The sequence below is a fragment of the Gracilinanus agilis genome, chromosome 3, assembly GCF_016433145.1.
Source record: "Gracilinanus agilis isolate LMUSP501 chromosome 3, AgileGrace, whole genome shotgun sequence".
In the NCBI taxonomy this organism is placed as follows: Eukaryota; Metazoa; Chordata; class Mammalia; order Didelphimorphia; family Didelphidae; genus Gracilinanus; species Gracilinanus agilis.
Genome location: NC_058132.1, coordinates 170,966,336 through 171,032,822, shown reverse-complemented (window position 1 = coordinate 171,032,822; position 66,487 = coordinate 170,966,336). Strand labels below are relative to the sequence as shown.

General features: G+C 37.0%; 2 protein-coding genes, 8 non-coding genes and 1 pseudogene across 12 annotated transcripts; 9 read left to right on the top strand and 2 right to left on the bottom strand.

The window, feature by feature from the left end:
- Positions 1-15,082: 15,082 nt before the first annotated feature.
- On the bottom strand, positions 15,083-41,465 carry C3H11orf54 (chromosome 3 C11orf54 homolog). Its single transcript, XM_044668377.1, has 8 exons — positions 41,444-41,465; positions 35,434-35,495; positions 24,218-24,316; positions 22,486-22,559; positions 22,237-22,338; positions 20,409-20,585; positions 18,081-18,230; positions 15,083-15,198 (listed from the first exon to the last, which is right to left on the bottom strand). Exons 2-8 carry the CDS (start codon positions 35,489-35,491, stop codon positions 15,088-15,090), a joined length of 771 nt encoding a protein of 256 aa, XP_044524312.1. The 5' UTR covers positions 35,492-35,495; positions 41,444-41,465; the 3' UTR covers positions 15,083-15,087.
- On the bottom strand, positions 26,373-28,326 carry LOC123240663 (annotated as a pseudogene).
- Positions 41,466-41,780: 315 nt separating the features above from the next.
- On the top strand, positions 41,781-53,454 carry TAF1D (TATA-box binding protein associated factor, RNA polymerase I subunit D). 3 transcript variants are annotated; one of them, XM_044668375.1, is made up of 14 exons: positions 41,781-41,829; positions 44,993-45,121; positions 45,683-46,070; positions 46,759-46,940; positions 47,924-47,972; positions 48,196-48,358; positions 49,320-49,393; positions 49,805-49,856; positions 50,045-50,187; positions 50,926-50,983; positions 51,555-51,600; positions 52,335-52,387; positions 52,742-52,810; positions 53,176-53,454. In XM_044668375.1, exons 2-7 carry the CDS (start codon positions 45,009-45,011, stop codon positions 49,346-49,348), a joined length of 924 nt encoding a protein of 307 aa, XP_044524310.1. In that variant the 5' UTR covers positions 41,781-41,829; positions 44,993-45,008; the 3' UTR covers positions 49,349-49,393; positions 49,805-49,856; positions 50,045-50,187; positions 50,926-50,983; positions 51,555-51,600; positions 52,335-52,387; positions 52,742-52,810; positions 53,176-53,454. The 3 variants fall into 3 exon arrangements, with proteins under 3 accessions (XP_044524310.1, XP_044524309.1, XP_044524308.1); XM_044668374.1 differs by having other exon boundaries at positions 52,335-52,400; XM_044668373.1 differs by lacking the exons at positions 49,320-49,393; positions 49,805-49,856; positions 50,045-50,187; ... (3 more) ...; positions 52,742-52,810; positions 53,176-53,454 and adding an exon at positions 49,037-49,293.
- Positions 49,004-49,130, top strand: LOC123243492. The gene has a single exon (XR_006506014.1). It is a non-coding gene; the product is annotated as a small nucleolar RNA SNORA40 (small nucleolar RNA).
- LOC123243485 lies at positions 49,609-49,739 on the top strand. The gene has a single exon (XR_006506007.1). It is a non-coding gene; the product is annotated as a small nucleolar RNA SNORA18 (small nucleolar RNA).
- LOC123243515 lies at positions 49,898-49,969 on the top strand. Its single transcript, XR_006506030.1, has one exon. It is a non-coding gene; the product is annotated as a small nucleolar RNA SNORD5 (small nucleolar RNA).
- On the top strand, positions 50,712-50,848 carry LOC123243473. The gene has a single exon (XR_006505995.1). It is a non-coding gene; the product is annotated as a small nucleolar RNA SNORA8 (small nucleolar RNA).
- Positions 51,090-51,223, top strand: LOC123243479. The gene has a single exon (XR_006506001.1). It is a non-coding gene; the product is annotated as a small nucleolar RNA SNORA1 (small nucleolar RNA).
- LOC123243472 lies at positions 51,840-51,912 on the top strand. Its single transcript, XR_006505994.1, has one exon. It is a non-coding gene; the product is annotated as a small nucleolar RNA Z40 (small nucleolar RNA).
- LOC123243483 lies at positions 52,456-52,574 on the top strand. Its single transcript, XR_006506005.1, has one exon. It is a non-coding gene; the product is annotated as a small nucleolar RNA SNORA32 (small nucleolar RNA).
- Positions 52,845-52,980, top strand: LOC123243476. Its single transcript, XR_006505998.1, has one exon. It is a non-coding gene; the product is annotated as a small nucleolar RNA SNORA25 (small nucleolar RNA).
- Positions 53,455-66,487: the final 13,033 nt, after the last annotated feature.

The window sequence follows — 66,487 nt, the reverse complement described above, 5'->3', positions numbered from 1 at the left end:
GGGGTGGGGTGGTTGCTCAGCTCGCGATTTAGTGAGAGCTGTTTCACCCCTTTATAGCATGGAAATGCCTCGATTCCACGTACCTTCCACGCTGTGCCCTGTTGTGGGGTTCCTCCGTTCGTCTGGACTTGTTTTTATGTCCCCTTGAGGAGTTTTGTGTTTTTTGGTCAGGAGAGGTTAAGAGCTGCTTCTTACTCTGCCGCCATCTTAACCCGGAACCCCCTTGGTAGTATTTTATTTAAAATTTTCGCATCTATATTCATTAAGAAAATTAGCCTACAATTTTTTCCGGTTGATGACTTAGTTATATAATGCAGGGTTGCTACAAGAATCCCTTGCATTTGCAAAACTAAGTGAAGCAACCCTGACAGTTGGAAAAACGGAATGTTGACCCAGCCAGCCGGGGGTCTCACGGGCAAAAACTGTTGGACCCTGAGACTATAAATATTCCTGCAGAACCAACTGTAGGAGCCTTTTGCTTTTGGGGCTTTGGGACTTTGCCTGATTTCCCTTGACATCCTGCTATTCCCTGGATTTCCCCATTGGGCGCTGGGAGGAGGATATTTTTGGTGGGTGGAGATCATGGGAACTAGCTTCAGTAGGCAGGCAGGGACAACCTTAAATCAAGCCATCACCTCATCTAGTAATCTGATAAACCTTGTTACATCAGGGCAGTGAATTCATCCCTGGCTGAGGGGCCAGTTCCCCTCAGCCTGATCTGCATCTTCTGTGACCCTCCCCCAGCACCAGCTTCTCCCTTAGCAGCAGTTTCCAGACCTTACCCTCTTCCCTCAGCTTACTCTTGGCTTTAATAAACCCCTTTGGCTTTTATACAAAGAGCTTCTGGTGATTCATTATACCAAACACTAGGGCAAAGGCTGAAGAGAGAAGGAATAACTTTCCTTTATTTCTTGAGGGCTAACCCAGGCATCCATCTTGGGCAGGAAGTGAACCGGCTTTCACTTCCTGTAGGCTGAGAGTTGCTCTTCAGAAGGGAGGGGCTTTTACTCCTCCCCTCAAGGGAGCCCAGAGACAAACAGGGAGGCTGAATAAAACCTTCAGCCAGACCCACACAATCTCTGGGTGACCTAAACCATCTTGTACTAAAAAGATAGCCACCCTGCCTAAAAGACTCAACTGATACCACCCAGAGCCCTCAAGTACAAGCCTTTTGATTAACATATCATATTTCCTTTATTTTATTACAGTTATAGGTACTATATTTGTGTCATAAAAGAAATTTGGTAGGACTCCTTTGCCTATTTTCCCAAATAGTTTACATAATATTGGGATTAATTGTTCCTTAAATGCTTGATAAAACTCACTTGTGAATCCATCTGGCTTTGGGTATTTTTTCATAGGAAATTCATTGGTGGTTTGTTCAATTTATTTTTCTGAGATGAGATTATTTGAAGATTTTATTTCTTCTTTTATTAATCTGAGAAATTTATATTTTTGTAAATATTCATGTTTCACTTAGATTGTCAGATTTATTGGCATGTAATTGAGCAAAATAGCTCTTAATGACTAATTTACTCTTCACTGGTTATTTCATCCATTTCATTTTTTATACTAGTAATTTGATTTTCTTCCTTCCTTTTTAAAATCAAATTAATCAATGCCATATTTTATTTGTTATAAAACCAACTCCTAGTCTTATTTATTAATGTTCTCTTAGCTTTCTATTTTAATTTCTCCTTTGATTTTTAGGATTTATAATTTGGTCTTTAGGGATTTTTAATGTCATTTTTTAAATTGCATGCCCTGTTCATTCATCTGATTTTCCTATACTTTATTGATGTGTGTTTAGATATATAAATTTTCCCCTAAGTAGTGCTTTAGCTTGTATTAGGATGGTTTGGGGGATGGGATAAGATGGATTGAATTGGGCCAGTATCAAGATGTTAAACTTTGGGTGGAAAGGCCAGTAGAAACTCTGTCCAGGCAGAGCCTGGTCTGAGATTACACACAGACCATTCAATAAATGGAAAAGTAGTTTAAAGGGTAAAAGTTAAAAGGGTTTTGGATAAACCTAAGGCTAATTTTCTCTAACTAAAAGTCCCAAGAATCTAATGTCTCTTCAAGGAGAGTCTTCTCGAAGTTGTTGATCAACACTAATCCTCTCCTAATTTCCTAGAAAATCCCCAGTCCCTGCTCTTGCTAGACTGCACTAAACCCCCTTTAGTTGGTATTAAGGTATTTGTCTGTAAGCTTGACAGGGCCTAGGCAAAAGATCCCAAGTCTGAATGGACTCAGATCTCCTACTCATTGACAACTGCTATTGACAAGATGTTGAGTCAGGCTAGCTTCATTTCAAGAATCTTCTTAGGAAAAACAGGAATTATCAGGAAGGACAGGTAAAGGTAATCGACAAGGTAGGTTGACAGCAAAAAGCCTCCTAGATACTTGTAATCCACAATTCCAGAGTGAAATAGGTAACTGCCTTCACAGTATAACACAAGGGTAACACACACAACCAGGACACACCCACACATCCACAAGTGACAGGATATACAGGATGACTGAGAACCTATACAAGGGATGTGTGAGTTGAGTAAAAACACATTGATTGGTGAATGACAGTTGGCCCTTTACTGGTCACCAGCCTAGCCAGGGAAACTCAGGTTTTGGAAGATATCTAACAATGGGCTCTTTTCTTGGGGTAAAGGAAGGTACAGGAAGTAAAGTAAAACTGTTTATTAAGAGCTTAAGGATTAGGTATAGAGGAATGGACAAACTAAAACTAATTATCTAATGGGTAATTTCAAGGACTAGGAGGTTGGACAAAACTACACTAGTTCTAAGTTCAGGCCGACAGGTCCAGCATATAAGGTTAGGAGGGAATGTGAATCTCATGGCAGGGGTCCACTTATGTTCCAGTGATGTTCATAGCCACCAGGAGTCACAGCAAGTAAATCCACAAAAGGGGTAAAGTCAAGGAGCTGAACTTGTTGGATATGTCTACCAATTAAGCCAGATTCACACTTAATCCTTCCCAGGGTAGACGGTTTTACAGAAGACAGTTATTTTTCTAGGCTCTTCACCTTCAGCAGCTAAGAAAACCCTCTAACTGCCATCAGTTGCATTCAGTGAGTCTCTCAGAAAAAAGATTTCTTTCCCTCCACCATTCCATGCTTGGAACACTCCAGCACTTGCCTGTCAGCCATCCAGTTAACTTATGTCTATTGCTAAACTTTCCTTAATTCTCTTATAACAAGAGAGACTAACTGCTTCTGAGCTTTTTCACTCAAACCCCCTTTTACCAACATTCCAGAATTCTTTCCCTATTGGTCTCATGCCTCCATCCTCTGCAAACTATCATTTCTTACTTAACTCATTATAACAGTCCCCCCCCCTTTGCACAAAGCCAAAATGGTATTGAAAACAATGTTTTCGCATTTGTACACTAACAAACTTGAATCCCACTTAAACTAAAATTCTTACCCAAAATAATAAACAGCCTACCCTCACTTATCTTAGCCTATCTAACACTACCTTACTCTAGGGATTCAAGCAAAGGAAAGGAAAAGGGAAAAAAATACAATGAACAGTTACAAAGTTCAAAATACAAAGCAAATATACAAAAGCAAAAAAGCAAGAAAACCATCAAAATAGAAATACAAACATAAAACTTCATGCAAAACAAAGTCATAAAAATACTATTCTAAAAAAATAAACTATTAGTTTGTAGAACTAATACAGAAAAGAATCCTATCAAAACTATTACAATGCATAAAATAGAAATCTTAGAAAATTTAGAAAAAGTACAATAAACACAATATAGCATAAGTTTTTACAAAAAGTCAAACCAATCCGTCAAAACTTACTTATGCAAACTACATTCAAAATTAGATGAAAATTCAAAACAATCCTATTCTAAACTAAAACTATTATTATTACATAAAACTCCAACTAATACATAGAACTGTGCATCTAGCTATCCTATGTAAAGAACTTAATCAGTATCAAATATTAACTACATACAAATTTCCTACAGACACACATATAATACATATATATAATGTATACATATATGCTATACACACATACACAACATATTTACATACATGTCACATACATGCATATTTATAGATACTGTGATAGCTTTATCACATCTATGATACATGCTATTTACATATATTTACACATGTGTGGAATGTATACTATGTACTGTGTAATGCATGCTGTAATTTACTAAGCTACCTTATCAACCCTAAATTCTATCTAATTACATCCCTATATCTTTCCTAATATCATCAAAACAGAACATCTGAACTTGGACATCCTATCTTAATGAAATCTCTTAAAAACTAGCCTATCTACCTATGCTAATATTATTCTAACCTCCCTAAAATCTAAACAGTATTCATTTATCTACATGGACACTCATATATAACTAAATCCTATAACAAGTAGTTATTCATTGATTCACTACTTGAATCAATGTATCCTAACCATGCTTATGTTTATATGTATATGTTTATGTTGTGTTGTGTTATATTTCTGTTGTATGCAACATACCTACCAAAACTTCAGATCCTCCATCTTCTTATCTCGTCTGAAGAAATCTCTCCTTCTCCAAAGTCCAAAGCAGTAATATGTACTGTTGAATGCATTCTAATATGAAAGTATGCTGTGTTACATTACACAAAGTCTTATAAACATTTGTCCATCAATCACCTGATCCTCTTCAGTGAAAAATTCTTCATTAAAATCTCTATCTGCTTGTCAGCTGCAAATCCTCTACTTTCTGCAGAAGGTCTTCTGTTGTCTCTGGATTTTCCTCTTCCACAGGAATCTCCTCTTCCACAGGAATCATCCTTTCCTTACTAAACTTTTTGACTGCAGACTCAATTTGACTGATGGAATTCTCAGCTTTCCGCTTCACAGCTATTCACCAACTCTTCTTCTCCTGCAATTTCTCCTTCTTCTACCTCCACTATTTCCACACTTTCATCATCAATTCTATGAGCTAATTTTACATAAGAACAATGGAATGAATAATCTCTTCCTAATACTTTCACTGATGAAGGTGAAATTAACACAATAGCATAACAACCAACCCAACTTTCTTGTGTAGCCAATGTTTTGGCAAAATTTTTCACATATACCATATCACCTGGTTGAAAATTATGCAGAGGCTATGTCTCATAAATTTTGATATGTTGCCTCCTCATTGGTCTCTTCAATGAAATTATTTTTCTATAATTTGTTCTTTGACCTACCCCCTTTATAGAATTAGATTAGTTCCCAATTAATTTTAATTTGTTTTTCTATTATTATCTGAAAAGTATGCATTTATTATTTCTGCTTTTCTGCATATGGTTATGAAGTTTGTATGACCTATCAAACTTCAAAAATCTTGAGTCTAAGCTATTTTCACACTGATGAGTATCAGCAGAATAACTGGAAGGTAAGGATCCAGAGGGGAGAAAAACATTTAGCAGAAGTGTTTTCCTTGCTTAGGAATTCTTTAATGACTATGAAATCATAGGTACCTATCCAATGTGCTTTCAATTTTGTGTGTGGGTTGTCTTTTATATCATAATGTGGCCCTGATTTGCCACAAAAGACACTATGTAATTATAATCTGTTACCCTAAAAACTACAATTCCCAGCACTCCACTCTCCTCACATTATGTGGTAACATAGGAAATATAAATTTGGTGTAGCCCCGCCTCTCACTCTCTTGTTTTCTTGTCAGGACTTTGGTGGAGCGGCATTTTAAACAAGCAAGGAGAACTTGGGCACGTGGTCTTAATTTTGTTAAATAATTAGGTTTTCTTACTTCTATTTCCTTTTTATTCCTTCTACTTCAAGTGATTATTAATAAACTTTATAAAATTAATACTTGGAGTTGCTGGATATTAATTTAGGTCCTACAACACTAATTTATAAAGTGTTTATAATTAAGTTGTGGAGAAGACTGAAAAGCTCTTGACTCAAATTTAATCACTGAGAAAGCACAGAAAGGGAAGAGGGCTTATGACATGTAATAATGAAGAGAGCCAGTAAATGAATGTTTGATAGAAGGGATATAGAGAAAGTCTGTAAGGTGAGTCTCGCTCCTAGCTCTCCCCTGGGGCCGAATATATACTGGGAGACTTTAAGGGGGTGTCACCCAGGATGGTCTTGCCACACCACAGGAGTTGGGGGTGAGGCTTCCCTATAAGACGAGGTATATGGTACCACAATCAAATTCTGAATAAGGATGGGGTTCACACATCCTCCCCTGAGGTCAGTCACCTTCACAGCAGGGGGGGGGTCTGGCTTCAAGATGGAGGCCGCTAGACCAAGCTGTCGTTCCCCTCTCCCCCGTCTCTCAGGCACTCTGAAACACTATCTGACAGATGAATGACTTATTATTTGCAAATCAGAGATTGGGGAAAGGGGTGAAGGGCAGAGGGATATTGGGGTGCCCTCTTCTCCCTCTGTTTTTCTGTTTCTATCCTTTTCTATAATTGTAAGGTTTGACTGAAAAAGGGTCTCTCAGCAAGGTTGGGTAATGGGAGAAGGAGAGTAAGAGATCACTCCCAAAATGGAGATGGATGGCTTTGATCAGGGAATCAAGAGTTTCATTTTCCAAAAGAAAGATCCTCAGGAAGCCCTCAGGACTGGATCAGAGCTGGGATGTCCTCCTCCTCCTCTCCTCCCAGTCCTCCACCCAAAGCCCTCTCTTCTCCTTCTTCCCTGGAGAAATTCCCAGAATTCTCTCTGGTCTCAACTGTCAGCAACTCTCAGCAACTGCTTTCTTTGGCCCCTTTTGTCCCCTCCCCCTTGCACAAATCCCATCCTTACACATGGACCTGGAGAATATCTAAACAAACATGAGTATGAATGATGATTCAGAAAAGACTATGTGGTCAAACAAATTGGGGAACCCAGGGTAATGAAAACCCAAAGAGGGGAAAATAAGTAATAGTAGGGTTAGGAAATTCCTCAAGAGGACCTAAGATCCTAGTGGGAGAGGAATACAGTAATTCTTGCCACCTTAGTCCATTGGCTAGAGGTAAAAAATCAGTAGGTAAGACATCAGCTGATAAGTACTGACCAGGTGGCTAGCAACAGCTCAATTTAAAAAAAAAAACAGATACACAGATATAATAGGGTTTAACACAGACTTAGGGTGACACTGCAAAAGGGAATGTCAAAGAAGCCATTCAGGTAAGGCTGGTCAGTTGCTTTTCTTATTTGGCAGTTTGAATAATAGAGGACCATCAAGTACTTTGGAGAGAAAGTAGTTAGAACATGGTAACTTTGAGGTCTCAAGAGTTGTTAAAGATCAGATTTGTTCCACTGAGATAATGTTTTTTCTGTAGTTAATCATATCAGAGTATCTTTTGGGCAGAAAATCTCAAGATATTGGAGGCCTCCTCCAAGATATAATCCAAAGGATTCATTCCATAATTGAACAAAATACATCCTGTCTCTACTGATAGAACCTTTTAGCAGTTTCTTTGACCTCTAAAGTTACCTTTTCTGGGGAGAAGATATTTCTCAGAAACTCATAGTCTAGCTTCTCCACAGTGTCAAAAGCTACAGAGGTTGAGAAGGATGAGAACTGAGAAATGGCCAAAGGATTTGTGTGGTACAGTGTCAGAGGACGAAACCCTGAAATGAAAATGGCCAGATTAAAGGGATTTTTTCCCTTAAAAGATACAGATACTTAAGAATATATTAGGAAATACAAAAAGGAACTGAAAGAGAAAGAGAGAGAAAATATAGAATGATTTACAAATTTGCTAAAAACTTAAAAGGACCCCAAATTGCTGTTTGGCTTAACTTTGAATTTATTGAAATGTAGACTTGAGAAAATACTTCTTAGAGAATCATAATTTTACTGAAGTGAAAACTGTATCAAATGAAAAAAGATACATTGTTGATTCAAAATATTTTATTCATTTTGTTTCAAATATAGATGCTTAACTAAAGATCATATTCGAGAATTTATAACCATTGAATATATTAAGGATTATGAAAATGGACAAATTAAAACCACAAAGTATCTACTATGTAAAATTATCTACTATGTACTCATGATTATGTTAGAGGCTATAGCTGAATACTGCTAAATAATTTGTCAAATCAGACAGAGTAAAATTCTTTGGTTAATTTTGGATTTTGGAAGAAATGCAGCAGGGTACAACTGCAGCCACTGAAGACCAATGATTATGTTCTACCCTACTGGAGAGAACAACAAATTTATAGAAGGCAAGAATTGCTCTGTGTCTTTATATTCTCAGTGCTTACCTCAGAGCCTGACACAAAGGAGAATCTTAAGATATATTTATTGAATTGAATTAAAATTATTTGGCAATTTAGTTTGGCAAAGTTTACATTTGTAAAATAAACTTTTAATATTTCAATATTCTGTTTGTATTTTCTTCCCCCCTCCCCCTTTTTTTACAAACACTCACAGAATTGCTTTCTAAGTGAAAACAAACACATTTAGATTCTCAGTGAACACAGGAGTTGCTGGTTATGAACATCAAATAGAAAGTAGTTTTGAGAGACTGCTTGAGCTTCTCTTGGAAGTAAAAAAAATTTTTGGTGTGCCTTATATTCCATTTCTTCAAAACACCTTAATCCTCAATGCGATTCAATAAACATTTATTATGCACCTATATATTCAAGGCATTATAATGGAGGCATTTGATTTCTAATACCTAGAAATATTTAATTTAATAAACAGAATTAAATGATATAACAGATATGAAACCATTTTTGAGACACAATATTTTATATCATTCTTAGACAATAAAAAGTCACATGATTCCTGATGTAGACCCTAAATAAGGTTATAAGCATTAACAAAAATCACATTAACAAAAAGCAACTGAATTTCCCAACAACAAATTTTTGCCTCCTTTAATTTTATTAAAATGGAGAAATATTTAATGGAAGTTAAATGATAAAACAAAAGAGATCATCATGACAGGAGAAAGGAGTTGCTCCTGGGTCATTTTTTGTTGGATTGCATTGCAGAGCAAAACTATTTTAAAACATAATTTACTCCCCTCTGCAAAATATTTCCTGATTGAATTAATCTCGCCCAAATGTATGGGTGTCCTTTGGTTTATCAATTCGATAGAGAACCTCCGCAGGTAGGAAATACCCAAGATACTCCACTGTATCGGGAGTGGTGTCGTAATGATAGTGTCCTCCTTCTCCATGATGACTAAAACAGTGCGTATGCTCTAATCGCAAATCAAACCCCTAGAAAGACAAAGCACATATTAAAATTTTAATAATAACAAACTTTTGTACAGAATCTAAAGGCAAAAGATCACAATACTAATTTTTGCTTATTTGAAGGAACCTTTCAATAGAAGACTACTTTAGTTCTTTAATAAAAGAAAACTGGTTTTCTAATTCAACTAGATAGGAAAGTCAGTGTAGAACAAGGCAAATTTTTCTCAGAAAAACCACTGTAAACTTATCTGGAGAGGGTGAATTTGTTCTTACAAAAAGAATAGAAACCACCAGCCAATTCATCATAGAGTGATTATTGAACATTTTACCAAATACTAAGAACTTCCTATCACTAGTGAAATGGACTAAAAGAGTAGCTTCAAAGTCTATTTCCATTTTTCTGAGACTTAATTCCTCATCTCCTAAAAGTCTTCATTAATTTCTTCAAAGTTACATTTACATAAATTTAATGAAAATATGACCCAAGTTAAAAACTGAAATGTCCTAGAAATAAATTCCTGTCATTTACTTTGATACTTCAATAGATCTGTGATCTCATCAAAGGGAATAGTACAAAATCACAGCCTATCCAATTCATCCAATATAATTCCTGTCCATGTCATCCAATAAATCCTTCACAGAAGGTCCACCCAATGTGTTTGGAGACTTCATCTAAATCTGCTGACATTGTAAGGGCACAAACAGAACATATAGGCTATCCATTAGTTAGTTAAATGAAGCTTCATCTCAACTTGATCTGCTAGAATCCTTTTCTAGTCATTCTTTTTCACAGTTCTTTAATATTATCTTTAATGCTGATTCTCTTACATAATTTTTTACTGGTAGTGTGGAGTAGCTTAAGTCATGGCCACTATGTATATCTGTTGCTCTCTGGGTAACTTTTACCTTTAATTATTTGGAGTCTGTGATCATGTTTGACATTCATATAGTATCAATGGGTGAATACTGATGTATAAAAGAATAAGCCTTTGTTTCAAAGGGAAGCATTAAAAGCACTGTGCAATATTCCAAATGAAATCCAGCCCATTCTCCTCATAATCAATTGCGGGTCTAGTCTATTACCCATCTTAAGGATATGTCCAAGATATATGATGGAAGTGATGGAATTGTCCATCCAAATGCATGTCAGTCTAGACAATAAGCAGACTAACTTCATCCACTTAGATTTCCCTGTGTGTATATATTAAGATTGAAGTTTTTTGAATGATAATGCAGGTGGCTCTGCAATGTTTTAATTTAATGCCATTAGCAGGCTATTATCTGAAGACAGGAACATCTGGAGGACCTTCACTATCTATAGGAAATTGCTTCTTGAACTGAACATCATTCATTAGTGACCATGACAAACACTTTTGATAAGGATGTCACCTAGTTTTATGTCTTATTTTATATGAATAAATCAAGAGGGCTGAACAAATTTATATCTTATTACATGTTTTTGACATGCACACAAGAGATAACTTAATGGAAGAAAGCATTCAAAGCACTTTGCTCTTCAGAATCTAGTGCATTAAATCATCAATGTTCAAGTGAGTTACAATATGTAAAATAGTTTGCAAACCTTAAGACATTATATAGATGTTTTAAAAAGTGAGAGAGTTTTGGTGGATGGGATTGAATTGGGCTAGGGTCAGTAGGCTGACTGTGGGCTAACAGACCCAGTCCAGGCAGAGCCTGTCCTGAGTTAACACACACAGACCACTAAGACAGTAAATAAAAGTTGATTTAATTAAAAGGGAAAGGTTAGAAGGATTTTAGGTAACCCTAATGCTTATGTCTCTAACTAAAACACCAGATCTAAAGTTGTTCCCTCACGGGAAGTCTTTAAAGTATTTCCTACACTAAGCCTAGCCTAAACCAACCCCCTTTTTGATGGTATTTCAGGTAGTAGTCTTAGACAGTTAGGCAAGGCAGGGCAAAGGGAAAGGTCCTGGATGCAGAAAGGAACCAGATATGATCTTACAAATCAGGTCAGATGGTCAGGATTACAGATGGATAAAGCTAACAACAGCAAGGCTCCAACAGGACATAGGTAGGATTGGAAGTCAAAGTAGAAACAGCCACCAAGGATAAGTAGTCAGTCCCTCCAGGTCAAAAAAGAAAAGACCCAGCTCTTCAAACCCCAGTCAATCTTTTCCCTGCATCTGTATCTGTTCCTTGCAGATCATGCTTCACCTGCTCAAATCCTCTCTTCCTTATAACAATGTTAACTATTATTTAAAAACAGCCAACAATAAGTATAATGTTATGTTCACTGCATATTTTATTAAATTATATGACTATAAAGATACAATGTACATATTATTTGCAAAAGCCAGCTCTATTCCCTTATCATAACTCATTTCAGCAAGTTTGCCTTTATATATTTAAAGATTTTGTAGAGACTAGAACTAAAGTAGGTAGTATAGATGTCAGTAGCTAAGTAGATAATAAGTAGTAGTTAAGTTTGGTAGTAATAATGCCCATAATCTTTTCCAAGGGTGAGAACCCTTCAATACCATCAGAAATGTGGTGCCTCTAACACAGATCTGCTCTGCATATATATGGTTTAGTCTAGAAGTCTCTTTCCGGTTTTATATTTTTTAGTACCATTTTTACTTCATTAGAAACTCAAATATTGAGTCCAATTTGGTGATTTCACTCATCAGCGATGTAGAATACAACTTGTTATAATAATCCTGACCATTTCCCCATTTTTTATCTGTTTGGACTTGGTTTAATTACATCCATTTCTTCTGATTTTTATTCTAATTTGGCATTGATTTGGGGTTTTGATCTAACAATTCCATGTTTAGTAAACTTAAGAAAGCTGATTTGAAAATGAGTCCAACATTAGTAACCAGTTGTTCCTAGTTTCTTACAATGTGATAAACTTTATTATTTTTTCAGTAACAGTATTTGATGCCATGTAAGTGAGTTTTCTATAAAATATACAAGTCTTTGCCTTCTTTTTCTTTTTTAAACTGTTTAGCTAAATAGTCTAACACATTTCTCACTGTTTTCCACTATGGACACTTTTGAGTATATGTTACTTAATTTGGAGTGTCTTATTAAGCTCTTCATAGAGTTTTTCCTCCTCTTCATCTTCTGTAACAGATGTTGGCACATAAGGCACAATAATCTTCATGCTTTTTACAAATGTTCATTATAACACTGTAGATAAAGTGTTCTGTGAAAAGATTTTTCTTGTCTTTAGACTTTAATAAAAACCAACTCAGCCAACTCCATTTGCTTTTACAAAGAGAATCAATCTGTGAGTCATTATTACATTAGGCTGCAACTTTCTTGTCTTCTGGTTTAATTTATAGCAAGAATTTCACTATTGGTATAATTTAGTATCTAGTAGTATCTATTCTGATCTCTGGTCAAGAATCTTACATTTGGAATACCACAAATGTATTTGCTATGGAAAATGGAGAACAGGATGAGTGACACTCAACAGTTTTAGAATTTAGAACAAACCCAGATGCCATGAGCCAGAAGGCAAAAGTAGTTATTGCCAGGACTATAAAAGAGAGAAATTTAAACAAGAAGCTCTCAGTTCCTGAGAAGGGACCTGAATTGAGTGGGTGGGTAGGCCAAACCAAATCTGCTTAGGTTACCTGTATCCTGTTTTAATAGTTATCACATCCTCAATTTCTGGACAAAGCTGTGCTATATATTAATCATTTGAACATCAAGGAAGAACAACATCAGTGCTCAATCTGGTTAAGGCCAAAGGTGCGTGGCCTGACCAGGGAGCCACAGAGAGGAGAAACCTCCCCAGCAAACAGTCTCAAAGCTGATTACCCTTTGATTGATGACCTGATCATCTGTAGTTTGGTGAAGCTTTCCTAACACCTCTTTCCTTCAACCCTGTTCCTTTCTCTAAGTTTGTTATAATTAAATCTTAAAGGCTTACTTAGGTGAATGTCATTTTTGTCCTAAGGATCATTATCATATCCTTTGGATTTGAAGGAAAGGGATTAATCAAGCAAAGTCAAATTGTAGTCATCAGCATTATCAATCTATAGCATTATCCATCAACTTAAACCCAGGATAAGCAGTCAGAGAAGCTGTGTGATCTAATTCACAGCTTCTCACTTGATCACTTATTCCTGGGCACTGTTGGGTGGGAGTTAGTATTTAGCTGAGTTTCAAATGCTTTGTGGGACCTAGTGTTCACTACCACGACTTGGTGATTCACCTAGGCTTCTCACCTTCACTCAGCTCAGGGCCTTATACCATCAGAGGACCTTGGGCCATCTCTCCATCAGGCCCTATCCTGTATCACCATCCCACCTATAACACAAGTTAAATTAATGTTCACAGTCTAAGAACTGTGCAATTCTTAGCATCCTCCATCCTTTTCAACTACTTTGTCTTTGCCTTAGAGCAGTGGTTCCCAAACTTTTTTGGCCTATGGCCCCCTTTCCAGAAAAAATATTACTTAGCACCTCCTGTCACATACTATCACTGCCCCCTTACAGTTATTCGCCACCCCCAAATGCACCTGTGGCCATCACCACCTCCCCCCCCACCCCTGATGGCTGCAGCACCCACCAGGGTGTGGTGGCAACCACTTTGGGAATCACTGCCTTAGAGGAATCGGGCCACAAAGAACTGAAGACCCCTTTGCATTTTCTTTGTTTACTTAGTTAAATCCAAAAAGTCATACTCTGATACCTCATCATGGGATGGCAGTGACCCAGCATTCTTTTTTTTAATTTCTTACTTTCTGTCTTAGAATTGATATTCAGGATCAGTTCCAACACAGAAAGATGGTAAGGTTTAGACAATCAGGGCTAAGTAATTGTCCAGGGTCACACAGCTAGGAAGTGTCTGAGGCCAGATCTGGACCCAGAACCTCAGGTCTCTAGGCCTGGCTCTCTATCCATTGAGCCACCTAGCTGCCTCTCTGACCTGGTATTCTTGAAGGATATGCCAGCAGAGTATAACCTCTGGGAGGAATGTATATTTATTATGTAAAATTTAAAGTTAGCATTTTAGGGGCTCAGTTTTTAGCAAAATTGTTAAATATCTTGCATTTTCTCTTTCTTTCAAACTGGCTCCTTTTCTGTTCCCTTATACATTTTTAGATCTTCCCATTCTTTTAAAGTGACAAATTATATCTGCTTTCTGAAGAATAATTTAAGTACAAAGAAACTCATCACAAGTATGCTGGCCACCAGGTGATAAAATTGTTTGGTCACAGAAATCTATGAAGCAAATCACTTGTCACAATTCTGGTTAAATTATATATATATATATATATATATATATANTAAAATGGAAGAATGGGGGTAGCTGGGTAGCTCAGTGGATTGAGGGTCAGGCCTAGAGATTGGAGGTCCTGGGTTCAAATCTGTACTCAGACACTTCCTAGCTGTGTGACCCTGGGCAAGTCACTTGACTTTCATTGTCCACCCTTACCACTCTTCCACCTAGGAGCCAATGCACAGAAGTTAAGGGTTTAAAAAGGAAAAAAAAACAGAAAGAAAAAAAAAGAAAATGGAGGAGTATTTAATGGAAACTAAATGATATAACAAAAGAGATCATCCTATCCTTTCATTACACAGGAGAAAGGAGTTGCTCCAGGGTCATTTTTTGTTGGATTGCATTGCAGAGCAACACTATTTATAAACTTGGTTAAAGATTTTTAAATTTTAAAGCATAATTTAGTCCCCTCCCTCAGCAAAATATTTCCTAATTGAATTAATATCGCCCAAATGTATGGGTGTCCTTTGGTTTATCGATTCGATAGAGAGCCTCTGCAAAAAGGAAATACCCAAGATACTCCACTGTATCTGGAGTGGTGTCATAATGATAGTGTCCTCCTTCTCTTTGATGACTAAAACAGTGTATATGCTCTAATCACAAATTGAACCCCGGGTCTCAAGAAACAAAAATTGGCTGACAAACCAAAGGAGCCTTGATTTCAAAATAATGCAACCAATTATTCACATCCTCATCAGAGTTCAGTGGGCAAGAAGAAAATTCTGTGGGCTAAAACAAAAGAAGGAGAATGTAAACATACTAAATGTTATTGCTGGTTTCTTAAAGTTGTCTCTATAATCCTTAAAGTCATGTTTTTTTTCCCATTTATTATTTTATAACTCCAAGAGGTTTAGGTAGCCAGTCAGTCAATAAACATTTATTAAATACTTACTCTGTACCAGGAATTGTGCTAAGTATGGGGAAACACACAAAAGCTTTGTCCACTGTACCGCCTAGTTGAAAAGATATTTCCTGCCCTCTAAGAAGCTCAATTTAATGGGAAATAAAATATACAAGTAACTATGTACAAACAAGTTATATGCTGGATAAATTGGAGGTAATCAATAATGGGAAGATACTAGAATTAAGGAGGATTAGGAAAGGCTTTCTATAGGTGAGATTTAAGAGTGGGCCTTGAAGGAAGCCAGAGAAGCCAGAAGGTGGAAATAAGGAGGGAAAATAAATTGCCCCATAACATAGTAGAACAAGCATTGGCCCTGTAGTCAGCAGGAACTAGGTTCAAATCCCACTTCAGACACTACTTGTGTAAACTTGGACAAGTCACTTAATCTGCACATGCTTCATTTTTTTAATCTGTGAAATGAGGGAGGTGGACTACATGATCTTTGAGGTCCCTTCTAATTGTAATGCTTCAGATGAAGAGGGCCTTTCTCATGGTTTTGGAGGCATATTTTGAATAAATATATGTATTATTATAGTTCATCCTCTGTTATTCTTTCCCACTTCCTAAATTCACCCTACTTTATTTTATTTTTCAATTTTTAAAAAAATTCTAACATTCTCTCTTAGAATCAGTACTATGTACTGGTTCCAAGGCAGAAGAATGGTAAGGATTAGGTAATAGTGGTTAAGTGATTCACCCAGGATCCCATAGCTTGGAAGTGTCTGAGGCCAGATTTGAACCTAGGGCTTCCCATCTCTAGGCCTGGCTCTCAATCCACTGAGCCACCTAGCTGTACCCCTCAGAAAGCGTTTTTTAAGTGATGACTTTTGGGCTAGACACTCTGGTTAGCACAAGGGATAGAAAGAAAAAGCAAAAACAGCCAGTGTCTTCAACTGGCTTACTCTCTAGTGTGAAGGAACACAACATATATAAATCGACTATATTAAAGAACTAGTATGTGATCTCAGCTCTACATAGACTTGAGGTTGTCCTAATGGTTCTGAATATGACCATAGTGAATTCACTTGATCTTTCTTGATTTCTAGCTTTCTCATCAATAAAAATGGGGATAATAATGTTTAAACTCCCTACTTAACAGGGTTTTTTGTGATGAAAGTATACAACTAATAATACTAATAATAGTATTTTTATTTTGAAGTTTACAGACATCTTTCTATATGTTATATTGTTTGGTGCTCAGAATGACCTGTGAGGTAAGGCCTATTATTATCCTCATTTTATCATACTAAGGCTGAGAGAATTTAAATGATTTGTCCAGAGTCAAACAGCTGTGAGGGAGGACCTAAATTCAGTTTTCCTGAATCCAAGTCCAAAACTTTATCTATTGTATTCTCCCAGCCACTTTAATGCATTACATAAAAAAGTTCCTGTTAGTCCTTGACTTTTTATCTCTACTGATGAAAGATTACCAGGAAAGCAATCCTTTGTTCTGTAAAAATAATTATAGGGTGAGCTACAAAAATAAAGGATGAAAATTATGGAAATAAAGGTTCAAAATTGTTTCAGATACTTTTGATAGATGTAATCAAAAGTATCTCCAGTGATAAAGTGAAGTAAAGCTCAAAGATGAACTTCCCTTCAGGGCCAGGTGCAAGGAATGCTAAAGAGACTCTTGTTATAGAAAAAATAAACTATTTACTTAAAATATATAAGGATAAAAAAGATTTCTAATTCTAAGGGATTCTAATGCCACCCAAATAAAATTCCGTGGTTCTGTAAGGAACCCCTTCTCCTGTGTTTCACAAGCTACACTAATTCTCCCTGGTCTAACCCAAATTTATACTATTCTAAATAAAATTACCACTATTATCCTTAGAATTCTTAACTTTGCCTTTAAGTTATAAAAATAACAAAGGCTAGCTGGTTGAGTCTCAACAAGAATCAAATTAGTACTCTGAGCCTTAACAGACTCAGAGTCCAAACCAAAGACCAGAGTTTCTTTGGTCTTCTCAGAGTTTAATCAATCTATAAATAGTAACAGATAATCAATAGTGTTTCTCAAGTTGGAAAAGAAAACAGTGAGCTCCTTCAGGTCTTCCACTCAGAGAGAGAAAGAGAAGGGGGGGGGGGGGGGAGGGAGAGAGAGAGAAGCAAAGACATTACCTTCTCCAGCCCTGAGAGAGAAAAGTCCCTGTGTGTGACTCTGCCAAGTGCCAGAGACCAACCGTCAAACTGCCACACCCAGAGAGAGTAACTGTCACAGGAAAAAATGGTTACAACTGCCAACATTTGAAACTAAGACTCTTTCTCAGTTCTGTTTGAAACTCCAATTCTTCCTCAAGCCAGCTTCTCTACTTCTTATCTCTAAACTAATAAAACAATACTTATTTTCTAATATCATCCTTATAGTAACTCCTAAACATAAATACTAATAAATTTTGTGCTATAAATTATTAAGCTTTTCTTTCGATGATAATAAACTTTTAGGGAAACAAATACACATTTAATGAGCATACAACTTTATATTTGGTTCAAGTCTTTAAGATGTTCATACTATAGCAGGAACTTGAGATAAAATCTATTAGTTCACAATGGTAGAATTTATCATTATCATTAATGTAATTTAGAGAATACAAGCTTGGTTGGGGGAGTCTTCCAAGATTTGCAAAGTAAACATTAGAGAACCTCAAAAGTGTTTTGAATTAGAAAATAAAACAAAACCACAACAATAAAAAGAAAATCTTACCATGATATGAATCTTTACTTTTCCTTTTTGAACAACAAATGTTCCTCCCATCCCTACAGGTTTATCTCCATAATGCTTTTCAAGAGTTTGTCTCATACAAGTCACAAAATTGTACTTTCCAGTTCTTCCTTTGGCTTTTACTTCAATGACCTATATATATATGTATATATATAGTACATGAATATTACATACATTAATTATCACAAGCTATAAGTTCATAAACAAAATGAAAAATCAAGTTGTTTATGTTAGCTATCTATAGTTGGTCTCAAGTATATGTAGTTTGACCAGTATATCTTTAGAAGCAGACATGGTACAAACAAAAACTATTTTCATAGTGTATTTATACTATGGTATAATCTCATGTATATACAGCTTAAAAAATAAATTATTAGAATGGTGACAGTATCATAAATGGCATGATTGTAAACATAAATATTAGAGAAATGAAATATCATGTAGTTTAATATAGTCAAGTATATACCCAATCTGATTTTTAAAAAATGATATAAAGATATGTCCCATCTGGATTATGTCTCCCACAATATTTGATCTATATCTAGTTAGTGATACCCCTTGGATGGGACTTTGATTGGGGTGGGGGGGGGTACAATTGAAGATGGAAGAAGATCACAATGGCCATCAATGGCTATGCAAACACTATAGCAGTAAAGGTCAAGCTTCATTCAGAGTAAAAAGAGAAAACATAGCCAAATGGAGCAGCAGTTGTCATGCCTCTTTTTACGGATGAGGAAAATGAGGCCAATAGAAGTTAAGTAGCTTTATAGCCTTGGAATCCTTATCTCTAAAAAGAGAAGTAAGGGGGAAGCTGGGTGGCTCAGTGGATTGAGAGCCAGGCCTAGAAAAGGGAAGTCCAAGGTTCAAATCTGGCCTCAGACACTTCCTAGCTGTGTGACCCTGGGCACTCCACTTAACCACCACTGCCTAGCCCTTATCACTCTTTTGCCTTAGAACCAATACACGGTATTTTCTAAAGCAGAAAGTAAGGATTAAAAGATAAATAAAAAATAATAACACAAAGAGGAGTTGACTACTTGGCCTCTGAGGACCCTTCCAACTCTAGATTTATGATTCTATGACCCTGAAGCCATGTTCTATCTGGACTCCATTGATGATTATAGAGCCCAAGTGAAGACTTTCAGTCATTCTCCAGCCTACCCTTCCTACACTCCTGGGAAAGCCTTCAAGACTACTATTACTTCTATTTTTTTAAACCCTTACCTTCCATCTTAGAATCAATACTGTGTATTGGTTCCAAGGCAGAAGAGTGGTAAGGGCTAAGCAATGAGGGTTAGGTGACTTGTCCAGGGTCACACAGCTAGGAAATGCCTGATGCCAGATTTGAACCTAGGACTTTTCATCTGTGCACCAGGCTCTCAATCCACTGAGCCACCTAGCTGATCCCTCCCACCCCACCATCAATGTACATTTGAGCATCTACTACTAAGAGTAGGAATTGCAAAAATGACTGTCCTCCATCATAATGTTGGGGAGTCAGAGATGTGTTGTGCACACAGAGACTATTTTTACTGATTCCCCTTTTTGTTATTTATATTGTTTAAATGCTTTTGCTACTGGATTGCTGTATCTCTGTATCTATAATATGGTATAATAGGAAGAGATATTTTTCAGATGAGGATTTAGCCATGAATTGAAGAGATGGTTACTCCAAAGATTCAATATATATGGGAATAAGCAAATACTTTGTACTGAAGTGAACCTAAGTGGGATAAGTGAATTCTGACCTAGCTCTAAAATCTCCAGGCCCACATTTCCCCAGCTTTTCAAGCTATCTGATATTCTATTCAACTACCAACAATGTTGAAGTCTACTTTCTGAATATTGACAGGAAGTGAAGATGGTGGTTGCCTCAGTTTTCCTAACTTCTCTGTGATGCAGTGCTTTGTTATTTCTCCAACAATATTAGTAAGCGAATGATAATTGGCAAATGAATGAATGGCTATTGAGCTACAAAAAAAAGTGGCTAAAAATACTTTCCTTAGCTTGGTTGGTTCTAAAGTACCAGTTACACCTCTCAAATTAATGTCTTTTTGGCCTTTGGTATCAAAGGAAAAAAGGTACTGTGCAGCAAGTATAATCTTCATTCTTAAAGTCAAAGACTTCCTCTCTAAATATAGTATTATTCTACAACTCTGGAATATTATGCATTTTACAAGACTTCATTTTTTTAACTTTTCCATTTTCTGGGCAACTTCAAATACTAATCAAAAAGTTTGGAGCAACAAAAAGTTAAGTTCAGGGCTTTTTTATTAACAATGAAAATACTGTCCTTTTCTTAGTATTTACCTTGCCAGGCTGGCCTTCACTAGCAAAGAGATTAGCCAGTAAGGCAAATCCAAAGTCATTGTATTTCTCACTATATTTCTCTAGCAGGCACCCTCCATCTGCAGGGTTAATCTGGGAAAAGTAGCTTCCATTCACAGCAGGCTTGTGATCACTTTGAGTCTGGACAACTGGCATAAACTGAGAAGAATACAAAAAAATTTATTATTCAATTCCTATATTTCTAGTGAAGGAAAATGCTTTTAATACCAGGACAATGTTGATGCCACTATATAGGAAATGTACTGACATAAATAATAAGAATAATAGTAGCTTACATTTATATAGCACATTATAGTTATAATGACAACACAAATAATTCAATTTGAAGTTCCCAAAAGGCAGAAAGACCCAAGCCCAGTCGATGGTGAACCTGTTAGAGAGAGAGTACCAAGCCCCACCCCCACTCCCCAGACTGAGTACCATGCTTGTCCCACCCAGAGACCAAGTGCTGCACCCACCTGCCCTCCTCACTCCGTTCCTGTCCTCTCTTACCCTAGACAGGGGATGGAGGAATTGCTCCCATCAGGTTGCTGGGCAGAGGGGTGGGGTAAGTGAGGAATATCCTGAGGCACATGGACGGGGAGAGGAAGGGCTTCACCCTGAGTTCCTCTGGCTTTCTAGTAACAAACTCTGGCAGGTGAAGGCAGACATGCCCACAGAGAGGGTTCTGCACATCCTTTTTGGCACCCATGCCATAGGTTCATCACCACTCAACTAGCTATAATTAATTGAAATATTTAATTTTTAATAAGTTATGAAAAGTAGTATGATAAACTAATTCTAATTAAAAAATCCTATCTGAATCTAGATCAATGATATTAGGATCTTTAGTGTAAGTAATCCTTTCTCTTATTACATGTATAGTTTCCTCCTTTAAAAATCTATTTCTAAGGTATTTTTATATTTTTTAAGCACAAGGACAAAATTCTACATTTCGATTTAGAAGAGAAACTTAATAATTTATCTCAAATCTAGAATGTGTTGAAAAAAATATACATTAGAGAGAAGCTACCTAATGATCACAACAAAGCCAAAGGTTGAGAAATACACACAGATGATATTAATGTCATAGCAAAAATGCATGAATCTCAATGACAATAAGATGGTTACCATTGCTATATCTGTAATGTTTTATAGTAATCAACACTTTACATATATCATCTCATTTGATTTTTTTCAGCATTCCTTTTGGGGAAAGACTGTAAAAATATCATCCTCTCTCATAGATGAGGAAATTGAGGTATTGTGATTTCTATACTGTGAATAAGTAGCAGAACTAGGATTAAAATTCATGTCCTTAGACCTCAAAGTCTAAGTATTTTTCCTCAAAAATATAACAATGGACAGAATATACTTCTCGGTAGTAAATAAATATTACCCCCTTTTGGAATAACTTAAAAAATATTTGTGCCCTATAACATTTCCTAATCCAAAGATACTTGGGAGCAAAATGCAAGGAAGGAGGAAGAATTATTTCTACTCATGGGCAAAAAAAATCAACTTAAGTTTCTTAAGAGTAATTTTTTACACATGAAGGTAGTAAAAGAAGGTACCAAATCAAAACAAGTTCTTGAACTCACTTATAACTGAATTTATACCCTGTGAGTTTCTAAAATTGAAGGTCAGAGACACCTTAATCATAAGACACAACATAGCTATGGAACACTAAACAGCTTACAACTAACTTCACATATACACTGTCATTCTAATGTATCTTCCTGTGAGGCAACAGAGATAAAGGCAACCAAAATACTATAGCATAAAGAGAGAAGTTAACATGGGAGAGAACCTCAGCATTGATCCCAAGAGTCTGAAATGGAGCTGCTCCTGCTCCAAGAATGAAAGCCCCAGGAAGATCAATTTGCTTTGCAACAGTATTCATATCATAAACCTAGGAAAAGCACAAATAATGATATTAATTACACTTTTCTTACAATTCCCAATTAACTTCCAATCTTTCTTTCCATGACACATTCCCATCCCTGTGCTCAATAATCTTGACTTGTACAACATTTGTATGTAAATGCAAAATAATCACCTTTTCTCTATTCACAAGAGGCAGGAGGTAAGGAACCCCACCTACTTCTGCAATTCTCGGTTTCCCACAGATCCCTGTAAACAGATAGGTTATTTTTTAAAACTAGACCAAACTTTATTATTTCTTTCTATTTATACCAAAGTGTGATTCAATTCATTTCACCAAGCACTTATTAAATGCCTCCCACACAACAGTTTTTGTACTAAGTGATGAGGAAAACAAACCCAAATAAAATAATCCCTTTTCTTAAGAAGCTTTCTTTCTCTGTGAGGAACAATATATGTAGAGATAAGCAAAAACAAAATTTGTAGAAAAATGTCAGGAAGCACTACCTACTAGACTTTCTACCTGAGTCTCAGCTTGAAGGGAAAGCAGAATTGCAAAGTAATTATAAGGAGGAAAAGCATTCCAAGGATGAGGAACAGACTGTGAGAAGGTACAAAGGTGAGAGAAAGAGTGTCAGGTACAATAAATGTAATGTGATACTAATATGATAGAAGAACCCACAGATATGATAAAGACAAAGAAGCAGGGAAAGAATTACCTAAACTAATACAAAATGAGGTAAGCAGAACAAAGAAAACAACATATACAACAAAAACAACAATACAAGTAGGAAGAACAACAACTACAAAATTATTGGAACAAAAATGTGTGTTGGGGTAAAAAGGGGTTTTGATTAGGTAAATATTAAAAGGTTTGGTTGTCAGGGAATTGAATAATTATCAATCCCCAATTAAAGAATAACCTCAAGTCAAAATGACTTTTATGGAAGTTTATTTACAAATAAGGAGAGAGAAATTAAGAAATTTAGTGAGAGGATAAGGTAAGATAATTAACCTGACAAACTAAATAATTTGCTTAGGTCCCTGGTTAACCCAAGCAGATCTAAGTAGTCCTCAATTGGAAAAAGGCCAAGCCTTGTGCCAAGGGCTGAGGCCTGAAGGCCCAGGAGGCCTATGAAGCAAAAGCTTTGGTCACAGAGTCTCTTTTTTTAATTAAAAAAAAATTTTTTTAAACCTTTACCTTCTGTCTTGGAGTCAATATTGTGTATTGACTCCAAGGCAGAAGAGTGGTAAGGGTAGGCAATGGGGGTCAAGTGACTTGCCCAGGGTCACACAGCTGGGAAGTATCTGAGGCCAGATTTGAACCTAGGACCTCCAGTCTCTAGGCCGGTCTCAATCCACTGAGATACCCAGCTGCCCCCATTTTTCCCACTTCTTGATGGAAAGGCAAACAGGTACTAGGTACAGAACTAGACATACAATTTTAGAGACAATCAACATGTGAATATTTTGCCTGATTATACCTCTTTGTTATAAAGGATGGCCTTTATCTGTGGGATGGGAGAGAAGAGTGAGAGGGAATTACAAGAGTAGTGACAGAGATACAACAAAAAGAAAATAAAGAAAAGCACATCAGTGAAACATTTTTTTTAATGCACGGAAGAAAGCAGAAGGAAACAGACAAAAAGATCAGTGTTTTTATTACCATGCTAAATTTAAAAGATACTTAAAAAAAAAAACCTGTAATAGATTTAGTTACATATTCTCTATTCTAATTCTTTGAATATATGTTTAATTTCATAATATTCAAAAAATTCTTATAATGAAAGATATTGGGAAAATATTATGTTGGTCCAGGTGAAGATAATTATTTAAATAAATACATTCTTGGTTATATAATATGGCTATGACTAAAAAGTACTGAATCAATGAAAGGAAAGGATTACCTTTAACAGGAAATGTATATGGTTCCTTAGACAGATCAGGGCAATCAACTACGGAGACCTGGACATCAGCAAAATTATTTTTAAGTCCATTCTGTAGAACTAATATGTAGATAGGAAAAAGTTATTAATTTAACAAATTAAATAAACAACTATATGTCAAATCTTCTGCAAACATTCTGTATATTATATTTCACATTAAATTTATAGGAATAAAAATTAAAAGTCCTTTCTAAATTAGAAAATTTATTTTTTGTAATGTCATCACCATTATAAAAACTAAATGGGAAAAAAAGTACTTATTCATGATTAATATACTCAGAACCAGACTGCAAAGAGGTACAATCATATCTCATTATTTAGTATGGAATAAAATTCCAAAAATAAAAACACTTAATCTAGAATTAATACATATTAATGGCAAGAGAAGCCATAGATTTTCCTGGTATCATCTAAATCAGTATTACCCAACTTAAATAGAAAATAAGGACCACTAAACTGCATTTAAGGATTCCTGAAAACCATATACTGACTTGCTTTTAAAATGGAATATGATCTATGTTTTATTTTTATTAATTTGATTAAATATTTTCCAAATATATTTCAATTTGGTTTGAGCAGCACTTAGGAGTGTGGTGAGTCCTAAGTAGGTTCCATGTGTTTGACACCTCTCGTTTAAATATTGTGAACCAGGAAAAACTTTTCTATAAAAGTTCTAAGTGTTGGAGATATTAATAAAGGTAATGAAAAACTCCTTGACCACAAATACCTCCAAAAAAAAAAGATAATTCTTGATCAAGATTATTTCAGTACAGTTCTATCATTCATATATCATCAGTTTCTATAAAACAGTGATGCCTCTCCATTTCCTTTACTTGTACAAAATAGTGATGATAACTTACCTGGGAAAAAAATGAGTTTTGAAGTTCAAATAAATCTCTTACTGAAGTCTTGAGATTGTTATCTTTTGCTCCAGGGGATTTTATAATAGTAATACTGGGTTTAATCAGCAGTATGCAATGGAATTGGAAGCCATGGAGGGGAGTCCATATGTTTGCTGAGCTTGGGAACTAGATATCTGATGATACACTTGAGTCTAATGCATCTGATTGTAGTTTACAAGTTTATAAGTTTGGTCATTTGGTGACTTAGGCCCTTAGTTTGGGGAATATTGATGCTGAGAGCCTTAATGGCCTCTCCCTAGGCAATGAAAGAGTTGAAAGTCTGCATCTACTATAGCCTTTTCTTCTTAGCAAAGCTCAAAAAATTAAGAGCCAAAGCCTTTCAGAGATTCGTATTTGTGGGGCTAGGTTTCTTGAAGCCATTTAGAAGACTAGTTGTGACTTAGACTTGGCCATCTTTACATGGCTGCCTCAGCTGCTGAGGACAATAAGACTCACACTTCTTTTCTTGAAGACCTTAAATCCAAACCCTCTTCCATCTTGCATTTGCCTACTGTTGTGAGGAAGATTATTTAGGATTAGTTACATATAGTTTATATGGACCTAGCAGGAAGGGCTGGAGGATTCCAAGATGGAATGAAGGAGCAGGAAGTGGGCTTATGCTCTGAGAGGGACTCCATTAGTGGTTGGCACAAACTGTTGCTAGCCCTGGGAGATCTCAGAGTTAAGGAAACCCTGCATCCAGATTCCCTGGGATCTTGAGTGGTGGAGGCTTTCAGCAAGTGGACAAGACCTGCAAAGCTGCACCAAGTGGAGAAGGGTTTTGGGATCTGGTGGACAGCATCTCAAGCACACTCTACCTGGGTACCTTGGACCACCTTGGCTCTTGGCAACCTGTGATCATCCTTGGATAACCGTGAGCCCCAAAGCCACCCTCAAGCCCCTTTAGCTGTGCTGGCCAAACCTGGCTGGAACCAGGTTTGAAGCATCCTTCCCAGTGACTCCAGTCCTGCTCCTTTGGGCCCTGCCTGGCTTAGGTCAATAAGATTAGAGTAGTCAAGTCCTCCCCTTGCCCCTGTGGTTTGACCTTTAGGTTTTCAAGTGTAAAATCCCCTATCCCATCTTTTATTTAGTTGCCCTCAATTAAACTGTTAAAAAACCTTTACCTTTGCCTGCTGGTTCCATAGACCCTGGCCTAGGGTGAGCTGGGTGACCGTTGGAGCCAAATGCCATTCTTGACAGTTATCAGCTTAGCAATGAATCCTGGTCTCCCTATCCTGGTTGGTCCTGTCTGTCCTTCAACCCAGTGTGTGTACCCACAAACCATTTAAGTCACATTTTGACATCCATCTTTTACACTACCAGACTCCCTCCATTTCCATCCTTCCCTCATCTTTTCTTTTCTTTCTTTCTTTTTTTTTTTTAAGGGAATTTGGGTGTCATTTATTGAAGGCAGGTTATACAATTTGTTTTCTTCCCTATGGCTGTTCCCGTTCCCTCCACAACACAAGCCACAAAGCTGTCCCGAAAGGCAATGTCTCTAAATAGAAGAGCCAGGAACTCAGAACTCACACATCACTGGAGAACATAGTCAGTGCTGAATGTACTCCCTCAGACTGGGAGCTCCCTCCTGAGCATTTTGAAAGGGGACAAGGATGAGAGGCAAGCTTCCAAGTAGATTCCCATTTATTTCAGGGCCCTCCCTCTAAAGACCATTCTATTCTCATAACCCTTTGGGGATTAAGTGGGAAGAGAAAATAATTTGCCTTGTATCCCAGCAGGGCCAGCTCTCTCAGTCAGTACCAGTCACATACACATCTGCTTCCACTAGCCCCATAGTTAATGATCAGCCTCATGGCAATTGGACCATTTCCTTCCTGACCCTCCATAGTACCTCTTTTAAATTTACGTCTAAAAACAAAATGCTGGAATGAGTGGAGAGCCACCTTTTTTCTAACTATAGCCAATACCTAAGGATCTTTTTCTTATCTTCTCTGGTCAAATGGCAGGAAGCTCCAGGCTACATTAAAGCTGTCCACCTGAATGTCTCTCTCTGCTCTTCTTCCTTTGACCTTTTCCCTGTTACCAGCAGCATTGAGGTTGTACTTCTACAGAAGGTCAGTGACAACAGTGTTACCCCAGCCACTTGTTCAGGACAGATATCAGTTCTTACTTAAAGTTGGGGTGGACAGGAGAGTTGCAAAGAATGAAATAGTTTAATCTTACAAAGAAATTCAAGATTGCAAAATGACTTTAAATTTGTTTCCTTTGTGTAAACCAAATCATTAAATCTCACAGTGATTTTGGGTAGGGGAGGGGCAAGGAGAAGGCTATGGATTGAATCATGGCTGAGTGCCGTAGGATCAGCAGGGCTGAAGGCCTCACTGGGGCAGCTGGAGGAGCACCGACTGTCCAGCAGGCAGATAGGTGATGTTCCAAGAGTGGGAAAGCTGGTAAGCGATGTCCTCTGCAGCTTCTAGCTTACGAAGCTCTATTAAGCCATCTCCTGCAGTGGCCAGTGAATTGGCAATCAGTTCTGCAGCTTTGGAATCACCCTCTGCTGAGATAATGGCTGCTTTTTTCTGTTGTTTGGCCTTTTCCACTACAAATCTCGCCCTCTCTGCTTCCTGCTGAGCTACCTATTTGGCTTCCACTGCCTCCGTGAACTCCTTCCCAAAGGTCAGATGTGTCAAAGAAACATAGTCTAGGATGAGCCCAAAGGTCGCTGCTTGCTCTGTGAGGTCTTAGCTCACCTGCCTAGAGACTAGTTTTCTCTGAGTGATCAATTCTCCAGCATCAAATTGAGCTACCACTGACGTGAGGATCTCAGTGGTTATGGATGGCAGCACTTGCTCATCATAGTCCTCGCCAATTCTGGTGAAGATTTGGGGTAGCTGATTGGCAACAGGTTGGAAGAGAATACAAAGAGTGATATTGACATTCTGTAAATCCTTGCTACCAGTGATTACTGGGACATTTCGTGGCCGGGAATGGCAGTCAAAAATAATTGGTTTCTGTACCTAGGGGATAAGAAAATGAGTCCCTTCTCTTACAACAATGTCTTAGACTCCACAGAACCTATCAAAGATGACAGCTCTGTGGCCAGCATCCACATTATATAAGGCAGAGTTGACAACTCCTCCTACAACAGCTAAGCCCAAGCCAAATTTGCCAACAGCTTCAAACAGTTTAGCAGCCATGTCTTCTTCAGATGGGTCTACTGCCCTCTCAGACCAGGCACCACTCTGACCTCCACATGAATTCCCCAACCCTACTTCCCTCCTTCCCTCATCTTAACCTCTCAGCGTCTCACCAATCTCTCTTCTTTCCCATTCAAGAAAAGATGAAACCTTTGTGTCAAAGGGAGCTTTTATACTTTCACAACTGAGAGTCCTTTAGATGTTTCAATGACTTGTTTCATCAAGTATTTCTTTCATCTCTCATATTCACTTTCTCCGTCACTACAGGTTGCTTCTTAAGCCTACAAATATCATTAGGTCTCTCCAATACTAAAAAGAAAAAACTTACCCCTGATCCTGTCACTTCCACGTGCTACTGTCTCATCTTGCCCCTCTCTTTACTGTTAACGTTTTTTAGAGTCAACTATAGAAACTTATGAAAAATTAGATTGATATCAAGTCAGATGCAGTCTTTAACAAAATAAATGAACACATTTAGAAATGTAATATCCAAACTTCTTCCATATCCTTACTACTTATTTGTCAGGAGCCACTCAGAGAAATAAGGTCTTTAATAGGTACTTTTATCTGGACCCCATCAAAGTTGATGTAGGCCCTATATTGATTCGTTTGACCTGAAAAGTTCGGGTCATACAGTGGATGGCATATCTGAGATAAAAATCTGGACCCCTCCTGGTGGCTCCTTTTATTATTAAAAACATATTAATTTAATCTTCTAGGGTAGCCTTAAGTTTTATAGGAAGCCTCTAAGTAATGTATAGTAAACCAGCAATTAAGGAGTTAACAATTTTTACCCAAGCCAAAAAAAGCAGAAATTAGCAGAAGCTGCTCTATATCTTTTTTCTCCCTGCTTTAAGACATTCCAAGGACACTGTAGGCAAACCCAGACAAATTCCATTCTCACTTAGGTACTTTCCAAGGACTAAATACCTCCCACAATCTTAAAAGCTTATTTATTCTTCAACATATCTTTCAAAGTATGGAAGCTTTTTTACTAAAATAGCATTTAGATAAAGTAAGACTCTTTTTTCAACCTTGGGCATTGTCTCATCCAGGCATAATCTTCATGAGAGAAATTTTTTGTAAGCTATATGTCAATCATGATGTAATTCTGTAATTTCAATTGTGCTTTGTAAGAAACTACCTTTGAAAGGTATATATAATAAATCCCAAGCTCACTACCTGTCGGAGCAATCATGAGTTAATATGATAAACTGACAGCCTCCAGCTTCTGCTTCTTTCTTTCTCACCTTTCTTTATGCACCTTTCCAGACCCTGGAGCTGCTGAATAGTTCCAACACTTATTCACCTCTCAGTCTCTTGCAATCTGATATACATTTTCACCTTTCTATGGAAACATCACTCCCCAAGTCACTGACAATCTAATTACTGAATTGTATATTCTCATCTCCTCTTGTTCTCCATAGCCTTTAACAATACAGTGACACCATTCTTTTTTTTTTTATATTCTCTTCTCTGGTTTTCATGTCACAGCAATCACTTGGTTGTTCTCCAACTTTTCTGATCAAATTCTTCTTTCTCCTTGTCTAGCTTCTTATCTTCTCTACTCACACCTTTAAAATGAGTATGAGGTCTTTCTATACTTTCTTTCTTAGCTAATATCATGACTTCAATGATTACTATACTCTTGACTTCAAAGTATATATCTTTACCTACCACCTTTCCTAAGTCTTCTATTTCTAACTATCTACTATATGTTCTCCTAGCATCTCAAACTCAACAAGCCTAAAGAAACTCACTCATCATCTTTCCCCCCAAACTCGTTCTCCCCCGCAACACCCATTTCCTATTTCTCTTGACAGAACCACCATCTTCTCATTCAACCAGGTTTATAATTTCAGTCATCTTAGACTCTTTTGCCTTTCTTATCCCCCAAATTCAATCACTTTCAAAATTCTATTGATTTCACTTCTGCAATATCTTTTTATCTGTCCCCTCTCAACTTTCATAGAAATTACCCTCATTTAGGTTATTTCTTCTCTTCTTTCTTAAGATTAATACAATAGCTTCCATATAACTATTGCTGCCTTCAGTGTATTCTCTTCACCAATCCATCCTTCAAACATTTATTCAATTAATCTTTCTAATGAATGGCTAATTAATCTTGTTATTCCTCATTGCCTACCAGATTATCAGCTAAAGTGTGAACCCCAGATTCAAGGCTATTCATTAAATAGCTTTAATTTATCTTTCCAGACTTAAATCATAGTACTTCTTCTGTTTCCCCAATTTTCATTCTGCTCACTCCTGTCATTGTAACTTTGTTAATATTATCTAGCATGTCTAGATAATTTCTCTCCTGATCATTTCCTTCTAGTGAAATTCTTCCCCTCCTTCAAAACCCAACTGAGCTGATACCTTCTCCTGATGCTCTCCCACCGCTGGTATGAATGATCATTCCCTCCTTAAATTTGTCATAACACTTTGTCAAGACTTCCTTGTACTAGTCTGACTCTTTCTTGCATCACAGTTATTTATATATATCTTTATTTTTCTCCTATTAGACTGTTACTCTCTTTGGAGCAAGATTTTTATTATATCATTCTCTGGATATTAGTGAACAATTTAGTACCACTATGTGCAAGATACTATGCTAGATACTAGGTATACCAAACAGATAAATGAAAGATTTTTCTGTAAAAAGATTTACTAATTTCTAGTATGGGGATATTTATATCTATCTGTATTTTGAAATAAACTATGCCCGCCCGCCTAGCAAAAACAGATGCACAGACTCCTGTCACTGACTGGAGAAGTGGTTTATGGCAGGAAGACTTAGACCCTTATTAGATTGTAAGTTCCTTGAGAGTAGGGATTGCCTTCTGCTTTTCTGTGTGTTCCCACTGCTTAGCACATACTAGGTATTTAATAAATGTCTGCTGGCTTAACGTTAAGGAAATGAAAACTGAAGGTATAGGAATATGCCAAGAGAGAAATCTGAGTATTTCCTTGGCGTTCAGCCAAATCTAGTGGAGACTAAAAGATTATCAAGAAAGTGCCTACTCAAACTGTAAATTCTTAAAAAAATTTTTTTTAAACTGCTGGTCACATGGAAATTTGAGAAAGCTATCAATAGAGAAATAAAGCCAGGTAGAGAAATCTGGCCAGGTTTTTTTTTTTTTTTTTTAACAGTGTTTCACCAGGGGAGGTTAGAATAACAATATTAATTTTGTAAGATTGTTAAATAAGAGTCAACTAATGCTCAACAGATTGTAGTACATTTAAAACTTATTTTAAATTAGCAAAAATTTAATGAAACATAAAATTGCTGCCATTGCCTAGGCCTTGAAATCAATCTTACCCACATTTATTAAGCACCTTCTTTATACAGAGCCCTATGGTAGAGCCTGAGGCTGTGGGAGTGAGTTGGAGTAGGATGAAGAGATCTTCAAAACCTTAGTATTTCAAAATACAGTGGTACCTTGACACATGAGTTTCATTCGTTTCATGGCCAAGCTCATAACTCAATTTGTCGTGTGCCAAATTGAATATCTCCATTTAAATTAATGGAAATGTAATTAATCCATTTGAGCCCCCAAAAACCACTCAAATTTTTATTTTATATGCTTTTAAATATGAAAATGTACTTTATAAATAAATATATTTATAGATAAGAACAAAAAATAAAGAAATAAAATTACAATATTATCTTATCCCTCCCCTTTTTACCCTTTTGTGTATTTATTAATGAGAATCAATGGTCCCAGGGAAGCAGGATGGGGTGGAGTTTGAGGTCCAGATGGTATTTGGGAAACCAATTTAAGTTTGGGGAGGGCAGTCAGGCTGGAAAGATCCAAGGGGAGGAAAGGATGGAGGATAGCAGGTTGGATGGGAACACCTCAGCTAAAACAAGGCTCCCAGTCCCTGGTTAAAGTCCAAAAACTAACAAAAGGAAAGAACAAAGAAACAAAGAAAAGAAACCTGACAAGGAAAAACAAACAAACCAGAACCAAAACTATTGAACTATGCCCAAAAAGCACTAAAAGACTTCCAGCCATACCACTGCTGGGTTTATACCCCAAAGAGATCATAAGGAAAAAGACTTGCACAAAAAATATTTAAAGCTGCGGTCTTTGTGGTGGCAAAAAACTGGAAAACGAGGGTATACCCTTTAATTGGGGAATGGCTGAACAAATTGTGGTATCTGTTGGTGATTGTAATAGCGAAATAGGAAAGCAGATTTAGCTAGGCAAGCTGACAGGAGCTGTCATTCCAAACATTCCAAACTTGGAATTCAGCAAGGGACATCACACAGAGGACTCTCTCTGGATGCAACTGCTGACAATTAGGTGCTTTTTCTTAGCTGTTGGAGGTGAAGAGCCCAGAAAGTATTGGTCTCCTGTAAAACCCATCTACCCTGGGAAAGTTCAAGTGGAGCAGTGAAATCTAGTTTGGTTGGTGGACATATCAAACCAGTTCAGTTCCTTGGCTTTACCCTTTGGATTTACTTACTAAGATACCTGGATATCTGAACATCACTGGATCAGTGGAAAACCATGCTGTGAGACATCTAATCCCTAGACCTTACAGGCTGGCCCTGTCAGCCTGAAGTTAGGGTCAGTGTAGGATCTTTCCCAACTACCAGCCCTTAGACTCATTTCCTAGACCAATGATGGGCAAACTACGGCCCACGGCCCAGATGAGGCCCCCTGAAATGTTCTATCCAGCTGCACAACATTATTCCTAATCTGACGAATACAATGAGGAGGATACAATACAATGAAACTTCAAAAGAGTTGCCTTAGAAACAGACTGACAGATGAGCATTTCCTTTCCTTTGGCCCCCTCTTTAAAAAGTTTGCCCATCACTGTCCTAGACCAGTAGTGTTAGAGTGACCATTTCCCCTTAACCTTACCCTTTTTTAACTTGGTATTAAAACTGTTACTTTTAACTTCCTGTTGTTTCTTCTCAACCCAGTGAACTCACCATAGTAAGTAGGTATCCATAGCTGATGTAGTCTGAGAGTCAGATGGATCTCAACTGCCACTCACTCAAACTGCTACAACCCATTCCCAAGTCCTGTGTTTGTGGGTGTGGGTATGATTCCCCATTTTTATTTGTTATCCCTTTTCACTCATTCATTCTTCCTTCATTCCCTTCACCCTCTGTAAACCCCAGTGAGCAAATTTATCTCTTCATGATGGAATACTATTGTGCTCAAAGGATTAATGAACTGGAGGAATTCCATGTGAACTGGAAAGACCTCCAGGAATTGATGCAGAGTGAAAGGAGCAGAACCAGGAGAACTTTATACACAGAGACGCATACACTATGGTAAAATAGAATGTAATGGACTTTTATACTAGCAGCAATGCAAGGATCCAGAACAACTCTGAGGGACTTATGAGAAAGAAAACTATCCACATTCAGAGGAAGAACTGTGGGAGTAGAAACAGAAGAAAAACAACTGCCTGATCACATGGGCGGATGGGGATATAATTAGGGATACGGACTCAAAATGAGCACCCTAGAGTAAATATCAATAATATGGAAATAGGTCTTGATCAATGACACAGTGGAATTGTGCATCAGCTATGGGAGGTGGCAGGAGGAGGGGAGGGATAGAACATTAATCCTATAACCACAGAAAAATGTTTTAAATTAATTAATTAAATAAAAATTTTAAAAATAAAAAAAATCTAGCTCAAAGCACTCAGTGCCTATGTTATCAACTCTGGTCTTAGCCACTTGTCCCTTAACAGGAAAAGAAATTTATAAATTTCATTTGTCCAATGTGAAGACCACAAATTATCTGTTGAAATGTAAGGCAGTTTTCGTCCCCTCCCCTTTATCTACATTATTCCCTAATAACAAAATTCAAACTAATGAAGAAAAAACCCACTAAACACTGAACTAAACAAGACAGCCTCAGCCTCATGTAATTTGTGAAACCGAACGTTTGGCAGGCTATCTAGTGGAGGGTGACAGAAGCTCATGATTCAAACATCTGCTCGTGACTTAAAGCTTTATTGTAACTACTCATATCTCAAAATTGCCCGAGACTTAAGGTGCTCATGTATCAAAGTACCACTGGAGCTGCAATTTGAACAGAGTTGGGACTGCTGCTACCAATCATACTGAAATTCCTTTTCCACCTTAGTATATGATTTCCCTGAGATTCTGTGGCCAAAAGTATTAATTACTTGATGGTTATATAAATGGAGGTTTTGAGCCTTGGACTTCATCCCCCATACGTCCCTTAGTTTTCCCAAAATTCCTTTTAATCTCTCCTGCGCCTCCAAGTTTGTGTGGTCACAACATTGTTTTATATTTGGCTGTAACTCCTCCCTCTTTCTCTTTTGTTCCTGGAAGCAGCTGGTTAGTAACCTTTTAGTTAGGTGTGTTAGTTTATTATTAATAAAATATTCATAAATATAATATTTAGTATTTTGCATATTAATTTTAATCTCCACATGGTTAACCTAGTGAGTAGCTTCTCTACACTTTAGTATGCTGATCTTCCAAGGGGAGATACATTGAACCTGTCTTTCCTCAAGGCCTTTACAGCTTAGAGAGCTCATGGTCACCTTCACACCATTATAAAGCATCAAAGAAAACACCAGTGAAAACTAAGGAAGGCATAAAAAGAATAAGACATGGTTTCCAATCCTCACTGAGCTTACAAGGCTGGGTTCAAATAAGAATTTGTGATCACATATACTATCATATTTAATGTAATTTGGTAAATTTATAAGAGAAGAGATAAGTGATTCATCTGGGGAGGACAAAATAATCTGAATTGGGATCAGATAGACTTGAAACTGTGATTATAAGTAGTTACTTTCAATAAAACTTGTATCTTGGTTTAAAATTATGTTCTATGTAGGTGGGATTTTGTTATATTAATATTTTTTGTGTGATTATAACAAAATTTCTGGCTCTATATCCCAAGTTAATGCTGGGTTTATTAGTTTTTGAAGTGAAAAATAGTTATTTTTAATTGAAAAAGAAGAAAAATGTATTTATATGATGACTTCAGTACTTTTAAGAACTCATGATTGAAAAGACAAAAAATAATGTAAATAACAGCTTTTATAATTACATTTTCCTAGATTAATTAAAAACCCCAAAGCTGCCACAAATGTTTGGACTTACCTCCAGCAAGCTCTTCTAAACGTGGCACATGAAAAGGAAATTTCTCAACACTTGCCATTTTGCTGTACACAAAGTTGGAGGTAAAAAGATACTTTAGGCAATTTACTAACATTCACAGTACACCAAATATGCACAGCTATTACCCTGTCAATGAATATAAAGAACCACTAATTAAAGGAAGACAAAATGGCTTTAGATTTCTATTAACATGCAACAGTTTAAACTTTTTTTAAATGACAGATTTGTTTTCCTTTTTTGGTGGGGGATGGAAGGGGACCAAGAATGACAAGTTCCCTTTAAATCCAAATAACACATTAATACATAAAATATACCTACTTCCTTGCCCTAGCTGGGTTGATTCAATCCCATCCCATTCCTTCTGGCTTTTCTGGGACATCACTACATCATTGTTTGAATGGATCTTCTAATTCATCCTCTATTCAGCCACAAAGTGATTTTCCTCAAACATAGTTCTTACCTGCCAGCTCCCTCCACAATAAACTCCAGGGGCTTCCCCTTGCTCCAGGTTCAAATACAAAATCATCTAGTGTACAAAATCCTTCATAACTACTCTCATCCCACCTTCTATTTGTCTTATACCTTACTGGTTGCTACATATTCTCTGTCTGTTCCATGATCCTGATTTGGGCATTTCCTCTGGCTGATTCCCACATCTAGAATGTTCTTTCTCTTCTCCCCTCCTCCTGCTGGCTTCCTTGGCTTCCCTGAAGTTCCAGCTAAAGTCCCAGCTTTTAAAGGAAACCTCCCCCCCACCCTTTTAGTTTTAGTGCCTTCCCTCTTTTAATTATTTATTATTTATCCTGTATATAGTTTGTTTGCACAGATATTTATTTTCCCCACCATTAGATTGTGAGATGTTTGAAGGCAGAGACCATCATTTGCCTCTTTTTGTAATCTCAGCAAAATGGGAATAATAATACCCAGGGTTGTTGTGAGGATCAAACAAGATGTTCCTAAAAAAAACAAAAACCACTTAACACAATGTCTGGCATACAAAGAAGGTACTTGATAAATGTTTATTAGGGACGTGTAGGTGGCACAGTGAGTAGAGAGCCATGCCTAGAGTTAGGAAGATCTGAGTCCAAATTTGACCTTAAATACATAGTAGGTGTGTTGACCCAGGGCAAGTCACAACCCCAATTGTTTAGTCTAGCCCTTGCCTCTCTTCAGTCTCAGAGTTGTTACTAAAAAAGAAAAAAAAAAAGAGTTAAACGATACATAGAATAAATGTTTACTGACTGACAATGATTCGTGCAAGCTCCCAGAAGTGGTGGTTGCAAACCTCTTTAATGTCACCCCCACTGTCTCTTTCTCCATCCATGAACCTAACCCCTATCAATAGTGAACTACCTCATTTCCCCACATGATATTTCAAAACTTCTTTATAACTCTACTTATCCTTAAGCCTCACATCACTATCTATCTACATATTGGTTTTTGTTTTTAAATCCTTACCTTCTGTTTTAGAATCAATACTAGGTATTGGTTCCAAGGCAGAAGAGTGGTAAGGGCTAAGCAATGAGTGATTTGCCCAGGGTCACACAGCTAGGAAGTGTCTGAAGCCAGATTTGAACCTAGGACTGCCTGTCTCTAGGCCTGGCTTTCAATCCATTGAACCACCCAGCTTCCCCCTATCTACATACTGGACATTTAAACTTGATGTGTTTTGCATGATGATACATGTGCAAACCAGATTGAATTGCTTGCCAACTCTGGGAGGGAGGATGTCTCAGACATATCTCAGTTCAAAATGTCACCCCCACTGTCTCTTTCTTTCCCCACATACCCATCCCTCTTCCAAACGTCCCAATTTCTGCCAAAAAGAGAGGCAATATGTTGTTCAGTTGTTTTTCAAATATGTCCTACTCTTTATAACCACATTTGGGATTTTCTTGGCAAGGATACTAGAGAGGCTTGTAATTTCCTCTGCCAGCTCAATTTTACAGATAAGAACACAGAGGCAAACAGGGTTAAATGACTTGCTCAGGGTCACCTAGCCAGCAAGTGTCTGAGACAGATTTGAACTCAGATCTTCCTGATTCCAGGTCCCACATTCTCTCCACTTCACCACTCAGATGTCATTAAGCAACATAGCCCAATCACTAAAGCACTGAGCTTGGCCTCAGGAGGAACTAAGTTCAAATATATTAGCTGTGTACCTCTGGGCAGTTCAATTAACCTTTCTGTGACTAAGTTTCCTTAATTTTAAAGTCAGAGCTGTGATCTATGATTTCTCAAATCCCTTTCTAAATCTATGATCTTATCTATGATCCATCTTCCCAGTCTCCCAAGTTTGTAAGTCTGGTATCAATAGGCCTGGCCCATCTTGCCTCCTCACAGTATCACTCCAATCTGAGCCCTTCTCTCCATCTACTCACATGGCTCTTGCTTTAGCTCAGGTCTTCACCATCTCTCACCTACATTACTGTAAGGGCCTCTCAGTTGGTCCCCTTCGGTTCTCTCTCCCTACTCAGGCTCATACATCAAAGAGCTACCAGAGTAATTTTGCCAAAACATAAATCTGACCCCATTATGTTTGCCCTTATACAATCCTCTTCCCTGGCTGCCATTAACCTTAGGATCAAATTCGAACTCCTCTCTTTGGCATGTAAAGGCCTCTGTGCCTTGACCCTCTCCTATATTATCTGGCTTTATTAGACAATATTACCTTTTACATACTCTTCACTTCAGGGAAACAATCCTTCTTGGTGCTTTTCCCAAGGGCATTCCATCTGTCCTATCTGTGCCTGGAACTGACCATCCCTGATACCTGGTTTGTATTCCCTCTTTTGGAAATACTGGTTTCCATCAAAGCTCAGTTCAAACACCATCTGATCCATGAGAAAATCTTCCCGAGTCTCTTCTTCCCTCCCCCCCAAAAATCTTTTATTTATTTTATATATACTTCTACAGTGAGAGGCAGTGTGCTATAATAGAGAGATCTGGCTTCCAAGTTGGGAAATTCAACCTCTGACCCATTCTCTCTGGGTGACCTCCTGGTAAATCACCTAACCTTTTGGCCTTAGGGAATTCTCTTCAGACTGCAGTATATAATTGGTAGAGAATGGACTAATCTGCTTTGGTCAAAGAGGTTTCCTTTATCTGTGAATTCCCCATACTACCGAAAGCACAGGTGCCGTCCTTCCTCTCTTACTTGGAGCACAGGATCATAAATTTAGTGCTGGAGGGATCTTATTAAGGAGATCCAGGACCAACCCTTCTGCCCATTTTGCATATGAGGAAATGGAAGTACAGAGAAGTTGAATGAATTGGATTTGAATGCACAGCCTAACTTCAAGTCTAGTGCTATCTAGCTATCTATGTCTACCAGTAGAATATAATCCAGAAAGCAGGAATTGTTTCATTTTTGTATCTCCAGAGCCTGGTACAATACCTGGCATATAGTAGGCGCTTAATAAAAGCTTGTGGATTTTCTCAAAGTTTGGAGAAAATATGGACAGATTTGTAAATGACTATTGGGCAAAGAGGAGGGAAGAAATAAGCTTTTATATAAGCACTGTGCTAAGTGCTTAAAAAAAAAAAACCAAATATTGATCTTCACAGCAATCCTGGGAAGGTAGGTGTTATTAATATTACCATTTTACAGTTGAAAAAACTGAAGCAGATGGAAGAAAAGTGACTTGCCCAGGGTCACATAGGCAGAAACTATCTTGAAGTCATCTCTGAACTCAGATCTTCCTGACTCCAGGCTCAGTGTATTATTTATTAGGCTACCAGCTGAGGCCACTGACTTGGGGGGGGGGGGGCCTTTACTTCAGAACTATAGTTCACATGTGACTCCAAAGTGAATATAATCCACATTCATCATTTCTTTCAAAAGGAGTCAATAGTTAACTCCCCTAAAAAGCTTTCCCTACTAATCTGCTTACCAACTCTATGACTCTCATTCCACATTATCAGTATTTATATATATATTGTACTGTATTTTGTGCCTGCTTTTATATTCTGTTAAAAAATCATTTGTAATCTAACTAAATTAAATTTCAACATCCTAGAAGAATAGCATCTTCTATTTGGTGATATTTCTTCTCTGTAAGACTCTTCCTCTTCAGTGTCATTTTTTAAAACCCTTACTTTCTGTCCTTGTAAGAATTTTAAGGCAGAAGAGCAAGGACTAGGTAATTGGCATTAAATGACTTGCCCAGGGTCACAGAGCTAGGAAATGTCTAAGGTCAAATTTGAATCCAGGTCCTCCCAACTCCAGGCTTGGTCCTCTATCCATTGTGTCATCTAGCTGTCCCTAGTGCCAATTTTCATTTTTCTGAAGGTGCTTACTTCTTGATGTAAGGGATGATAAGTTTTTCTCAAGAGAGTATAGATAGTTAATATGTTGTTTTGGACATGGTAGTCAGTAGATAACACTGAGGTATCTCTAGTAAGGGAGAATGGAGATTTTATTTCTATGGCTATGTGATATCAGGGACATATAGGTCAGAAAGAAAATCAGTAACGATTCTTTTGTCTCCTTAATGGAAAAGAACAGCTTGCTAAAAAGTAGGTGTCCAGTTTAATTGGTTAAAAGTAAATACAATAAATGTGAACCTTTTAAAATAGTGATAATTGGTATTATTTGTATTACATTATTTGTGTTACATTTGTATTACATTATTTGTATTACATTAATTGTATTTTGTATTACATTATTTGTATTACATTAATTAGCTGCTGAAAGTTTAAATTTAGAAAAAACCAGCAACCCTGCACACACAACCCAAAACTCTCCTATATTTCTAGTTTGTTTACCTGCCCCAGAGCGAAAGACTTCTCTGTGCCTTAGGCAATTTTCCAAGACTAGATTAGTCATAGGTGCCTTTGGCATAAAGCCTTTCTCCACTGAGTATTCTATATCCTTGAAAAAACATATCTGATCAAAAAAAACAAAAAAAAAACCGGCAAGTCTCATTCCTTCCCCTTCCCATCCGCAAAAAAAAAAAAAAAAAAAACCAAAAAAAAAAAAACACAACATTCCTTAATCTCTAACTTCCCTAAGAGGCTGCCCACAAAATAGGCAGCCTGTACAAAGGTTGTCTTTTTAAATATCCCTTTGGCTGTTAAAGTATTACTAGCCAAGTATTCAGCGATCAAGGAACCTGATTAACCCTTGTCCAGGATTTTACAACAGTAAATTTGAGTGGAGAACCAAATAGTGGAATGGCCTTGCCAAAATCTGGAACGACCAGACACAACCCAAAGATCCAGTGTTTGGGGAGAGAGTTCTAATAGAGGGCAAAACATGACACAGCTCCAGTCTGTCCTGCAGAAATTCCCAGCTAGAGTGAGTATAAGGCATATGTATATGCAATGGAAAAGATTTAAGAAAGCTTCAGGAAGGAATAATATCAGTGGTAATGACAGCCAGACTAGCATCTATATTGCACTGTAAAATTTGCACAACACTTTCCCTTCTCCTTAGATTCTTAGACCCAGTAAGGAAGGTACTATTAGTGGCAGCTAAATGGTTATCAGTGGATTGAAGCTGGACTGGAAGTCGAGAAGAATCAGGTTCAAATTTTGTCTGACATTTCCGTAGCTATATGACCCAGAGTCAATTTCAGCCACCGTTTCGTCAGTAAAATAAAGGATCAAACTAGATGACAAATGTAAAGCAAACTTTAATGGGCTATATAAAGGCCAGCTAGTTTTACTGCCCCCATTTTATTGATAAGGAACCTGAGGAAGAAATGATTTCACCTTTGCAACATCTCTCCTCCGCCACTGCCACCACTATTATGGTGAAAACCCTCATCACCTCATACCTGGACTGTTGTCCAGTCGTGCCCGGCCAGGGTCACACTGCCATGCGGAATTCGAACTTAGGTCATGTTGGGACTCCGAGCCCTCCCTAGCTTGACCCGTTCAAACAGAAGCCCAGCAGCCCAAGACCGAACACAGGGAGAATGGAGATGCTCCTTGGCGCTCCCTCCACTTCGCCCGCCCCACCACCGTCCCGATAAACAGTTCCACTTACGGAATCTCGGCCGTAGCCTCTGCGTCAGACGCTAGTTCTGACGGTGGTGGCGGCGGGCCGAGACGGAACACCCGTAGCTCCGCCTTCTTTCCGCTTCCCTCCTCCCACCTCTTTCCTGGGCCAAGCTCCTAGCTCCGCCTCCGCCATTCAACTATGGAGATCGCAGGAGACGAAAGGTCTCTTCTTTCAGAGCCCCTCCCAAAGCTCTCGGCTCTCTGCTCTCCCCTCTCCCTCCGGCCCCTTCCCCCACTTTCTCGGCCGGCAGCCGATTGATCTCGCGAGATTTCGTTTCCCTTCTTAAACGGGCGAGGCGCTCCCAGCATCCCTTCTTCCTCGTGCGCTTTTGGGAACTACATCGTCTTTGTTAGTGAGAAAGTAAGCGCGTGGTAAGTGACCCTCTCTCCCCTATAACCCCTTACCTTCGAGCAGTCTTTAGGTTCTGCCCCTTCAGACCCCACCTTAGAAGAAAGCCCACGCCACTGACTGGGGTTTCGCCTTTGGCCAGCTGGTCTTGATGCCACCGACTGGGATCTCGCCTTTGACCGGGTAGTCTCGTGGCCTCGGATGTCTCTGGGATGGTCTAGGTGGTGGCGTGCGGCCTCCCCGGCTAGGTTGTAGACCGGTTTGGGGGTCAGTAATATTTTCCCTCACCCCAGTCATACCGATATTCGGAGCTTAATTGTGATGATTAAGGAAACTTGGGAGCATCATATGAAGTTAGAAGGGCCTTGCTTTAGACCTTCTCAAGACCCCCTCATTTGTTTTGCGGGAACTAGGCCCCACGAAGGAAAGCTACTTGTCTGACCTTCCAGTTTCTGAAAAGCAGCACCACAAGTCTGCTGGATGAATGGGGTTATTGAAGGGATGCTTTTTTTTTTTAAGGTAACTAAGTGATGCAATGAATAGAGTGCCAGACCTGGCGTTTAAAAGAAATGACAAAATCCTGCCTCAGACACTAGCAATGTGACCACCTTCACCCCACGCAAGTCATTTAACTCTTACTTGTCTCAAAAAAAAAAAAAAAAGCTACAGGATTGGTAGGATTTCTGGCCTAATTTTGATGACTGAGAAACATAAATTCCGTCCAAATTGCCTTAAGTGCATACAGCCTTTGTTTTTGATCTTTATCTTCTGTTTTAGAATCGGTATTGGTTACAAGGCAGAAGAATGTAAAGGGCAAGGCAATTGGGTTTAAGTGACTTGTCCAGGGCCACATAGGTAGGAAGTGACTGAGGCCAGATTTGGACCCAGGATTAAAGGTCTCCACCCCTAGTTTTATACACTGAGCCACCTAGCTGCCCTCCAGAATCGAGGAAATATTGTTTCAGTAGGTGGGATTTGAACTAATTGAGAGAAAGCTCTGAAGTGGAGATTAGGGGAAGGGGAGATACAAGCGTGGGAGATAGCCATTGTCTCAGAGTAAGAAGATGGAGCTGTGGGGGGCTAGGCATGTCAATTGATCCCAGCATATGGTGTGGGAGTGTCAAGTAGACTAGTAAGGATTGCCGGAGGGGGAAGTAAGTACAGTGAATTTGGAAGGATAGTTGGGAAGCAGGTTGTGAAGCCTTAGGACTAAGGCTTTGGGAAAAACCCCATTAGGGATGTGATTTGGATGAGTCACCAAAAGAGGATTGTGAGAACAAAACAGGGACAACTGAAAAGATTAGGTGGTGGTCAACAATATTCACATCTTGGCCAGTCAAGAATATAGATGTGTAGGGTAAGAGGAAGGAAAAAACCTTTATTGAGCACTTTACTATTCCAGGAAACTTAATTGCTTTTTTTTTTTTTTTTAAGTATTATCTCATTTAGTCCTTGCAACAGTTTTGCATTAGTATTATTGCAACAGTTCCATTATTCCTCATTTTATAGTTGAGGCAAGATTTTGAACACTGGGCTTCAATCGTGATTCCAGGTCCCAGCAGCTCTATCCACTGAGCCATCCTTTTGGTGGATTTTTTAAATAAGAGATAATGACTGACTTGATAGAAGAAAGTGGGCAACAGTTGGACTACTTTATAAAGTTGAAGGGGAGAGTAATCTAGGATAATAACTTGAAGATGATTTTGAGAGGATGTCTATATGAATGGCCTCAAATTTTTTCCCTCAAGGATGGAGAATGCTGTTGGGGACTTCAGGGAAAGGGATTGAATTAATTTTTGGAGCGGGGACTGCAAGATCAAGAAGGGGCCTGTTGAGATTAGATTTGTGGTGTACTTTGGGTTTACCTGAGGTTGCCAAAGATCTCCTTGCCTGGTTCAAGGGTGTGATTATTATCCATATTCATAGCCAAGGTAGTGTGTCTGAGTAGGTCATAAAGATTGAGAATATGAAAATGATATTCTGTTGTTGGAAGGAGGTCTGCATGTATAGGTCAATATTAGTCAGTAAACACTGACAACATTTATGAAGTATCTGCTATGTTGCAGGTGTATCAGAAAATAACAAGGGAAGAAATTAGTTGTTAATAACTGGCCTCCCTAATTAAATGGAGGTTTTGTAGTCCATAGCTTCAACTCTCCATTCCGGCCAGAAGGTGGTGTTGAGGTAGAATATGGCTGCTGAGATCTTTTGCAAAATGATGTTTTCCCAATAATTAGCTGAAATGGAGGTTTTCAGTTAATGGGCACCCTACCCTTCAAAGAGGTTGAGAGTAGTGATAAAGTAGAGGGCCATGACTAATCAAATGTTTAATGAAGTAATGCCAATAAGGTTTCAAACTTCATTGATCTGCATGAAAGGATTCCTGCTGACCCCGTTAGCTTAATTTTAAAATAATGCTATTTTACTTTGTATATTTTTATTTTGTTAAATATTTCCCAATTACATTTTAATCTGTTTTGCTTTCTTGGTACCTGCCCTAGTGTATAAGCAGAATGGGAGTGAGAAGTCTTAAGCTAGGTAAAATCTGGAAAAAGAAGAGACTAATCTGGGATGTGGTAGAGATAATTGGCATCCAATATTTAAATTAGAACTAGTCAGGTAGTAAATAATAAAGTATCTACTCTGGATTGGGCCTTTTGATAAGCACTGGGGATACAAATAAAAAGGCTATCCCTTCCCCTTTATTTGAAGACAACAAAAAAGAAACTTCAAGGGGGAGGGTGGTATGTAGATTCAGTGGGTTTTTTGGTTTGTTTTTTTGGAGATGGAAAAGGCCCACTTTCTCAGATAGAGGGAAATAACTACTGAACACAAGCATGTGGGTAATTTAGTACCTTGATTTTTTTATAAAATGTTCCCTTTTTTCTAGAAAGCTAGGTTTAATGACATGTATTTTCTCCCAGTTGTGTTTGTTAATCAAAAGAGTACAGTGGGAAAAGCATGAGATTACAGTTCTATGTGATTTTTGAGTAAGTGCCTTGATCATTTGACCTTAGTTTCTTCATTTAAAGGAGTGGGCTTTTGAAGTTATTATCAAGCTCTGAAGAGGAATTATGCCTTTGGGGGTCTGGGAGAATTGTAGGTGACAGAAAACAAAAATCTTGATAAATCTAGAATGAGTTTTACTCTACATGAATTTAATGAAAGGTATATAATTTTTTTAAGATTAAGTCCAAGAGTGATGGATAGAACTGAGAATTTGGAAAGGATTTTGAAGAAAGCCTCTCTTGAAAATATATCTTCCAATTCCATTTTACCTTTGGCTTCAACCAGTTCATTAGTAAACAATGAAAGGTGAGTATGCACTTTCACAAAAAGCAATTAGTCACTGAAGACATGTGATTTACAGAAAAATTCTTGATTAAAATAAGTGTTTTGAGGATCTTAACATGGTAGACTGACAGAATTGATACTTGAGGGAAAGTCCATCTCCACTCTTCGTGGAATTGGAGGCATTCCTGGGAAAGATCTGAAAAATTTTAGTAGGTTTCTTAGAATTCATAATTTATACATCTGTTTAGTATCCTTTTGAAAAGCATAGCCTATTCCTTTCTGTATATGTAAGAGTATTTTTCTACTTTCCTATTTATAGTGCCCTTTGAAGGTGGTATCTGGTTTAATCTGCTTTTTTTTTTTTTTTGGCTATGTGTAACATCCTTAGCAAAGATCTCAGATCACATATTATGTTGAAAGCTCTAAAACCTTTAGTGAACAGAAAGCATAGTGGTATAATTTTTAACCATGTCTTTTTTGACATCTGAATGCTCAGGTTATAGAAGTTAATCATTTCCTTAGATATTGTATTAAACTTAGCCGTCAGCAAATACAGTGAAGACTTTTTTTTTTCTGTTACAGTGATGACTCAGATTCTAGCAACAGTTTATTCAAAACTCAGTGTGATCCCATCTCACCCAATCGAGAACCTAGAAACCTATCTACCTGTAATACAGTTCATTTACCTCCAAATACTTGGTTAAGAGATTATTCAAGTGACTCCTCTTCAGAACTAGAACCATTTAATTTGAAAGTTGTTTTTGAAAATTGGAAGAAAAAGAAAAGAAAGAGAAAATACAAGCCATCTGGAAGGCCAAAGGGAAGGCCAAAAGGAAGCACTAAAACAACCCAATCTTTAGCCATTATACCGAAAAAGGACCTGTTCAAAGATAAAGGTTTACAATTCCCTTTGGTAGAATCAGAGAATGGAAGGAAACCATTACTTTGGAAGAAAATTTTAGGCTTTGAGGTGAGACAGATTTCTGACAAGTTTTTACAGACATTATGTGGTGTTATATCTATGTTTCCCACAATAAAACTTACAGTTGAGTAGAAATTTTTAGATTTTTGTTTATTAACTTCATAATCCCTTATTCCTTATCTCAGTAGGTTATCCTGTTTGGACTATAACACATATTTATTAATGTCCCTTGAATTCAACATTTTATTTAGCTTTTATAGGGGGACACTAATATAAAGACAAGAAAAGCCTTTTCCCTTTTAACAAAGGAGAAAATTAAAGCATTAAAGATAAAATAGCAAAAATTTTAAACTTAGATTTTAAAATTTAAAACAAAATAGACCCAGGGTTATTCTCAAGTAGGATATAGCAACATAAATTTTTATGAACAGTGAGAGCTGATTTTTAATCACCACTTAGTCACTGACCCTGGGCAAGTGACTTATATTTCATAAAATAGGGGCAATAGTAGCATTTAGCCTCTTAAGTTAAGTGAAGATCAAATAACAATGTGTATTGGGTGCTCTTTTTTAACCTTAAAGCCAAAATGAGAACTGAATCAGAATATAATAGGAATACAATAATTCTCGGTTTTCCTGATTAACATAGGATTATCAGTTATAAGACAACAATTGAATGTTCTTAAGCACATTAAACTAAATTATCTGCTATGGGTTTCTATAATTTCTTTATGTAGCAAGCCGTTGCAAGAGGGTTTTTCAACTATGTTAAGGAACAGAAATATGAATCCCACCTCAGAGAGGCTTTGAAGCATCTGGATGCTGGTGAAGATTTAGACAAAGAAGACTTTGGTGTAAGGAGATATAAATATTTAGATGATGATGATGATGAATCTATTTCTCCTATAGAAGAACCCAAGTAAGTTGTATTTTTTTTTTTTTTTGGTTCCCCTATTGAAACAGCTTTGTGTCCTTTTAAAAACATTTCTGGATCAAGTCCTCATAGATTTCATACTGTACCTATTCCTTTTTTTTTTTTTTTTTTTTTTTTGCAAACTATTAAGTAATTTTTTTAAAAATCCTGGACAAGAGAATTGTGGCAGGGGAAAAAATTATATTTTGGAGCAGTTAGGGGGTGGGTTTGATAGAATGCTGATCCTAGAGTCAGGAAGATTGACTTCGTATATTTAACTAGCTATTCGAATCTGGGTTGAGTAATTTAACCTTATTTACCTCAGTTTCCTGGACTGTAAAATGAGCTAGAGAAGGAAATGGCATGCCACTCCAGTATCTTTGTCAAGAAAACCCCAAATGAAGTCACATCTGAAAATGGAAACCCTGTCCCTGCCGGCCCATACTTTCTCCCCAACCCACCACCCCCCATTGACCAGTAAATTGAGATGAAATTTCTGTGCAAGACAAGTTTTATTAACTGTGTCAACTTAGTATAATGGGTTGTTCTAGTCACCTGCAAAGGCCAGGGACCCAAAAGGATGAGGAAAAAACCCCTCTACTGAGAAAGGAGTTGGGTACTGTTAGAAAAGGGCTGTGGACCTTCAGGTGTAGATGCCCCTTTTATGCCCCTCTTTGGCAATTAGGGAATGTTAATTGCTTCAATGGGAATCAGCTGTCTAGTGATCTTGACTAGAAAAACACTTCTCTCCCCCCGCCCCCCCAAATCAGGATCCTTCTCCATCCTCCCTTGGAGATCAAGTAACTCCACTTTTACAAGGAAAAAGCAAGGACAAGAGAACCCCTCACCTAGAAGAGGTCTCATTTTGATCGACAAAATAGGGAATAGGATGGGTAATTTTTACTAAATAATCAGCATAATATTTTCTTTGAATAGAAGTGTATAATAAACAAGTAACTAGGTGTTGGGTTTTTTTTATACCGTTTTAGTGTAGAAAACCAGTTGGGTGATCAAGATGACTGTGATGTCAAATTAGTGGTGAGTAAATATGATACAGGCATACTATTATAGACCTTAACCCCCTCAAACCCCCCCCCCCCCAAAAAAAAAAATTTTTAAAGTTTTGTTGATGGTGGGAGTGTACTGATTGGATCATGTGCTCTTGGGGGTCCAAGATTTTACTGATACTGTTAATAAAAACATCTTTAAATACTTGGGGGAAATTGCCTAATTTTGCTTGTTAACTCTTTTTTTGATGAAGGAGAATAGCTGTTTCATAATAAGTACTGAATTCCCCAAGAAGACAAAGTTAAAGATGAAAAAGAGACTGCTAAAGAGTAGACATGACACTCAAAATAACAAGAGAGATGAAACAGATTTGCCTGGGAAAAAGAAAAATTCCATGGACAAAGGGAAGAGAAATGGTAAGAAATAATAATTTTACATTATGCTAGATAGAAATATATAATGTCTACATTTCTGGGATTGTGGATAAAATTTTTGATGTGCCAGAAATCATTAAATTTGCCTCTTGTAAGTAGTATAAGATGACTAAGAGAACTACAAATAGTGTCAGCATAAAAATGTGATGGCATAAAGAGTAGGAAACTGGATTTTGCATAGGAGCACTGAACGACAGTATCTGTGGGGATGGCAGCTGTTTCTTAGAAAACATTTCCTACTAGACTCCAATACGATGAACATTATACCCAATTCCCACTTCTATTATGGTATGGAGACATAAAAAAATAACAGGTACTGAGTGGTAGCTTGGTATAGGGTATGATGATGCTTTAAGGCAATAGAGCTGACCTGGGAGTCAAAATCCATAGGCCTCTAAAATCACTAATCTTATATTCAGACAAGGGAAGAGTTCTATTACCCTTCCCCCAATCACAGGTCTTGTGTAAAACTTCATGTGCAATATTTCACTTTTTTGCTAGTACAAATTGAAGAGCAAAAATGCTGTATTAGAATGAATTTAAGTGTGGTTAAAAAAAAATAACCAGTGGTTATTTTAAATTATTTTTATCTCTAGTTTCAAAGAGTATATGTCATGTTAGTATCACTGCACTTCATTTAGCTTTGTTTTTGAATTGTAGACAAAGACTTAAAGACAAGTGCAAAGAACAAACCCTCTTTTGCAACCCACAACTCATTTTTGTATGAGTTGTGATACATACAAGAAGGGACAGTTCACAACTGCTAATAGGGTAAATGAGCATCCTGAAATGGAATGTAAGTTGAATCTTTCCATTTAGAGTGCTTTGGTTTTGGATTAAAAGAGTAAGTGAAATTAAAAACCAAAAAAGTTGTAAAACTGGCTACAGTCATGCTTTACCATTCCTAAATATCTTGAAAGTTGAAATCTTTTTTCCCCCTTAGGAATATGCATCGAGGAACTTGGTGATTAAAGCTATATGAGAATTTTTTTGGATATTAAATTTCTCTTCTGTACAGTAAGTAAGATGTAGTAAAAGTTCTCATGATAAGATGAAATTTTTCAGATTTTCGTGTTTAATTTTGATCTATCAGAAAGATCCTTGACATACTTCTAGATTTGTTTTAACTTAAGTAAAAATAATTTTCAGCATATGTAAGTTTTAAACCGTTACCATTTTTATTTTGAAGGCTAAACAGTATTTTGTTTAGGTTGTTTGTTTGGTTATCTGATTTTGAGGTCTATCCTGATGGGTCCTTTTCTGTAGGTCCTTATCCTTGGAAACGCCTCAGACAGCAAATGTGTAGTTACGCTTTACCCATTGATCTCTACCAGGTCTATGGGGATAAAACTACAAAACAATTTTAGTTTGAAGCAATGTCTTCTTAAATATGTTTTGTTAGATTACTAACATAAATTCTATTTTTAGGTGAAGCCATATTGCTGGTTTAGTTAACTCTTCATTGGATGTTTCTAGAATGGTAAGCTTAATCATTATTCTCTTGGCATTAATCTGCTTATAGTTCAAGTGATGAATTCTTTTGTTCAACTGCTAAGTGATAAAAAAAATGAACTGAAATGAATTCTGATAGAACTGTTGTGCTATATAACCACAAGATGTTCTTAAACTTTGGCTCTATTTCCTAACATTTCAATTGCTCTCTTTTAGCTTGTTTACCAAGGAGAATTCATGGGATGTACCCTCTGGACAACATGAAATTGGTTTTGAACTAGACATTGTGAATATTGAAGGATTACTGCTGCCTTAGTTGTGGGTTTAAGACCTTTCAATAGAGCCTGTTAAAAATTCAGGTCTGTAATCTCATACCTATACTGAAATTCTCTTTCCTCTCTCCTTCCCCGAGTCTTTTTATTATATTAGATTTGGCCCACTATTCTAGGTTTTTAATGTTGAATTCCTAGTATATTATCCAGTATGCTTTCTATCACTTGACATTTTTGTTGAGCAAGATGCATTCTATACATTTTATTACACCATTGATTAAAAACCTTAATCAGCTAGCATACGTGACCAATCCTTAGATATCCAAGATGATTTCTGGAAATTTTCCTAGGTTTGGGGTAATAGTAAATAGTTTTTTGTTTGTGTTTTTTTAAACTCTTATGTCTTGGAATCAATATTGTGTATTGGTTCTAAGGCAGAAGAGCAGTAAGGGCTAGGCAGTGGGGGCAAGTGACTTGCCCAGGGTCACCAAGCTATGAAGTTTCTGATCAGATTTGAACCCAGAACCTCCAATCTATAGGCTTGACTGTCCACTGAGCCACCAGTTGGCCATTTAGGGGAGATGTGGTTGGCATGGGATTTGTATTAAAACTGCACTGTGTGGTATCTGCATCCAGCAATATTATTGTTGGGGTGTTCAAAAGACAGTGCTATAGCAATTCAGTATCTGGCATCGTTGGTTTCATGCTTGTCTTGCATGTTAAACCTGGTATTTCTATTGATACAGGCCATTTTAAAAGGTGCCTTTGGCTTATTTTTGTTAACATACTATCGAATCAATCCATAAGTATAGATATTTTCTTTAGGAAAGGGACCTGAAATCCTGTTTAAATGGGGGAGCTTTGAAAATCAACATCATTTATGGTAAGTACATTTAACATTTTCCTGTGATTAAGATTTTTCAAAATTAAGATATTTTATTAACAAAGAAAGCCTTAATGGAATTCCTTATCTGATTTTCCTAATGAAATGCCATATTCCCAATAATAATGAGCACACTTGGAAGTTTGTGTTCAGAATATAATGATGTGGCTATAATAAAAGACAGGTTTTGCTTCCATCACTAAAGTTTTATTAGTGGTGACAATGAGACCTGTAACAGTCTGCAGTCTCTTTAAGTGTAGTTTAACTTTGTTTTGTTAATGCTCTACAATAGAGAATGAAAAACTTTCCTTAAAATTACATTTCTGTTAAATGTCACTAATTAAACATTCCAGAGGTAATTCCTTGTCTTCAAATATTTCGTAAGTTTGCTGACCTCCTGGCCCCTGTAGTACTTTTATAAAAGATCTGTATTAAATGTTAGCTGTCTATAATAGGTCTGTCTTGGAGTGGGGAGCTGAAAAAACTTCTTTTCTATGTGTACTATATTTGTGCTATTCGTGTACATACACACATCTCTTAAGAGTGACTTTTCTGAACTTAAAATTTTTAGGAAAACCAAAAATGGATACACAGTGGGCCAGTTCTCAACATTTTAAGTAAGTACTTTTTTTTCCCAGTTCAAAGCATTGTTCATCTATGGGATATCCATAACTATCTTAATGGAGGCTCTCTGTGTGGTCTACATCTGTAGGAAAATGAAATGGCATTAGTGGGATTTGTTTTAATTTTGCATTTCTAAAATTTATTATCCTCTAAAAGTTGGTTTGGGATTGTAGGAAGCTTATCATTTTGATCCTTCTGGAACTTTCTGATTGTGTTCAGTCAGGCACATTAAAGGTGTAGTGATGATTGGCAAAAATGTTCAACTGCTCTGAAAAGGTGAATGAAAACTGCCTTTCTGAACATCCTAGGTTGTTTGATGAATATCTTATTCAAAAGAAAACTGAACAAAGGTTTGAAAGTGAGCTAGCTCATAAGCAAAATGTATGATGTGTTTAGTGATTGGACTGAATTTAGGGTCGTTGGTACATAAGATATTGAGTACGTAGGTCCCCCTTATCTGAGGACGACTGGAGGTTGCCTGCAAAGCACTGGAAGTCTGCCTATGGTTTGCCCCTACGGGGTCTATACTGCTTCTACTTGAAGGTTTCTTTTTTATTTTGGTGAAGTCATGGATCCCTAGAGCAAGGAGACAGATAACATGCATATGAGGGTCATCAGATGTTTGCTATTATATCCCTCTGGTATATTTCAGATTCTTTATTTACTTTTCTTACTTCATTAACTGGTAACTAAAAATAATGACCTTGCTCTGACAATGTTCCTATAGGTGTTCACCAACCACAAAGTGGGAAGCAGAATGGGGGAAAAGCTAACCAAAAGGTGAAATAATCAGGTAACCTTACTGTTAACATATCTTACTTTCCTAGTGATGGAAGCTGTTACTTGTCTGGTCATTACCAAGGCTTTTAGAATGCAGTTTCTGATTGCTGTGGACATGACCATAAAAAAATTACCCAACAGGTTTATATTTGCTACCTTAGTAGCATCTAACCTATTGGGAACAGTTTAGAAACCTGGGCCCTACTTGTGTTGAATAGCAAATCAGTAAATATTTACTAAGCACCCACTACATGCCAATGAAGGGCATTTTAGTAAATAGAGATAAAATAAATAACATACAAAAGCAAGCAATATATGGGATAATCGTCTCTAATGGTCTTACTTTTCTGGCAGTTTTAGATCAGCCTGACATATGCTGAGCTGTGCCATAATTTAAACAAGCTAAGGTTTCAAGATGAGTAGGTAAGATCAATCTTTCTTAAACTTTTATTTTGCCAGGTCATTTCAAAGAGGGCTTGCATGGCTATAAAACCAGAAGCTCTTAACGCTGTGACCTAAGAGGAAAAGTCTCTCCATAGGATGCCATGATTAATTGATATATTATCATGGTCTCTTACTAATGAGATACAAGTATGCTATGATTAATAATTAATAATATAATAGTGTTATTAATAGTGATATGCCAAGGAAGGCAACTTATCAAATTTATATACATACAGTTATGCTGTTAGTGATGTGATTATCATTTTAAATAAAGTCAACTAAGTTCAGGATCATCCCAATTGTTGACATTATGTAATTATGTAATGCTTTTCTGTTTTTAAAAGATGGAGAAAGACAAGGCAGCTGAAGAGGGGAAGAGCCATCAGAAGGACAGAGCTGTCATTCTAAAATACAATGCTATCAACATAACAGATACCCCTGAACTTTGCTTGGAGAAGCAATTTTTAAAAATATTTTGTGATGGAATTGTTTAAAATTTCAATAAAAATAGATTTTGGGGGGCATCTTTTTTTGTAATGGATCACTTTTAAAACCCATCTTGAATTTATACGTTACTAAGATAATTTAGAAAATGAAGAAAAATAAACTCTCAATAGACTTAATTTCTCTGTCAGTCATTCCATCAATCCTACTTGACCAAATCTTAACATTACTGCAGGATTGATTTTTTTACTTAAATATACATTCTCCTCTCATCTAGACTGTAAAGAGCTGTTCCCTCAAGGGAGTCAAATTAACTGGGATCATGGGAACAGTAAAAACTAGTTTTAGCCACCTGACAAGGATGTTTATGTGGGTAGAGAGGATATTCCAAGCATCTGCTAGAACATTATTTTTGTGGCAAAAGGAGAAGTTCAAAAGGGCCTCTGGCATTGAAAGTGGACAAATGGAGAATGAGACATTTCGATATTGAATTTTACTTGGGACAAAATATTTAATCCCAAAGGGTTCTTGAATGTCTTAATCTGTCATAAGAACCAAACTTTCAGGACTATCCATCCATTTTACATTCTATTCCTTAAACTTGGTCTACACTGTACCCATAAACTGTTTACATGCACAAAACTGAATTCATTGTCTTAAAACTTTCCTCCGGTGAAATTTAACCTTTTTCTCTAGGAGATTGCCATTTTAAGCCCTCACATCTTGGAATCAATACTCTGTGTTGGTTCCAAGGCAGAAGAGCAGTATGACCTAGGCAATGGAGGTTAAAGTGACTTGCTAAAGGTCAAACAGCTTGGGGAGTATCTGAGACCAGATTTAAACCCAGGACTCTAGCTCTAGCTCTCAATCCACTGAGCCACCCAGCTGCTCCTGACACTGACATTCTTAGTCATTTTAAGGTCAGTAACCTTGGTATTCTCAGCTTCAGTCTGTTACCAGATGTTTCTTCATATTGGCACATTCAATCTTAGTTCAGGTCCTCATGACTGAATTGTAATAAATTGCTCCTCGGTTCTCCTACCTCATCTATTCCTCATAGTTACCCTTTCCCTATTCAAGGATCAAGTGCATAGTCATCTTGGGCATTAAAAGGCTTTTTATAATCTACCATTTAACCTGTATACTCAGTTCATCCAAACTGATCATGACTCATTTCATTCTCAAATCTAGTGCCACTTAAAGCATTTCTGAATCCATACCAGCTTTTAGTGCCTGATATAAGTAACTTTGCAACTCTAGAAACTTTTTATCAAATGATCATTTCATGAACTCTACAGCCAGATTTAGTGGTGGGGGGGAAATAAAGCTGCAATGGGATTGCTAGATCAGACTGCAATTTGATTTAACTGCATAGAAGTAAAAGTTTTTGACTGATTTTATTTGCCTGAAGAAAATGCAAGCAAAACCTACTAGGATGAAAAAATTTAGTATGTAATTTCAGGATTTTATCCCATACAAATTGGCAATTCTTAGAATCTATAATAAAGTGAGAATTTTTTTAAGGTGGTAAGATATCCAAATGAGGTTCTCATGAGGGAATTAAAGGTGAAAATAGAAGCAGCAAAAAAATCAGAATTCATCAAAGACAAAGTTATCACACTTGTATTCAGTCCTTGTGCCTATTGAGGAAATGGAAATTGCCCTAAAAGGAACAAAGATAAGGAAAGTCTTTTAGGACCAACTGATTATCAAAGAGATTCATGTTTCAGATAATATATTTGTGATGGCACTAAAGAATTGATTCACAAGGTATACAAAGGAAGGAAAGTTGCCAAAGGCTTGGTGGAAATCTTGGGTCTAATGAGGAAAAGAAAATCACAAAATGAGGAAAACTACATCAATAACTATTGATCAACATGTCTGCTTTCCCAACTATACAAACTTAGTATGTGATACATGAACCTTTGGGTGAAGATAATTAGTAAAGAATAAGCAAACACTTGTAAACAACATAAAGCCATTTCTGCAAATGACTTAATTAGGAAAATACAAGATCCCATTGTGCTTCCAGTTTATTGATTAGAAACAAGTATTTGAGTTATTAAAATTCCATACCCTTGGGGGGCAGCTGGGTAGCTCAGTGGATTGAGAGCCAGGCCTAGAGATGGGAGGTCCTAGGTTCAAATCCGGCCTCAGACACTTCCCAGCTGTGTGACCCTGGGCAAGTCACTTGACCCTCATTGCCTACCCTTACCACTCTTCCACCTATGAGCCAATACACCGAAGTTAAGGGTTTTTAAAAAAAAAAATTCCATACCCTTAAAGCCAAGGCTAAGCATATATGTTAAATGATTTTTAAAATGCACAGCAACAGTCTGTAGTAGCACAGAACTGAAAATAGTTGTCCACTGACAGAAAAAGTTGTACATGAATGGAATAAATGATGAAATTTAGAAAAATAGGAAATGAATATTATGAATGCAGAGAAAGACATGAACTGATGCAAGATGAAGTAAGAGTTAGGGAAACAACATTCTCAATGCCAATAAAGTACATGCAAAGGATAATCAGACATCAAAGTGGAAAGCTATGAAATTATAACTAACTTTGGTCCAAAAGTAAAATAAAGCAAACAGGCTGATACTTTAAAAAGTTTTTTAAAGTTTTGCTGAACTTTAAAAAAATATTCTTTGTCATAAGGGTAGCTCTATGGATATTTGAGAGGAGGGATTGCTTTAGGAAATGATGATGTAAAAACAAAAAAAGTATTTTAAAAAAAGAATCTTTAGATTCTACCTTGATCAGAACACTTTGGGAGTACTGTGTTGCTATAATTATCACATTTTGAGGACACCGAGGATAACCATGATAGTAAGAGAAAGTGAAACCCTGCCAAGAAAGATGTGATTGAAGAAACCCAGGGATGGTAAATTTGAAGAGAAGGTATTATATCTGTTATCAAATATTTGAAGGTATATAAAAGAGGATTTAAATTTAATTAGCTATAGATGGCAGAAAAAATATCTGTATAAAAACTAAAGCGGGGAGGGAGAGGGTTGGCAGCATATATTTTCGTTTAAAAATGAAAAGTTTTATAATGATTAAGTATTACCTAAATGTGTAATGGCCTGCCTTCTCAGTTCTTTATCACCAAGGCTAGAAACAGAAGCTTGTTGGGGATGCTGGACAGGTAATTCATCGTGCCTCAGGTAAAAGCTGGTTTAGATGAGTTGTTTTTTTTTAAACCCTTAACTTCTGTGTATTGGCTCCTAGGTAGAAGAGTGCTAAAGGTGGGCAATGGGGGTCAAGTGACTTGGCCAGGGTCACATAGCTGGGAAGTGTCTGAGGCCAGATTTGAACCCCAGGCGACCAAGATAATTATAGAACAGGTACCATTCTATACTGACAGAAGAAATTCATGAAGGAGTTTCCTATGTAGATCCAATCGCAAGGGTAGTCTTAAAAAAGTGGTTATTAAAGACTATTAATAAAGACTACAAAAACATCTATCACACAGAAAGTCTTGTTACTGGATTATTTATTACCAGAAGTATTCTTACCAATTGGACTGTATGATTGTAATACTAATGACAGGACTCAAGGATAAAACTTTAAAGAACAATCCCTGTGAAACTTTTTTTTTTGGTCCTTCCTTATTTTATCAATCTTCTTGACTCGCTTTCTTTTCCTTTTCTTTTTTCACTTCAGCTAATTGATTATGTAACCTGGATAAAAGATGAGATTTAGATAGTACCATGCCTTCACACTCAAAGAAGATAGCATAATAAGAAGGGGGAGGGAGGGGGAGGTTGATGGAGGACAGGGGGAAGCACTGACTCTAGTCAGAGGACCTGGGTAAAAATCTGGCATCTGATTATTATCTGTGTTTCTTAATTTCCCTGGCTCTCAATTATGTCATCTATAAAATGAGGGGATTTAGACTAAACAGCATCTCCAGGTCCTCCTTTCCACTTTTAGATCTAAAATGATGAAATTACATAAACATGCATTTAGTAACCAGGATAATTATGTATGCCGATGTAAACTCTATAAAGAAATTTGGCTTTATTCCATACCTTCTAATATGCTGCATGGCTAACTTAATTACTAATTCTATCCAAGAACTGAACAGCCTAGTATAGCACCTTTTAGGCATTTGACAAATGCCTGTATCTACCTTCTGGATGGATATATTCTTCATATCAAATAATATGCTATTCAGAATCTTTGGAAGGCATCTACTTGGCTATCATTAGTCTGCCTACTAACTACAGGGAAAGCTTGTCTAGCAATCCCTAAATTGCATGAGAGAGAACGACTTCATAGCTATCCGATTTATTCAATCCTGTCTAAGAACTTATTCTTGGTTCTGTTAGCAGGAAGGATAGAAATTTCCTATAGGCAGTACATTTGAGAGAAAAATACTGGCAAAAAAGTAGGGCAAATTCAACAATGGAAGGACTGTCCCTTCAGTTTTCAAATGATTTTGTAGCTGGATAAACAGAATACCTGAGGATGAGGTTAATCAGAAAACTGGTCATAACTGTGGCTGTAGTCAAACTAAGATTCTCTTTGGGGATTCTCTAAGTCTTGACAATGGTGTTTTAGCCAACTGTATACAGGAGCATCATAGTCCTTTCACTTAATTCTGGGCCAGGAACAGGAGTACACAAAGAAAGTCAAGGAAGAGGTCAACCTCCTTATGTCAGAAGGCAATGGGACTCCTACCATTACAAAGAACTATTGGTGTTCTTTAGCCTCTTCAAATGGCATTGAAAAAGGGTTAGTTCAGGCTCCAGAGTTCTAGCTAAAACACCTAGGCACATGACCCTGGCCAATTTAAAACCTCAGCCTCTCAACTTCATTATAAGGGCATAATGCCTGTTCTAAATTCTTCTCCAGGGCTCTAGTGAGACTATGCACAAACAAAAGCATTGTGAAACCCCAAATGTATAATATACATCCTAAAAACTAATCCATTTTGGCAGAAAAGAACACCACTAGAGACATAGTGTTTGGAGATGAGCATCAATGGCCTACTTGTTTAACTTGAGCAGTCACTATAATAAGCAAGACTTCTTATATGGTAGGGAACACTGGAAGGGTTTTCCTACCCAATGAGACTGATAACCAGAATTCAATCAGTGGAAAATCTAAAAGGCTGGGCTGTAAAGTCTTATTTAAGGAGGTAGAAGCACATTAGGGCTGCTGATTTAATTAAGGTGACTATAATCTCAGATTTAGCTGAATCTGGGTTTCCCTCCTTTGTTACTGCTGAGAATTGAGTTTATCTAATCAGTTGAAAGAGAAAAAAAATGGCAGAAGGCCAGCTCCTCTCCTCACCACCCTTTTCTATTTTCAATCATAGTCACCACTTTAGAAGACTTTTGTCTTAAGCTTAAACTAAATAGGTCTCTGGTGCTTGGGGAGAAATGAGGACATTTACTTTGTCTAGCAAAGAATGTGACTTGGCATATGTGGACAGCCATAGCTCATATAACATAACAAATGACAGAATATATCCTTTCATTTTTGGAGAAAGATTTTTGTCTGACCTGGTTACTTAGGTAACCAAAAACATTTTTCTAATAAATGAATGATGTAGGATGAATGGCCATGACATTTCAGTGCTGCAAAACCTTGAGTCAGTTCAGAAATCCAGACAATTCTTTTTAGGATAGATAAAGATAAATATAATTAACACAAATCGTTCCACATTCATTAGGATATAGCTCATTAAGGGACTTAAGAGCTTTCACATATATTTAAAGACTCTCTAATGAATATGGCATTGGATGGGTCTTTTGAATAAGTCTTTCTTTGGAAATTGTGTCACTTTCCTTTGATAGGAAAACCCACGTTTTTATTTGAAATTTTGCCTGAAAAGTATATGCATTTTTTATATTCTTTTTTAAAGGGAAAAGATCTTGTTAGAAATTACTAGCTATGCCTTATTGGGAAAAAAAAATGTCTCAGCTTATCTAATTTCAACTCTAAAATTTCATGTGAAATAAAAGTAGAAGAAATTCTAGCTCATTACTGTGGAGTAAATATTAAGAACTAAGTTATAGTTTAACTATCCTTTTCTTCTATGTTGTAAAGGGAACCTGAAAGCCAGCTGATGCACAAATGACTGGTTAGTCTTCGTGTTCTCAGAGACAGACACTTTAACTTCATTCTCTTTCTTCAAATCACTCACTGTTGGTTCTGTATGAAAACAGCATGAAACAGTAAGAAAGACTACACAAAAAAGAGGTAGATAATGCAATACTCAGAATAATACATAAGTCCTGGAATAGAGTCAAGATCCCCCAAAGATCCCAAAAAGGAAGAGATTAGACTGATGGAATGAATCGAGTATAGATGAAATTTAACAGGGACATTTTATTGCAAGGTCCCATATATGGTTTCAACTCTACAAATACAGGACAGGGGAGGCATAGGTTAGAGAAAAATTTACCTCAGAACTTGGGGCTTTAGTGGATAAAGATTATGGATAAATAGTATGACTTGGCAGACAAAGAAACTAATGTAATCTTGGGCTGATTAAGAAAGAAACACTGTCCAGGTCTAAATAAATGCTAATCCTGTTATTTTTCTATATTTTTTGTTTCGTTTGTTATATATGTTTTGATCAGGACATATCTGGAATATTACACTGAGTTCTTGGATGCCACATCTTAGGAAGAATATTGACCAATTGGAGTGCATCCAGGATAAAGAGAGGATTGCTAACTAGGCTCTGGAAGTTGAGTATGGAGAAGAGAAGGTTTGGGGGGGCAGAGAGAAAATGGGAGGAGACACATTGGTTATCTTCAAGTTTTTAGAAATATTCCCTAGGAGATTATATTTGATTCTTTTAATCTCAGAGTGCAGAAGATCACATTAGGCTTTTTATAAGGGAAAATTTATTGACAACTAGAGCTATACATGAGTTGAATGAGCTGCTTTAGGATTTAGTGTTTTTCCTCTAATTAAAGGAAAAGTATCAGCTATGCTTTGGAGGGCATTCCTTTCTAGGTATGAGTATGAATGGTGTAGGAGAAGTGAACACAATCACACTCCTCAGATTATACAACCCCTCAGGGACAGATTTCAGGAAATTTCCTGAGGTTGATGGCTTCCATGGAGCCTCATTGTGGCCAGGGTCTTAACCCCTTACCAAATCCCTTATTACTGCACTTTCCCAACATGTTTATGTAACATAGAGGGTCTCCCCTCTTTAGAATAGGCCCACTTCTAGGCATACTACTCCATCTTGCTCTGTGTCAGCCATTTTCTCTTAAATGATCCCTAGTGAACTGTAAGACCAGCTGTAGTATCTAAAGTCCTTCAGGGACTCCTTTTCTCCTATTACTGGAACAAAAAAAAACAACAAAAAAAAACAACTGCTGCTTAAGTTAGAGGATTCCAGAATACAAGAAAAGTTCTCTACCTAGCCGAATGGGCAGATTTCTTTGATTTAGTGAGATTAGCTATCCTATACTCAGACAATAACTCTTATCTATGTCCTGTAACTAATAAAATACATTTTTCTTTAACAAGGATTTTTTGTATAAACACTGGGATTTTATGAATAGCTACTTAAGAGTCAAGATAACATCTAACACTTGCTTTCTAATATTGGTCATCTCACTTAATCTTCCTAAATCTTAGTTTAATCATCTTCAGAATATACATGTAGGACTTCATAGAGCTGGTGGCTCTAATGATATATTTATGTAAAACTTAAAAAACTTAAAAATACAAAATAAAAACATAAATATTTGGCATACCTTAAAGTGCTACATTGTCTGCTTTAGTACCAATAAGAAACAGGCCTTTAAATGAGACAGTTATAATTGCTTTATATTATAAATCATTACTTGATACTATACATTTTTGCCACAATAATACCATACATTTCTATTGTATTCAGGAATAGTATGACTTAACATGGTTGACCATTCTAGTGGCCATTCTAGTCACCTGTGCATGAGGATTACCTGCAGGTTGGAATGAGGAAGATTTAGCAACAGATAACTGTTGTGCCCAAACTGAGCAATGGTCTTTAAACGGTTCCACCTAATGCAAATATGGATGAAAAAAACTAACATTAGGTACTGTCATAAGAAAAGGGAGGATAGATGTTGCTCTTATCACAATCACTCAAAATGAATATTTATAAATATAAGCAACCAAGCACAAAACCAAATATTGGTAAAAACCTGGTTTTCCACAGAATCATTTATACCACTAAGGAAAGTGATAAAATCGAATATTTTCACTCCTCAAAAATTGATCACAAGTATATATAAAACAAACTATCCTCACTACTTAGCACATTTCTAACTGCTTTGAAATGGCAGATCAAGACAATGTAGACTGACTTTTAGAATTACCAGTCCACAGTTAAAAAAAACAAAAACAAACCCCCACCAATTCTAAGGCAAAAAAAAAAAAAAAGGACTTTGATATTAACAGATAGAATATAAAGCACAAATACATAATTGTGATTACTTACATTTCATGACTCTATGTCAAAAAGTATCAGGCAATTTAGCCTATAGCTAAATCTCTTTTTTTTTTTTGGTAAAGAATTTTTTTAATATAGAAATATGTATGACTCATGTAGAAGTGAGTCAAATTTGCCCATCCACATGTCTGCATGGAAACACAAAGTATCTCAAAAGAAATACTCTTAGGCAGAAGGCAGACATCTTTTTATTTTTTAAAAGATATTTTATTTTCCCAATTACATGTAGTAACAATTTTCCACATGTTTTCTGAAGTTAATACAATCCAAATTGTCTCCCTCTCTTCCTTCTCTCCCCTTTTCCAGAAATAGTAAGCAATTTAATCTGGGTAATATACTTATCATGCAAAATAGATTTCCATATTTTTCATTATTATAAGAGAATACTAAAACCAAAATCCCCAAATAAAAACACAAATAAACTAAAGTGAAAAGTCATATGCTTTAATCGCCATTCTAACTCCTAACAATTCTTTCTCTGGAGTCTGGAGGTGAATAGCATTCTTTGTCATAAGTCCTTCAGAACTGTCCTTAATCTTTGTATTGCTGAGAATAGCTAATTTCTTTCATTGTTGATCATTCATTCCACAATATTGCTGTTATTGTGTATAATGTTTTCCTGGTTCTGTTTATATATTAGTTCATGTAGGGTTTTCCAGCTTTTCCTGAAATCACTCTGTTCATCATTTCTTACAGCACAATAGTATTCCATCCACCATCATATACCACAATTTGTTCAATCATTTCCCAATTGAGATGGACATCCTCTCAATTTCCAGTTCTTTGCTACCACAAAAAGAGCTACTATAATATTTTTCTATAATTAGGTCCTTCCCCCAATTGCCCCACTTTTTTTTCTTGAGCTCTTTGGGATACAAACCTAGTAGTGGCATTACCTGATCAAAGGGTATGCACAGTTTTATAGCCCTTTGGACATAGTTCCAAATTGCCCTCCAGAATGGTGGGATCAGTTCACAACTCCACCAACAATGTATTAGTGTCCCAATTTTGACACATATCCTCCAATATTTACCACTTTACTTTGCTGGTCAACCTGATAGTTGTGAAATGGTACCCCAGAGTTGTTTTCATTTGTATTTCTCTAATCAAGAGAGATTTAGAACATTTTTTCATATGGTTATTGATGGTTTTGATTTCTTCATCTGAAAATTGCTTGTTTATATCCTTTGATCATTTGTCAATTGGGGAATGGCTTGTGTTTTTATAAATTTGACTTAGTTCTCGATATATTTGAGGTCATTTTGAATTGAGGATTGATAATTCTTCAATTCCCTGGCGACCAAACCTCTTAATATCCACCTAACTAAAACTCCCCTTACATTTGGCAACCCAAAGGTTGTGCCCACTATTCTCAATCTTCTGATATTTTATTGACTCTTCTTTCACTCTGTAAACCTCAACTCAACCCAGCTGCTAGATAAAAAGGTAAGTTAGATTTTTTTCTTTTTTCCTTAAAATAAATAGCACACAGCTGCTTTAATTTTAGCAGCTGGGACCTAAAGCCCCACCTGGGGAAGAGGAGAAGATCCTATCTTCCAGGTATGTTGCTGGCAGTTTCCATCAGTAGCAGCTGCTTTGTTTCTTAACTAGCTGTATAGGCTTCATTCAGGGAATGTTTCCAGCAGCATTAAAGTAAAAAACAAAACAAAAACAAAAAACTGGTCCTTTTTACCTCGAGAGGCTTTTAGAGCCCCAAAAAAGGAAAAAGTAATTTATAAAAATTCCTTTTGCCTTAGACCAATTCAGAAAAGCCACATTTTACTCAAAAGAGGAAACACGTGCTTAGGATTTTGTTCTTCAGTTATCCTTTTTAGCATTATCATATAACCTTAATATATTACAATTTACTTAACATTTCTTATAGATTAACATGTAGATTGTTTCTATTTTAATGCTATTACAAATGAAATGGCTTTAAATATTTTTGTATTGATTGATATGCTCCTTTTTCCTTTTAAAGATATTTTAGGAGAAAACTCTAGCACTGAAGTTGCTAAGTCAAAAGATTTGACTGGGTTTATAACTCATTATTATTTTAATTGTCACAGTGGTCTCCCATGGCAGCTAAATGACTCAGTGGATAGAGTGCTGGGCCTGGAGTAGGGAAGATTAATCTTCCTGAGTTCAAGTCTGGTCTCAGACACTTAATAGCTGGGTGACCCTGAGCAAATGACTTAATTTTGTTTGCTTCAGTTCCTCATTCGTAAAATGAAATGGAGAAGGAAATGACAAACTGCTCTAGTAGCTTCACCAAAAAAACCCTAAATAGGGTCACAGAGAGTTGGACACAATTGAAAAATAACTGACAGTACTCTCCCATTAACTTTTTTTCACGTTTTTTTGGTTAATCCTCTGATTTCTAAAACTAAGCCTATTATGAATGGTAGAAGACAACATTCCTCCTATATATATGTCCAAGCATTTCTCCCTTATTCATCCTTTGGGATATATTCTCTTTATTATATTAAGGAAGGATCATTCTATCCCTATATGATGTTTTAATATATATTAAGGCTACTTTGCTGGGCAACCAGGTGGCTCAGTGGATAAAGCACTTGGTTTGTGTAATGAGGATAGTGTGATAATTAGATTAAGTCTACATTGCCCATCTTTAGATTTAATCACCAAAGGTGAGAGCACCTTCCAATTCTGGGAGATCCTAACCCACCTGTGCTAGAGTGAGTAATGAATCAGAATCAACACACTGCCCCCTACACTTTCTATGAGAAAGCATCTATTGTGATTGGACATGAAGGCTAGGGGAAGGCACTAGAAGTGACGCATATGTGAGCCCTTCCAAGTTGGGAGTGGAGGGAGTGAGGCTGCATCTGGTTTGGTGAAGGGGACCTGAGGGAGCTTTGCTGGTTCATGACCAAGACTGTTCCACATGGTGAGTTTAAAGACTGAATCTTCCTGAACTTCTATTAAGAAACTTCTTTTTATAGACTCTGTGAATGAAGTTTGCTCCATTCACCTCCAGGCCTCAGGCCCTTTAACCCTTGGATGAGGGTTAAGATCTACATGGACTAATCAGTGGGATAAATTCTTATCTCTGTACTTCCTCTCTCTCTTCTCATGTAAATAAATTTCCATAAAAGTCAATTTTGATTTGAGATTATTCTTAATTGAGGATTGATAATAGTTCAGTCCTCTGGCGACCATCTTTAATATATTGAACCCATAAAACCCATTTTCACCCTTACAATAGTAGACCTGCAAAGATGATATTGGTTATAATAACTGTAAGGCTGTCAGGAAGATGATATGGGCCAGTCACTGGGCTGTGGACTTGAGATACTGAATATAAAAGTATCTACTACCCTGCACCCAGTCTAGGAGAGTGTGTAAATAGAATTAGCTCTAGTCCATTCATAGTCAAAACTCTATCTACCTGAGATGATGTCATCCCCACCTCCCTTAGTGGGGAGGGGGATGGAGTTACCCACACATGACAATAAGTAACAAATCAAGAACAAGGGACTGCCCTTTGGGCAGTCTGAATCAGTGCAGAGGCTGCCATTTGTCCACTTGAATTAGAGGTGGACCCACAGGAAGTGACAAAAGACACTATTTCTTCAAGTATGTTGGTTACTTCCTGTTAAGGGAGTTCCCGCTTTGAACTTGGTGCTGAAGGATCTCAGAGGAGACCTCAGGCAGCTTCTACTCTGTATGGTCACGTGGGTAAGTTAGGCTGATTTCCTTGGCCTACCTAGGCGTTTTTCCAAGACTCTACCTTAAGTAGGCCTATCTGATTGCTAGGCCTTGTGGCTTGTAGCCTCATTTATTTAGCCTTCTAACCTTCTCTCTCCATCCAGGCCTCTGCAGGCCTGGACTAGCCTCTCCCTCCCTCTCTCTATTTCCCTACCTTTTACCTTCCTAATTGTAAATAAACTACCTTAACCCGATCCTGACTTGGGTCTATTTTAATTATGGAATTAATCTGAATTGTTGATTCCTGGGGGCCACACTTTAAATATATATCTACAAAACATCTAAAATCTCCCTCTTACAAGAGGGATAGGAATAACTCTCTCTCTTGCTAGGAATCAAGCTCCTTTAAGGTGACTATTCCACAGCCCTTGACCTGCTGAAAGAATAACTCCAATATAGGAATCAGATAGGAAGGGAGATATGGCACTTCCTGTTTAACTGTAAAGAAGTTTACTCTGGCTGCAGCACTTAGAATGTTCAAGCAGTTGTCCCTATTAGACTTTAGATGAAGGTAAACAAATAACTAGTTTTTGGATTAAAGCTAAGGGGTTATTGATAATCAAGTTTGGGTAAAGGGGATTAGAGAGGGGTTTAGGTAAAATATAAGAACTGCTACCTTCTTAAATCTAAATTTAAGATGTTGAAAGACTTCCTGGTATGCTCTTCAGCTGACCCAAGGGACCAGCCCTGGCTCAGAAAATAAAGTGGTCTCTTTTGTTGATAAATAAACTAATCTTTTGGTAAAGGAATAGTTGGTGAATCAGATGATATTTCTATTTGGCCTGCAGTGATACTTTGATCCTACCTAGCCTAAGAAATTAATTCTCACGTGTAGTAATCCAGGTATATATTAATTGTGATATTATTTTAAGAGTGCTCAAAAACTTAACTCTTATGCTACTAATGATTGATCTCTGTAATCTTGAATCAAATTGAACATCAACCTTGCCAAATCCCTAGCCCTTCCCTAAGGCTACACCCCAGAAGACAGGTCAGTTATCTCA

Coding starts and splice junctions, on each gene's coding strand:
- TAF1D (XM_044668373.1), top strand. CDS start 45,009: ATGGATAGAACTGAGAATTTGGAAAGGATTTTGAAGAAAGCCTCTCTT. Junction 46,941..47,923: donor TCTCCTATAGAAGAACCCAA/GTAAGTTGTATT, acceptor ATACCGTTTTAG/TGTAGAAAACCAGTTGGGTG. Junction 47,973..48,195: donor ACTGTGATGTCAAATTAGTG/GTGAGTAAATAT, acceptor TTTTTGATGAAG/GAGAATAGCTGTTTCATAAT.
- C3H11orf54 (XM_044668377.1), bottom strand. CDS start 35,491: ATGGCAAGTGTTGAGAAATTTCCTTTTCATGTGCCACGTTTAGAAGAG. Junction 24,317..35,433: donor TTTAGAAGAGCTTGCTGGAG/GTAAGTCCAAAC, acceptor TCTACATATTAG/TTCTACAGAATGGACTTAAA. Junction 20,586..22,236: donor CTCTTGGGATCAATGCTGAG/GTTCTCTCCCAT, acceptor TATTCTTCTCAG/TTTATGCCAGTTGTCCAGAC.